At 43.7% G+C, this 66,216-nt stretch overlaps 1 protein-coding gene and 1 long non-coding RNA gene across 3 annotated transcripts; both read left to right on the top strand.

Moving 5' to 3' along the window:
- The first annotated feature begins 8,045 nt into the window (after window positions 1-8,045).
- EDEM1 (ER degradation enhancing alpha-mannosidase like protein 1) lies at window positions 8,046-35,962 on the top strand. 2 transcript variants are annotated; one of them, XM_036878277.2, is made up of 12 exons: window positions 8,046-8,704; window positions 14,054-14,126; window positions 16,991-17,094; window positions 18,285-18,456; window positions 19,473-19,656; window positions 21,204-21,378; window positions 22,964-23,084; window positions 23,570-23,740; window positions 25,520-25,593; window positions 26,526-26,622; window positions 28,614-28,817; window positions 31,996-35,962. In XM_036878277.2, exons 1-12 carry the CDS (start codon window positions 8,193-8,195, stop codon window positions 32,083-32,085), a joined length of 1,977 nt encoding a protein of 658 aa, XP_036734172.2. In that variant the 5' UTR covers window positions 8,046-8,192; the 3' UTR covers window positions 32,086-35,962. The 2 variants fall into 2 exon arrangements, with proteins under 2 accessions (XP_036734172.2, XP_057363069.1); XM_057507086.1 differs by lacking the exons at window positions 22,964-23,084; window positions 23,570-23,740; window positions 25,520-25,593.
- Window positions 35,963-37,558: 1,596 nt separating this feature from the next.
- On the top strand, window positions 37,559-38,362 carry LOC118908634 (uncharacterized). Its single transcript, XR_005023272.2, has 2 exons — window positions 37,559-37,677; window positions 37,934-38,362. It is a non-coding gene; the product is annotated as an uncharacterized LOC118908634 (long non-coding RNA).
- Window positions 38,363-66,216: the final 27,854 nt, after the last annotated feature.

The following is a 66,216-nucleotide window of genomic DNA, read 5'->3' as shown; positions in this document are numbered from 1 at the left end:
CAGCCAATATAATAAAATGTGTTCAGAACGTCAGATTTTGTTCAAACCCCTGTTTTTTCTATCTCCAGTCATTACGTCCGTGCTGCAGCATGACACTCTCTTGACTTTTTATATCCAGTCATAAAGGTGACTTTCAGCACAATAGATACTTATAAACAAATAAAAATTCTTATTTTTTCTCTTACTGATGTAAGTTTGGCACTCTTTTGCCTGGTGCCAGCTGACATCTCAATTATTGTGACAACTCTAGACCTGCCTGCTCTATCCAATGTAATCATGCGCAATGTCTGCAGGTTGTTTAATAATCACACAGAGAACCGAGGAATTGATGCTGTTCGTTGTTGGCTTCTGTGATACCGAGATGTATAAAAAGTTAAAGTGAACATGTTCTGTAGGTTAATTATCTCCATAGACATAAAGGGACATGCTGATACCGGTTCACTTGTAAGCTGTTGTGTGCATACCCACAGTAGTAGATGAAACTCTCTGGTATATACCTGCTTATGTGTGCCTCACACTGTGTGTGATCATTTCTTTTGTTAAGCAGCACTCCTGTAGACAGTGCATTTCCAAATGTGTTGAGCACTTCAAGTGCAATTGACAGTAAGTTCTAATGAATACCAATTTTAATTTATAGACTGCCATGGCCTTAACAATATTCTGTACAAAATACTGCACTGTGTTGCACAGACACTACTTGTTTTTCTCCATTCACATTTTTATGAGTACAGTCTCAGCTTTTAAAATTGTTGTTATTCTTTGAAGCATGTTGCATACTTCCCTGAGGGGGATGGATGGTTCTGTAAATGAAGGGATATTTAAACCTGGTACTGTAGTCCAACACCCGTAGTGGTCACTGTGAACCATTACAGAGAATGTGGAGTTTGTGCCTAAAAGGAGGAATTGGAACTAGAATGTGTGACTATGTGGGGACCGCATAGTTTCACTAATATGACCTATAGCTAAACCTTAATGTGTTTGCGTGTCTGTTCATTGCTTTCAGCATTTCAGGACAACCAAACACGACTACCAACATTTTCCTGTGCATTAACTTCTGCATGTGAAAACTTCACAGTTACTGAACTTTGTAAATACGTGAATTTTTTAATTTAGGTGGATGCAGTTTTTTTTTTGTCTGTTTACTCTTTCAGCTTTATTCAATAAACTTGCATTTTGAGGGTTGTATTGACAATTTTAACTTAACAGTGTGCATCATGATAGAAGGTGCTGCCTTTTTTGAAAGGGGATGGAAACTTACTATGAGCAAGGTTCGTAGACCATGTGCTAGAAGGAAATCATCTCAGCTTTCAAAGATCTGGGTCTGTGGGCTAATTTAAAATAGGAATAAACTTTAAAAACATCCACAGAATTGGTACTGCGATTTTTGGGGGTGGTGGGTGGAGGAGATGCTACTATTTATAAATGGTCACGATATGCCAAATTTAGAATTTCTAAAAGTGGCAAGAGCTAGCTAAGCATTTTATAATCCAGAATCATAACAATTCTGCTAATAAACAAATCAAGATATGCCTACTTAATGACTTCAGTTCCTGAATGAAAAGATTTTAAATATCCACCATGGTGGTTTTCCCACAAAGGCACATTTTAAAAATAAAGCCACTTGGCCTGTTTTGCTAGCATGGTATCTTTTGTAGTATAAAAATGAACATTTATCCCATCAAAGCTATTGGAGAGATGATTTTACATATTTTTACTAAGAGGAATTCAACTTGTTTTTCCTCTATATCAACACTGTCATTTTATATAGCCCAACTTTGATGGCCTGTTGGATGTGAGACTTAGCATTTCTAGGACAGAATTCCCTAGGATGTTAGGTTTAAGTTATTTTGTTGAATAGTTGAAGCCATTTAGTCAAGCAGTCCACTTGGTTCTCTTCTTACCACCCTCCTACCAAAACAATTTTTGAAGAAGGAGCATGTGTGTGAATGTGTGGGTGCACATGGGGCAGGGTAGAGACTTCCTAAAATTAGTCCCTTTGATCCTGTCAGGTAAATTGGATGTATTGGACCATGGCTAACTTTAGTGTTCATTGTTTTTGAGTGGGGAACTAATTGCCTTGTGCATTGTATCCATGTAGGATCCAGTAACACTGAAACTGTTGATTTGCTAATTCCAACCTTTCAGAGTCTGTTGGATTGGGAACTGGAGTGGAAATTTTAATTTACTGTATCTTGGCACCATTACTGTAACACCCCCAATTGGCCAAATGCTTTATTCTACAAATGTGCCATTGCAGGGAAACCACCATGTTTAGTATTTGAAAATATTTTCATTTTGTTATAAACTTGAAAGGTTGTGCCCTCAAGAGCATGTATGCAAGTGAAGGTACTTGAAAAGGAAGACAGTAAAACAAACACTAGCCTTGCCAACTTCCCTTAACTTTGCAGTTCTGCCAGTGGGTGAGCCCACTGCAGGTGTTTCCTGTTGATTAGTAAATAGCCTCCACACAACTGCTGTTTAAAATTCAGTTATTAATAAAAATGGGTTACTTTTGTAATTGTTGCCTCTTGCTTTTAAGGAAACTGAAGTAGGTAGTTGCCCTGCTAGATGGATTGCAAGAAATTCTTAATCTAAGCAACAGCAGTAAGTAGTCAGACAGTGTTCCATTTCCTTAGCAAGCCCACTCTTCAGTAAGGTGATTTTAAAATCCTAAGGCAGCAGCTGACTTAGGTAATGCAGATTTCCTAGCAGGAACCAAGAAGAGAGAAAGATACTTCAGCTTCAGTTTACTGGGCCTTGCAGGTCTCACATTTATAGGAGGAAAGGATATGGTAGGGAAAGGATTGTTAGCTTAAAATGTGAATGTAGCTTGGTCTGTCAAGAGTGCTGGATTGGCATTTTGAGAGTGGGTTCTTTTCTTTGCTATTAACTCATTGTGGGATGGGTGAGTTGCTGAACCCCCTCTGGCTCTAGCTTTCCCATCTGTAAAATGAAGAGAAGAAGATTTTGAATATAATTTCTCTCACCAACAGGCTATGACTCTAGCAGCCTAGAGGTGAAACAAAAATCAAAGAAGGGAGATGAAAACGCCCACTTGTCCTAGTGAATATGTTAATGTTGCATGTTCCTTCTCCTTGAAAATAATCCCAAATCAGAAATATTTTATCCCTTTAAATGTAACATAATTGGCTGGAGATCACATACATTTTACAGAATGATACAATCACGTTTATTTGAAGGAAATCCTTTAAATACAAGCTTATATTTTGAAAGCCATATAAAAATTTTAAAGTATTTTTCCCAGACTGCAGAAAAATGTATGCTCTGCTATACAGTATGGAAAAATACATACCTTTTACCTGTTTGGGGCAAGTGGTTCAGAGCTTATGTTTAACACTTTATAACTGCTGTGTTGTGGGGTCCTACTAGAATTCATCTGGAGCCTGAAGAAACCAGGAGCAATTAAAAAATACTTCCTTTCAAAGTAATGAGGGGGAAACCCAGCAAAACCAATGTGTTCCCTTTTGAACATGGGAAGTAGAACATTAACGGATTGCTAATTACAGTATCTCCTTCACGCAACTTCTATGTAATCTACAGCTTTGGCCTCTCCTCAGTTTTGTAAAGTCTGTCTCACAATGTGCTGTCTTGTTTCCACATTTTAAGAGAGTCTACATTCTATCTATTGTTACACATATAAGTTAGGTAACTCCTTTTACTATTTGTATCATTCTACAAGGAAGGTAATTGCTATTATTGATCATTAGTAGTATTACTACCTAATTTATGAAAGCACTAGCCCTGCCCCTTCAAAGAAGGGTTAAGAATTTATGTAATTCCTGCTTTCTTTGGAAACATTAGGAACCTAAGAGCTGGGGCATGGCACATGGATGATGAATACCAGTTCTTGATGGATAGCTGCTGTATTTGATTTAATGGTTTAGTAGTTAGAAGAGGTGGGAAAGGAAGCTCACCATGTTTTTCCTAAGTTCCTATCATTTTTTGAATAAGTTGATTTTTAGTAGGTGAGTCACATGATTCAAAAATTGAAAATACATAAAAAGACTTGAACGCTTAATCCCACCCATGACTGAGTAACCACCTCTCCACCACCATCCTGGCCTTACCTGTTAACAGGTTCTTACGGATCTTTCCAGTGTTTTCTTTATGCAAAATACAAAAAGCAAATAGAACTATATACCCTCTTTTTTTTTTTTAAATCCCTTACATAGAAGGTAGTGTACTGATTTTCCTGGTGATTTTTCCATGTCAATATGTAGAGTTCCTCGTTTTTCTCAGCAGCTTGGTTCCTGTTTCATTGTATATGTGGCTTCTACTATGTAGGGTTTCCATACTTTAACTGGTCCCCTGTTGATAGACATTTAGGTTTATAATCTCTTGCTTTTATAAACAATACTGCAGTGAATCATCATGTAGACATGCAGCCACTCCCAGATGCACATCTGGGTCGAAGGGTAAATGCTTTTGTATTTATACTAGAAATTGCTTAATTGCCCTTCACAGGGATGTGCCAGTCTTTAATTCTACCAGTCTCTGACCCATGTGTCTTGCCAACAGAGTGTGTTGATAAACTTCTGGATTGCTGCCCATCAAATAGGTGGGTATGGTAATTATATACCATTTAATTTTAAAACCAAATGTGAAATTTTACTTTTCTTACTGAGCTGAGGAAACTATTAACCTTAGTTCTGGAGTTGGATCTTCACCAAATTAATAATGGGATTATAGGTGACTCCCTCCCCACTACTTTTTTTTTCCTTAAATTTTTCCTCCACTTCTTTATAAAGCAAGTATGTATTACTTCAGAAAGAAGCAATAATCAGTTTTTAAAGTCATCATTATACCATTTGATTTTTTTACATTATTGCTTTTGATAATAATTTATAACTTCTTAAGAGCAGAAAAATCCCTCTTTTTAATAGACTGTTTTAACTGATGTTTAACATAGGAAGCTCTGAGACTACCCTTTGAGGTCATTATAGGGCCAGAACTTTCTTTTGCTTTTACTGGTTTAGGGACTTAATGCATTGATTCACTCAGACTGATAAGACTGATTCTGAAAACTAGAATGTCCACCTTATTTACCATGGAGGGTATCTTTCAAGGCACATTGGTTGGCCAGGTCACCACCTTCAATTATCAAAGGAAGAGGGAGATTGGATTTGGATCACGTTATGGGATATAACCCCAAATCATAGGGATTTAGGCCCATGATGTGTAGAAGCTGAACAGGTTGAGTTAAATAGAACTGGAATTAGACTCGAGGAGTCAAAGCTTTTTAAGCTGTTCTTGAACTATTGAGAGTTGTAGCCCTTGTCCTATTTTATACTAGTTTCCTTAGACAAATTTTTCTCCTAAAATAGTGCTTTGAAAATAGGCTTAGTTTATCCAACGGTTAAATTTATCCAAAAATGGTTAAAAAGTACCTGGTTTATATGTACCAGGTACTTTTACTAGATGCTGGTCTTTAAAAGTTCACATAGTTGATGAGTAGTAATGATAGGGGTTACTATATGTAGCACTACTGTAGGTATACTGTATACATTAAATAATTCTTAAAACTGCCATATATAAGTACTGTTCTTATCATCCTCATTGTATAGACAAGAAAGCAGGTCCAGAAAAGTTACATTAACTTCCCAAAGTCACTTGGAGGCTAGAGCTACAACTTGAACAGCTGGCAAATGGACTTGTAAGTCTGGGTTCTTACTGCCATCTCTTTGGTGCCCACCCAGAGTAAGGCCATTTTTACCATAGTGCATTTCAGTGTCCTTTTTTATCAGTCTCTAATGCTCCTGTGAGATCAGGTACAGAAATACCTGTCACAAAATAAAGTTTCTTGAAGAGTTTTAAGGCTGGGATTTTCTGATTAGATATGGTGGTTGTCTCAATCTTACCATCCACATTTACCTTGAGAGGAGTCCTAATTTAATCTACAGGGCTAGCACAAGATACTCCATTTTCTTTTGGTTCAATTTAATTTGAGAAAAACACTTTCTGAACCTGGCCATTAAATGTTAGACTGTGGCTTGCAGGGTCTAATGTTAACATTGTTGCCTGAGGTCTGGCTTGGGAAGAGTAGAAGAACCCTTCTTTAAAGAACCCTTTGAGGGCCAGCTAGTTTTAGTAAATTTCCCAGAACTAAAGTGTGGAAGACCTGGGCAATAGCTTTTTCTTCCTAGAGCCAACTAGCTCTGAGAAGCTGAGCCCCTAACTGGTTTTCTCCCTTATGTCTTGTGGAATAGACCTTAAACCTTAAAAAAAAGGTTTTCTGTGAAGCTTAAAAGGAACACATGAAAAGTTTTGAAAACCAGAAGACGTATATGACTGACAGCTATTGTCAGTTTTACCATGAAAAACATCTTTCAGAAATTGGATGGTTTTCTCTACTTATGAGAAAAGATTTGTTTTTATTAGAGCTTGTTTCTACTGTGAGGACAGGAGCTCTCATCAATGTGGTCTACAGTTGACCATGGCGTGAGATGAGATTTAAAAACTTTTAAGTTAAAATTTTGCAATAAAATAGCTTAGGAAGAAGGAAACATACAGCACAAACCTTAATATTCACATTCAGGTTGCAAATTCTGGGAAGACAAAGATGAATGTTCAGGACCAAGTACTGAGGTTGGACTTGCTGCAGGGTCCCCAGGTGCCTTCCGCAGAGGAGAGAAAAATCGGAGTAGGCAAAAGATGCCTAGCTCAAATTCTCTTTATACTCGTAATGTGTGGGTAGGCCTCTCTCAGGATTTGGTGGAGGAATAAGGCTCAGCTAACAAAAAGGGCCTTATTATGGGCCAGCCACCGTATGCCATAATCCACTGTTTTTTTTTGGTTCCTTCTCAGGTCCCTTACACGGCTTTTGCAAAAAGTCTCCTGACTCTGAGAATGTGATGAATGTGCCGCATGACAACTTCATCATCCTCTTAATCACTCCAATGGTCATTCTCTGATCGTATCTCTGATTCAGGCCATCCAGCAAGTCTTGCTTTCCCAGTTTTTCAGGTACCTCAGTGTAATAGGCACATGGTCTAAGTTTACGGAGGGCAAGCCTTAGCAGGCATTTCCAAATGCAGCAAAAAGAAAAGCTCTAAACTGTTGAATCACTACATAAACCCATCCTTTCAGAGCTGCTGTTTGCAAACTTCTTAATTATAGGAAGTAGATACAGAGGGGTAGTGATGTGACCAGGAATCCATCCCATACTTAAAGACTAGGTCACTCCTGCGGTGCCCAGGAGAGATGTTAGGAGAAGGGCAGGAAAGAATATGGTTATACAGGTAAAAATAATTTGACAGCCCCCCCCTTTTTTTAGTGGCAGCCTTGACAGCTCCATTCTCCACCCCCACTCTTTAAAGATCCTATTTCCAAGACAAAGTCAATATAACCTAATCATTATTTCCCTTGACAGATGCTAAATCTCTAGAGAGCACTGCTGTACCCGGAGAGTTCTCTAGGCCTAGTACAGGATCTGGAATGTGTATCACAATCACCGTAAGCATATTTTAGATTAGGGTGTCACACTAAAAGCAGAATTCAGGATACCGTTTTGTGCAGCCTCGAGCTAAAGGTAGTATCTCATCCCCACCATAACTTATAAAACCCTGCCCGTGCTGTGCAAAAGTAGCTCCTTTCACACACAGACGTCCCTTTCCCTCCTCTTGCGTCCTTTAACGGTCACCACCTCTCACCTAGAGCTGGAGTGGCTTTCTCTGGTCCCATCCCGCCGGAGACACGCTCTACCTACCCAAAGCCCCGCGGGCGGGAGGCCACGTCTGTCCGGCGTCCGGCAGGCGCTCCCGTGCCGCGCTCCCATTGGCTGGAAGTTCCCTCGCCCGGAGACGAGCGACCCTCGCTCGCCACGCCAGCCCTCTCGGACTCCGACAGCCCGGGGGGCGGGGCTGGACGTAGAGGCGGGGCCTCGTGGATCTGCGGAAGTCCGGGAGGCCTATGGCACAGTGGGGAGTTCCCGGCCGCGCCTCTTGAGGCTGGGCCGGGGCCGTACCTATCCCGGGTGACTGGGCGGGCGAACGCGAGGCCTGGCCGGTCGGGCCCTGAAGCCTGGGGGTGGGAGCAATGGGCCAGTTCCTGGTGCGTCACGGGGGAGTTCCTTAAAGGAGAAGTGAGCGGAGCTACCCGGCGGACGCGGGGTGCGGCGGTCGGCGGGGGAGACCCCCGCGCTTTAAAATAATGCCCGCGGCGCCCGCGCTACCATGCAATGGCGAGCGCTCGTCCTGGGGCTGGTTCTCCTCCGGCTGGGCCTCCACGCAGTGCTGTGGCTCGTCTTCGGGCTGGGGCCCAGCATGGGCTTCTACCAGCGCTTTACGCTCAGCTTCGGCTTCCAGCGCCTGAGGGTCCCCGACGGTCCCGCGTCTCCCGCCTCGGGGCCCGAGGGCCGGCCCGGGGGGCCGTCGGGGCTGTCGTGGCTGCAGGTGCCGGGCTCTGAGGCGGCGGCGGCGGGTCGGCGCCGGGCTCCGCGGCGGCCGGGGCCGGGCGTGTGCGGCCCGGCCCACTGGGGCTACGTGCTGGGCGGCCGGGGCCGCGGCCCGGACGAGTACGAGAAACGCTACAGCGGCGCCTTCCCGCAGCAGCTGCGCGCCCAGATGCGCGACCTGGCACGGGGCATGTTCGTCTTCGGCTACGACAACTACATGGCGCACGCCTTTCCCCAGGACGAGCTCAACCCCATTCACTGCCGCGGCCGAGGGCCGGACCTCGGGAACCCGTGAGTAGCCGGCGCCGACCCGACTCCCGGGGCCGCTCGCCCCTGGCCTCCCCGCTCTCCCTTCCGTCCACCCGGCCGGAGCGCTGCCCTCTGTCCTCCGGGCCACCCAGGGGATGCCAGGACGTTGAGGGTCCCGGGGCAGCGCCCGCCCGGTGCCTTGGCCGAGCCGCTTTGAGGTCCCACAGGGTGGGGCTGCGTGAATGGGCTGGTGGCTGTCGTCTTTCTTGATTCATCAGGCATCTCTGAACTACAGGACAGCTGCCCAGCGCAGTCTCGTTACAGATGGGGAAACTGAGGCTGGAGACTGAAAGGGACAGTGGCAGGGCCAAGGGGGGCTTGAGGGGCTTTGGACTCCCTTGCCTAGCTCCCTCTCCAGAGGAACACATCATCAAAATGAAATCCCTTGTAAATGCAGCTTCAGAAAGAAGGCTCTCCTCTCTCCGCCTTTCTATATAAAAATACAAATACGAATACTGAGGACTTGATCCTGGGACAGGATTTCTCTAAAGCCATTCAATGAGTTTGAGTAGTTGTCTCTCTTTCATCGGAGGCTGCTTCTTAGGCTGAGGATAGTTAGGTGGGAGGGGCAGAGGCTGCCTGGCCCAGATTTGAGGTGCTCATACTTGGCTGCTGAATTGACTGTCGACGTCGTTGCCCTGTACCGTCTGCCCCGTCAATTCCCTCACTCTAGTGGCAGGGCTGTCGGGAAGGTTGGCCTGTTCTCCCCTTGCACCTGCCTTATTTGCTGAGGCTGAGCTTCAGGGGTCACTGCTGTTGACATCAGGGTCCAAGAGGCCAGCACACGCAGCGAAGGACCTCTCAGCTGGAGGGAAGGGGTATGCTTTGTCACTGACCCTTGTAGGCCAGGTAGGTGACTAACTTCCTCTGGAACCCTCCCCGCAGGAGGGAGTAGAGAAGCTGGGTGGTTGGGTGCCTTGGCAGCACACCCTCCGGGGGCCTAGGATGTTTGGAGCATGTATTTTCCTTCACCTGATGAAAAGCGGTAGAGTCTAATTCTTAGGTTCTTAAAAGGAAGCCCATACACTAAAGGGGCTTGATTTTATTAAACTTTGAAAAGTAATTACTGGTCTTCCTGGAGTTGTACGAAGTTATTGAATTGTTTCTCTTAACTAAACGTTATACCTATGTGTTTTCTTTTGTTCTCAATTTTTTCTTTTTCTGGAGAAAATATATTAAAAAAAAAAAAGCCTAAAATCACACTAGGTATTTTTCTCTTTCCTATCAGCTCCTGCCCATATGCCTACACAGTTTTACATAGTTGACATCAAAATGTGTGTCCATATTTTGGATCTCAGTTGTCTTTTCTCAGTAATGCTTGTGGTATTACAAGAAAGCACTTTCAGTAAGTGCCCTTCCTTATTCTCTCTCACTGACTTTTTCCTTGTGGTGTGGACTGACCTAAGGAAAACACCTTAACAAGGACTTGTAATAACACTTTCGGTGGGTAATATGATGGTCTGGAGAGTGAGGTGATGACATTTCAATGCTTTTCTTAATGAATCTTAAGAACCCTCTGGAGAGTTGGAGCCCCTTTCCAGTAAGTTGAGGTGGCAGTTAATTAGTTCACTGGTCCCTGTGGTAGTACCAGGTGGCACAGGCCGGTTTTAGGATGACTCAGCTGATGAGTGTTCTGGTTTGATGGTACAGTGACAGCCTGGGTAAGTTGATGCCAGGTTGCTTTGAGACAGCTTTGTTGCTTTTGGAAAGCAAACACCTTTGAAAGCTCTTGGAGTTAGAAATATTCAGGGGTTAGCATTTGGGAAGGGTTGTACCCAGGGGTTAATAAACCCTTTGGTTGGTAAAGCCTGGTGTCTTTGAGAAGTTGAAAGAACCCTGGGGTTATGGTGGCCTTGAGTGGACCCTCACACTGATCACTTCCAAAAAGGTGGAAAGGTTAATTTTTTTACTCCTCTTCCTTTAACTTAACTGCTCTCAGACTTTAATATTTTCAAGGGAAGTTTAGAACCAGAGCTTTGTCATTTTGACTCTCAAACAACAATGCACATTTACATCCCCCAATTAGATAATCCATAATAAAAATTTTTGTTTTTTTTAATCAAAATGTATTCTAATGATTGTCTTCAAGTGTGTTCTCATGCCTTGTTTAAAAAATACAGTGATGTAGCCATTAGAATATTATGTAAAAAAATACAGAAACAAAATATAGGTGCTAAACATGTCTATCTTTTCAGTCACATTGACTTGAGGTTTATCTTGCCTGTCACGTTTGACTGGAGGTGGGGTGAGGAGTTAATATGAAGTAAATAAAACCCGAACAGTTTAAAAATAGCAACTCTTTCTGTTCAGCTACAGATCACCATGCAAAGTTACTAGTTTTCTCACATCCTCAGTTTGGATGGTAGGATCTAAATTCAAAAATTTCTGAAGTAAACTTGAATATTTTATTTTTGTGACCTTGTGGATAATATAACAGTAGTTCAGGCCTTGGGCACATGACTCTTTGCTTTCTACCCAACCATATTACTAGTCAAACAAATGCCATTCTCAAATTAACAAATCAAACAAATACTGGCCCCCACACCGATTCATTCCTAGGCACCCCTAGCTTACAACAGCTGCCTCTGCATTCCTCTTCCTTTCTAAAATCCTGTCTTCCTTCAGACACAGACTCATGTCTTTTTCTGGGCTGCCGTGGAACTGTTTGAGGATGATTTTCCGTGATTTGCTCAGTTCTCTGTTTGGTTGCCCTCCTTTGAGCTGCTGGCCCACATTCTAACATCGTTTGGGAATGGAGTACTGTTGTGTATCCACCTTCCTTTTCCTTTGTCTTGTCTCCCCAGATTATCAATCTCTTCAACACAGGGACTGTTTCTTACATTATCTCTGTGCCTAATCAGCACCAGGTAGATTTCTGAATAGCTGTTCCAGGTTAAGTGTATGTGGCAATTCTTTTTTTTTTTTACACCTTTGAATTTGTTAGCCTCATAATAAAAAATCTACCAGTTGTCTCCATCTTCTCTTGTTTTGGGATTAAGAACATTAAAGGTTCACAGTGGAGTGAGTGCCATTATAGTCACAGGTGGCAAATAAGTGGGGAGTTTAATTTTGGGTCATGACAGTTCAGCCTGCTGGTTATGGGGAAAGATGTGCATTTTTAAGCCTAGCCTTGTCCTGGAAGACTGAGTTCTTGGCTTGAGGCTCTTAGAAGTTTTCAAGGCAGGCTGGCCATGGATGATGACTATCTACAAAGAACAAATCCATAGTCTCCTTCATTTCCCCCTCCATCTTCCTTTTCTCTACTTCAGCACATTTTCAGAGTATATAGCAATTATTTGGTAGAAAAGAATCAAACGTGTTTCAGTGAACACCGTAGATCTTTGAGTGGATTTGTCTGAGTGGAGAGAATGAACCCCCACAATTTTTGCAAATACATTCTTTTTTACCTTGGCAACTCTTACAATCGTTCATTGCTAGTGACTGCTTGGACCTTATATTGAGAAGTAGTTTAAAGCCAGGTCAGGTTTCATTAGAGCCAAAAAGGAAATGCACAATAACACAGGGGGAGTGTGGTGATGAAAGGTAGGAATACCTTCCACAGGTCTGTGCAGGCGGAGAGGGTGGCAGAGGGCAGTAGGCGAACTCAGGAGAGGGTAGTTACCTGTGGTTTACTTACCATCCAGCTTGGATGCTACCTGATGAGGGAACCGTTTTCTGATGAGGTGGGTCATTGGGACCCAGTCTTTATTCCTGAGCAGCAGAGCAGTGCAGTTAAATGTTTAAGCCCAACAGGATATTCTTCAGTTGGTACAACTGAGCACAAGGATCTACTTTGACCTCCTTCAACTTTGGACATTTCCTATATTCTTCCTGGCTGGCACTGCCCTTGAAGTGTTTACGTAAACCGACAGCACTCATGTTTGGAGGACCTTTTGCAGTTACATAAATTTATTTAGAAAGAATCAACAAAAAGAAGTAGGTGCAGTTTTTCCACCATCTCGTGTGCTGGCCTCATGGCTTGTGAGAGACAAGATAGCTGTGGTTCCTAGATAGCCCTGCTGATACAGCTTGTTTTAAAAAATGTATCTACAAGTTTGCTGTAAATTCATTGTCCTGGATCAAGTGGCATACCACAGCATAAAGCAAAGTAAGCGGAAGGCTCAAGTAAGATCAGATGGGTCAGGTTGAAGCTGGTGTGCCTTCTTACAGAAGGCCCTTTTTACCCCAGCTAAGTGAGGCTCCCAGGAGGTTGTTAAGAGGGTGCAGAGGCCTTCAGGAACCCGGGAGTCGCTGCCCGTAGGGAAAGGAGGCAAGGACCTCTTAAGAGTGACCCAAGGAGAGGTCTGGGGCTGTGATGGAAAATGTCACAGCATCGGTGAGCTTGAGCTTGATGCTTAACACTAGGGCTTTCTCACTCTGGTCTTTCATAATCTTTAAACAGTCATATTTCTCTCCAAACTTTCTTCTTTTCAAGCTTCTGCAGGTACTTTCTGGGCTTGTGGGAATGGGACGGAGGACTAAGTGAACTCCCCAGAATTTGTCAAGCTGCGTTTCATTACTTCCACCATTTTTCTCCACCCCCGCCTTTCCCCAATGTGTTCGTCATGGTGGGGTTTAGTGTTACACGGAGCTGTCAGTGGCAGAGGATGTTCGCCGTCACTGAGGTCCTCAAGTTGGTGTCTTCCGAGGATTTCAGAATGGGAAGTTGGTGTTGATTTTGGGGGCAGACAGTGTGTAGCAGAAACATTTATGCAGCGCCAGTTAAGAGAAGTCCTGCCTTTGTTCATGTTAGAAGATACCTTTTCAGAATTGGTGGAGGTGATGGAGATTCTGGGAGTGAGGCGTTACTGAGAAAATGGTATAAAGAAAACTTATTCCCCCACTCAGAGGACAGATGAGTGGTATTGAGATTGTAACCGACGGTATTTGCTTCTGTTTGCGTGTAATCTGCCGGAGAGTCAGGCTTTGCATTGAAGTATTATGGGCAGGTCACATGACGGGGCCTCTCCTCTTTAATTTCTAATGATTTCACAATCAGAGCTTTTTTGAAACGGGACAGAGAGATCATTTCTGGTGATAAAACTGTACTGCAGGTCAGTTGGCTCTTGTTTACTATCCCCTGACTTCCTGTTGTGGTTCCTTTTCACCATAGCCTAAGTGTGCATCTGCTGTTCTGTGACCTGATGCTACTTATAGACACCCTGGAAACTGTTACTGGTGAGACAGAAAGACCTTTGTCATACTGACCCACCCCTCTGAGTCCCTGAGTAAAAAGGGTTGCCAGCAATTTCAGTTTCTGATGGGTGTTGTCTTCTTTTCTCTTATAAAATACAATATCTTTGTTCAGTTTTAATTTTCTTTCTTTTTCAGTTCCAATCTGAACATCAACGATGTCCTAGGGAATTACTCCTTGACGCTTGTTGATGCACTGGATACACTTGCAGTAAGTGTTCAGCCTGATTGTTATTCCTTATAATTAGAATATTTGGAGTTGATCACCCGTAGTTTCCCCTGGGAATGGGAATTCCAGGAAGCTCGGTATTCAAAATATAGTCATAGCTATGGTAGCTCTTGTTGATTTTAATGACCGCAGAGTGGAGAGCAAGCAAAGCATTAAAAGTTAAAGGAGGGGAAATGAGATTCACCTAAAAATACAGAGAACAAACTGTAGTTGTTTTGGGGGAACCTCTTTCCCCCCCAGTTTCCCACTGTTTTATTCCATAAAGGATTCAGTGGAGTGTCCTATTAAAGTTTACAGTTACTGTAATTAAGATGTCAGAAGGACAAGACGTTAGGGTCAGTAAGCCCCCTGGAATGTCATCCAGTTACTGGCCCCCCAGGAATGTGTCTGAGCTCTGGCCACAGCCCCTGTGCAGAGACCTCCTCTCTAGACACTCCTCTTCTATTTGCTGCTCCGGGTTTGTGGACAGTCCCTATCCACGTGTGGGCTGCCGGCTCAGGTGCTGCCTTTGTGTCATGGACTTTGGGGAGCTGCGGGCCTGTGAGCAGATACGCCGAAGGGCAGTGACAGCAGTAGGGGGTGAGTGTGGTGCCGCCCTTAACTGCAGGTGTGTGCTTGGTCTGCTGCATGAGCTTTTGCCAGAGAATGGGGTCCCGAGGGACCATATCCCAGCATAGCATTTAAAATCTCCCAAATAAGGGAGGTCTTCCAACTTCTTGGCTGCCCTTCATTAGAAAATCAGAAAACTTAGGAAATTCTTTACCATTAGAAAATTCTTACTGTAGTCCATCCCAAACACTGCATTTCATAATTTACACTCGTCTCTTTTAAACTCCTGTAGAAGAGTTAAAAGCCATCAGGAGTTAGAATTGGGTAATGCTAAGTTTGCATTACTTACAACTCTCCAGTCTTTTGCTAGTAACAGAATTAACAGAACTTGGAAAGAACTTGGGAAATCATTCTCCGTTCTTGGAGACCCATGGGCTCATCGGAAATCTGGATTCCATTCTGTCAGGCTGTGATTGCAAAGAAATTTAGTTTCCCAGTCACTCTTTCTGAAATTATTGCTGCCCACTTCAGTCACCATTATGACCAATCAACAATGTGCCCACACAAGTATGTTCCAACCTAATTAGAGTTATCTTGTCAAAGATACCAGAGGCCGACTCAGCTTACAAGTGAGCTGCTAAGTGAGCCTAGGAGAGCCCACCTCTTCTCTCTGAACGGTCTCTTTTTGCTCTTCTGTGTCTTTTTATCCCCTGGCCATGCTCATGAAATACAGAGACCTTATCTCTGTTACTTACCGTACTCCCTCCACATCTCAGTGTCTGATACATGTGTTCGCATGATGGATTTCTGCTAATCCAGCATTTCCCATCACAGATTCTAGGGATATACTCCCTAGAAGAAGAACTGTGTTCCCAGATGAACTTGAGAAAGTCTGTGTGTCTGTCCCACTCTTGGAGAGTGCTGACCAGCATTTTAAAGGCTCTGAAGAGTCCCGAAGTAAAGAAACCTGGTTAAGTCTTCTGCCCAATCCTGCTTTTTTTGTCTTGAGCCTGAGTGAATGATTCCGTAGCTTGGTTACCGTGTTCCGTCTCTGACTAAAATGGTAAATTACAACCTTGCCTCCACTTGATCGGAGAGCCTGTCAGCATCTGCTAACAGACACTGTTGCTTGTGAACATCTGTAAGGGAACGAACACATCTCTGTGGTTTTCCTTGTAGAGTATGCGGTTTTCAAGGTGTTAGCACTTCAGGCTTACTTTTCAGGTGTTACTTCGGTTGAGGTTTTCCTTTTCTTCTGCTAACATTTTAAACAGGCTCCAACAGATGTGCTGTGGAAACACTCAGAAGATAGCAATCCTCTGACCACTGGATGCAGCTTGCAGCGTTATTACATCATCTTTTAGAAAGAAAGACCTGGAAGCCAGGCAAGAAATGTCTGTACTCGCTGTGACCTGTTACAGCAATATAAACAAAGAGGAACAAGAAAAGAAGGATGCACTAGGCCAGTACTATTAGGAAGTAAGACATACTTGAGTGAAGTAGTGTCTGAAGGAAATTACTTGTTTTTCCTTGCTTTTTTGTGTGTCCTTATGAGGTCATTGTAGTCTCAGAATTGTCAAAAGACTTGGAACAGAATGACAGCACTTCAGTTCAGGTTAATCTGCAAAATTTTATGCCCAATTTGCACTTCATCTAGGAGAGAGCAGCTTGCTATGATATCATATCCATGGAACCCAAAATAGGAATCGTAATTCTAGATGACTTTTTAAAAAGGACACAGAGCTCACTGTTTATATGTTTTCTTTTGAATGTCACTGCTTTTATGCTGTGTCCCCAAAGATACTACTACTGTTTCTCAAAATGTCCAGACATCTGGATGATAAGCAACAAGTTAAGTTTTCCAGATGTTTTGGTTGCCTGCAAGCCAAGCACCCAAGCTGTCAGTTTATTTCAGGAGCAGAAGGGAAGTCATTGTATTCTTGCTTCAGTTTTTGTATTTATTTTTACTCATTTCAGGAATTTTAGGAACTCTACTGCTGTGGCTGTCAGTAAGATCAGTCTGAAGTTTGAAAGTGGAGTGGGAAGATGAGGGACGTTGATGGTTTTTATGAGGAATTATTTTTACAGTTTTGCCATTTGGAGATAGGATAGTTGAGTTGGAGGAAATGGGCGAGCCATCTGCTCCCGAGTGTGCTCTTCTGCCTTCAGTGTTGGCTCTCCCACGGGGGACCAGACAGCGCAGAGACATGGAGATGAAGTGGCCCAGCTCCTGCCACCATGTCGTCTCTCAGTTTCACTTCCAGGTATCATAATGGTTTGTGTTCCTCTTTTTAAAGATAATGGGAAATTCATCCGAGTTCCAGAAAGCAGTCAAGTTAGTGATCAACACAGTTTCATTTGACAAAGATTCCACCGTCCAAGTCTTTGAGGCCACAATAAGGTAAAAGAGTTCATGAAATAGATTGAAGGCTTCTTTTGCATGTGTGAGGAGAAAAGTTGCTGGGAGGGTCCACCAGCCATGAGGTGCAGGTGGGCTGTGTGTGTAGACTGTGTGGGCGCGTGCCCGTCCGTTTTTCACCTTCGTTTGGGGATTTAGCAAAACTGGAACTACTGACATTCTCAAATTATATTTTGGACCAAACAGAAAGACACACTGATGCTTTAATGAAGGTCTAAGATAGGTGTCCTTATAATGAAGATTTTCATTGGATTGCTTGATTTCCTTTGTTCACTGTGTCCTAGGAAACCCCCGCTCCCATGTATTTCTGAAGGAAATGAAATTTCCCATCTCACTTACCACCAACAGAAGACCACTGCTTACTTACCATTTGGGTGTGTTTCTTCTTATGTGTGTCTCTCTCTGATTTTTACCCTTCCCTCCCTCCTTTCCTCTCCCTCTTAATTGGGCTCATGGTCTTTACCCAGTTTTATATCTTGTGTTTTAGCTTGGTATATGGTGACTATTTTCCTATCTAATTTATACTTTTTGAAAATTTACTGCATAGCATTCCAGATATAACGTTTATTTAAAATCAAAGTGATGACAGCATTTGTTCTGAAAAATGTCACAATCCACTTCAGGTCATTGGAGGGGACATAAATTCATGTCTCTTCAGGGATGTAATCTAAGCTGGTGACCTCTTACCCATGAGGCGGTCATCCAGAAGTTGGAAAATTTCATGAGTCGTTTGGCAGCCAGAACCACAAAAGTCACTTGATATGTGTTGTCTTTCCCTACATCTTGTACAGCTAAGAGTTTTCCCAAGTGAGAGAGACCAAGCGTAAATTATTAATGCTAAAAGGTGATACTGTTCTGGGAATGACTGGTGCGCTCCCTGCCGATGTGATGGTTCCAGTTAGCAGACATTAGTTACCACTTTTAAGTGGGATTTTTCTCAGTGGCCCTAGAGGAACGGTTCTCTTTTTCCCTTTCAGTGATGTGGTTAACTGAGAATTGATCATTTATTATTAGGGCTAGATGGAGCTTCAACAAGCCATGAAGTCCATCTCTGATTCCAGGCAGCTCTGAGTCCATAGGGAATTCGAGGCTGCTTCTGTCACTCTGAACTGGACTGTATGCAAGTACAATCGTCATGATTTTATTATTTTTTTTGTTCTTCCTGTCATTAGAGTCCTGGGAAGCCTCCTTTCTGCTCACAGAATAATAACTGACTCCAAGCAGCCCTTTGGTGACATGACAATTAAGGATTATGATAATGAATTGTTGCACATGGCTCATGACCTGGCCGTGCGGCTCCTCCCTGCCTTTGAAAACACCAAGACAGGGATCCCCTATCCTCGGGTAGGTAGACTGGTTTGACAGTTCCCCATCCTCCTGAATCAAACTGTTGTTAATTTGTTCAGGGAAGGAGTGGCACTGAGATGGAAGAGGAAAGCCATGTCCTTGATAGAATTTGGCCCTAAAAATGATATAAATGTACTTTAATTTATTGAGCAGTTACTGAGCACCTACTGTGTGCCACACATACAATGACATATTTGACTTAATTCTTCCCCATAAGACATTCACGTTCCTGTGCTCAGTGTTCTTAAGTCATTTTGCATCTGGGATTTATATCCCCTGCTACACAACAGCAGGGGAAATTGGTCTTCATTTCTGACTTGGGTCCATTTCCCCACAGACCCTCCTGTGTTGAGTATAGAGCTCAGTGAATGTTCTTTGGAATGCTTCGTGTGGATCTTCCAAATAAAGCCTGCACAGATCAGCATGTTAGCTGCTGATTTCAGTGCAGGATCTGGAGTGAGATTATACCTTTGTGGTACCTGATTTGCTGAGCCCAGAACTCCTCTGAGAATTCTCAGCCTTTCAGGTGACCAGCCGCAAATTGCCAGACCACAGAGCCTCAGTGATGAAACAGGCTGTCACATTGTCACTGTATCTCTTCTCCCATTCTGAGATTTTTTTATGTTCACTGAGCAGGAGTGAGTTCATAGAAGCTCACCTATAATGTATAAATGATTCCACAGCTTGCCTTTGTCTCTAAGGTCAAAGCCTAGGTGCTGTGTAACCACAAAGAGAACCTGCTGGAAAGAGGTGGATTAGTGAATGGTGTTTTAATGATTCCCTTAAGACCTGTACTTATTAGTAAAACAAGCCTCTAGTATTCTTAGTGTGTTGTTTGTGTCTTTGTACTTAACTCCCATATTCATCTGGGATGAGTAAGTGGGAGGTGGTGAGCTGAGTCACACTGCAGTAAGCATGGTTCATTCGTTGAATGGAATAGCCGTGATGTGGCCGTCTAGCCCTGCGGGCTCCCTGAGTGTTGACACAGATCCTTTGTCTCGTCCTGTCCTCAGGTGAATCTGAAGACCGGCGTTCCCCCTGACAGCAATAATGAGACGTGCACGGCAGGAGCTGGTTCCCTCCTGGTGGAATTTGGGATTCTCAGCCGACTGCTGGGGGATTCTACATTTGAGTGGGTGGCCAGGCGAGCGGTGAAAGCCCTTTGGAACCTCCGGAGCAATGACACGGGATTATTAGGTGTGGTGGCACTTCTCAGGCCACTGGGCTGCATACCTTTGGCCCCTCCTTTCCTCGTCTCTGGGGCTCTTGTTCTTCTCCACTTCTACTTTCTTGTACTGTTGCATCTGTACATTGTCAGGGCAGGAGGAATGGTCCTCAGTGCCTGCGGTATCCAGTGTCTCTATGAGGCTTTTTTGCTGCGGGGGAAGCTGTAAGGATTGATGGGAAAGAATAATGCTTTGCTCTTTGAAGGTTCCCTTCTGATTTGAATCCCTTTGGCATATTCCACTTGAAAATAATTGTTATAATGAAATGCTGTAGAATGCTATAAAAAGAACTGCCTCTGAGACATTATATTGCTTCAGTCTAAGGCTCTAAACATAGGAAGTCAGAGTCACTGCTAGAGCAGGCTTCTCCGTTTAGAGAATCCGGCCTGTGGGGGTAGGTGGAAAGCCCAGATTAAACCTGTTAGGTGCGTTTTTTTCTCCTCTTGAGAATGTTTGATTGTATGTTATTAAAAGAATTACTGAAAAATTTTCGAACATACAGAGTAGGGATAAAGTATAATGGCTAATGAGCCCATCATTTATGTACTCATCATTTATCTTCAGTAATTACCAGTATTTTGGTAACTCAAGATGCTATTTTAAGGTAGGTTTTTACGTCATGTAACTGTCTTGCATTGAGAAATTTTTCTTTTTGTCCCTGGGAAGTAACTTGATAGGTTGTCCTGGAGCCATAGGGTATCATCGTAAAAGCACTGCTTTTTGAACATGGTTTTTGACTGTTCCTTAAGTTCTTAAATTTATTTATAAATTTGTTGTATTTAACAACAGTAGAAATAAAAAAGGTGCCCAAACTGTCACTCCATCACCAAATGGTTGACCAATGTTGCCCCAAATTATCACCTTCTAAATTTTCCAGAAGCCCATTCAGCCTGGCATGTGCAACTTTTATATGCTTTCAAATTATTATGTAAAGAAACATTTTTATTCTGCCTTATGCTTGGCAAGTCTTTCAGGTGTTACCTTGTTTTCAAAGCCGTCTTCAAAATCTACATGATTGTCCATTTAACACTTTTGATGTTGAATACTTGGATTATTGCTGTTTCATCTTTTTTCCCCCTCCCCATTTTACAGATAATTTAAATTATATAATTCATAATTCTCTGATGAATGACATAATAATACTTTCTCTTAAAAACTTGCTTTTTTTTTTTTAAGGATAAATTCTCAGGACTGGCAGTACCGAGTCAGAAGCTCTGAGCACTCTCGGCTTTTGGAATGCATTGTCAATCTGGAAAAGAGAAATAACAAGTCTGTTTTTTTTCTGCACTAAATGTTTTCCCCATCTTTTTGTCAGTGGTTAAAAACCGCGTGTTCAGAAAGTCCTCCTGGCTGTCCATGCAACTGATAGGATGAAAAGATGAGGGTCAAGCATTCATTCCTCTCCCCCCCCCACCAGTGTCAAAGGTGCTGAAGAGCTGTGGGGCCAAGTACGAGGCCGGTCTCACCCTCCTCTTCTGGCCCGAGCTAAGTGGGACCTGACATACTTTGTTTTCACAGGCAATGTTGTGAACATTCAGACTGGCCATTGGGTTGGAAAGCAGAGCGGCCTGGGTGCTGGACTGGACTCCTTCTATGAATACCTCTTGAAATCTTACATTCTCTTCGGAGAAAAAGAAGACCTAGAAATGTTTAATGCTGCATATCACAGTATTCAGAACTACTTAAGAAGAGGGTATGTCCCCTTAACATCGCTTGTATTGCCCTGTTAAGCAAATAGATGGCATTCTGAAGTGTTCATATTTTCCTCAGCATAAATCCACAGTGTCTGTTGTTTCTACCCTCACCCTACCACTTCTTGGGTGCTGGTCCATCATTTGAGGGTAAAGAGGTGTATTAGCTATCTACTGCTGCAGCTATCTACTGCTACGTAACGAATTACCCCAAAACTCAATGGTTTACAATAGCAAACATTGTCTCATGGTTTCTGAGGGTCGGGAAGCCAGGAGCAGTGGGGTTCATCCTGGGCCTCCTGAAGCTGTCATCAAACAATCGGTGGGGGTCAGAGCTGTCAGGGTCTGTCTGGGGCCGGGGGAGCCACTCGCAGGTCACTCCCATAGTGCTTGGCAGGCTTCACATTTCCTCACTGGCTGTTGCCTGGAGGTCTCGGATCCTTGCCACAGGGCCTCTTTGTAGGCAGCTGGCTTCCCCTGGGGTGAGTGATCCAGGAGAGAGAGAGAGAGAGAGAGAGAGAGAGAAACAGACACCAAAGTGGAAGCCACATGCTTTCATGACCTGATCTTGGAGTGACAGACCAGTGCTTCTACTGACTGTCAGTCACGTAGACCAACCCTGATAGGGTGTGACTGCAGGAGGCAGGGTCAGTGTGGGACATTCTGGGAGACTAGCTGCCAGGGGAGTGGTGTATCCCTGTTTAACTGGATTTCATTACGGGTAGAGCTGTGATGCAGGGCTGTTATTGAGTTACTTTGGTTCTTTTACTTTACAAGTAATTATTAAGATTGGTCTTTATACCTGATGAGAGAAAGGACAGTTACCACATTTTTTCCATGTTTCTTTAAAACAGCATTATTTGCTGCCTCTCAATTGTGCATTTGGGATGACAGGAGAGAAGTGCCATCTAAAGCTACAGTGGCTTCTACCCTGGTGTCACCTCTCTCTTCTCTAGGTCTTTCTTTGTGTACTTTTGTATATTACATGGCCATTTGCAAGCGAGGGCTACTGAGTTTCCTGCCTGTAGGGTTTTCTTGGACCTGTTTCCACCTTAGCTGTTCAGGAACCTCTTGTGTGAGTGCTGTGTTTTAGTAAAATGCTGCTGGGCCACAGTTGTTCTTTTTGCTTTTTAAAGCCCGAAACTAAATGGAGTGGTCATCCTCAGCGTCCTGCTATGATGCCTCCTTCTAGGCCCCCAGTGTAGGATCTTATCAGAGAAGAGATTCTTTGTGGAGAAAGAACCAAGCTTCCCACTCAGGTCACACCCATGTAGACCCCTTGCTAAGTGCCAGGTGATGCTGCTGCGTTCCTAAACCCGTCAAAGTGCTTTTTACAAAACAGTGAAATCCTGGTATGTTCCAATAGCTGAGTTTGGAACTTTTATTCCATGGTAGGTATTCTCTCTGCTAGAGTCTAGTATCAACAGGCAGAGGCGGTCTGTCTCCAAAGGTTTAAAGCACAAGTTAGAAGAGGCAGTGTCGATTCGGCTGAAGTCAGACTACCAGGGGCCGCTGCGGGGTAGAGCTGGGGCCCTGTGTGCCGGCGGTCTTCCTCTTCACCTTTGACTGCTCTGCTTGGGTCCTCAGTCGGGAAGCCTGTAACGAAGGAGAAGGAGACCCCCCCCTCTATGTCAATGTGAACATGTTCAGTGGGCAGCTGATGAACACGTGGATTGACTCTCTGCAGGCCTTCTTCCCTGGACTGCAGGTATTTTGGGATCACGTTGGCTAACAAAGGCAGTCACAGCAAAGGGCTTTTCTCTCACTTTTCTTTCTGTGATAGCAGAGCATTCTCTGGCGCCTTCAGATTTGGGAGGTTAATAGCACAATATGTCTCAATTATTCTGGTTGTGAAGAGTCTCCAGACTATTGAACAGGGCCATGCTAAATAAGGGCAAATCAGTCCATGCTTGGAAAGTAAGCATGTGTGATTTTCGGATGGTCCATCTCTCAGTTGTCTATTCTTTGTTCTTGAGTACAGTTAACCTATGGTCCTAGGCAGTTCACGTCAATTTGGCATTGATGGCCAGATGGCGAGGGTGTCTGTTTGTCCTGGTTGCTACTTCTGGGTTGGTTTTGTCTCTAACCATGTTTGTGGGCCGGGGTTAGAGGCAGAGCCCAGGGCCTCTGTGCCATGTCTCTTGCCACTTTGAGAAAAATGTTTTAGCTTGGTGACTTGTGTCTTTTCCGTAGGTTCTGAGAGGAGATGTGGAAGACGCCATCTGCCTCCATGCCTTTTACTATGCCATATGGAAACGGTATGGGGCCCTCCCTGAGAGGTACAATTGGCAGCTACAGGCCCCTGATGTGTTCTTCTACCCCCTGAGACCAGAGTTAGTTGAATCTACATATCTCCTCTACCAGGTACTGGAGTTTGTTCAACAGTAGTTTGTGTTTAAATTTTAAGAGGACCCGTAGCAGTTGATTCTTAGCAAACATTTGCTGAATGGTGTAGCACTGTGCTGTTTCACAGTGACTGATAGACTTCCCACCTACGCATAGTCTTTTTAGTGTTTAATGTCATTCCTGTTTCCATAGGACAGAGGAGGTGTCTGCAGTCACGTTTTTTAAACCTAACATTCTGCAAAGCTGAGTTGGGTCTTTCCTATAGGACTTATTACTTCCCACACCCTTAAACTGTCAAGAGGGAGATTTAATACAAATTTATTTGTTCAAAGAACTCTCTTTTTGGGGTGCAATTCTGTACTCATGTACCATGGTCTGTGTAATAATTATTCAGACAAAAAAGTTATTTTTCTTGGTTGTAAAGGAAATCATCTGGGATTCATCTGAATGCCTGTTTCTGAATGCTTAAAAAACGTGGTGTTCTTTTGTGAAATCATTTTAATGCCAGAGGCAATGTCACTTTAACTGAAAAGTCTCCACCCCCATAGTTGAAGGCAGATGTTTATTCTTCTGCGTGTGCCCTGCACCTACCACACTGCATGTCCATCCACTCCCAAAGGCATCAGGACATGGTGCTCCCCTTCCAGGAAGCTGGTCCTCAGTGCGCTTCAGCAGGCCTGTACCAAGCTCCTGCAGTGGCAAGTCCCCTGCAGGGATATCCTAACTTTTCATGAGCTCTGCTAGTAAGATTAATACTGTTGCTTAGATTTATTTAAAAAGGAAAATTCATTGCCATTTGTTTATAGGTGAAAAAGGGAGAAATCCTATGAAACACATAATAGTCCTGATGTGTAGAGAGACCTTGGGAGTTTTAGATGACCTCTCAGAAGAGAGAGGAGATATCCTCTGGTTTTGCTTCTCTGAACTCAGTGTAGCGTCAGGCCATACCCGCTCTGAGGTACATGCCTGGTGCTGAGGTACATCCCCCTGTATGCCTTGGTCTCTTGTCTTTGGGTTTGTATCTCTTCGTTTGTCACTGCTTCTTTCATCTTTTTAGCTGCTTCTTCACATTGACTGTTTTCTCAGAATCCAGAGAGTCTTCAGCTTCCAGCTTTGCCTTCTTCAGCCCCTTCCTGTGTTGTCTTATCCAGAGCCAGCTAATCTTGTAGTAGTTAGCATTTGCTGCAGCCAGTTGGTGCTCGATATGAACTAAAGATGATCCCCAACTTTTAAACTGTGGGGTTAAAGTCTCATCTTCCCAGAGAATTTTTTTTCCTAGTGAAACCATCTAAGAGCATGTGACAGCAGAGTGAGCCACCCACGGACCCCATTGTTTGGACATGTAGGAAGGGAGGTGTGGTGACCTTTTTAAGATACTTTTCCCATCGACCTTTCCTGCCAGTGCTGGATGGTGAATGGGAGCAAAATCCTGTTGCCCTGTGCCTGCATCTTAAGTTTCTGGAGAGTTCTCAGGCAAGATAGAAACTGGATTTGTCCTCAGATATACTGTCAGTGAGGCCTTGTTTCATTTGTGATCATGATGGGGATCAGGAGGGCCAAAGCAGGGCATTGTCGTGCCCAGAGCAGATAATCTCTATCTTGGTTAAGTTAGACAGATTGTAGGTGATGCGAACCAACAGGACATCTTAGTCATTTTATGTTTGTGACCTTTAAGGTAAATTGAACCAGGCCCCATGCCTTTGGCCAGCACCCCATTTCCTTGGGAAACTCACTGATGTTTGTTTGATGGCATGTGTGCAGGCCTTGCTGGGTTACATTCTCTCATGTTCTCTCTAGGCAACCAAGAATCCCTTCTACCTACATGTAGGAATGGATATCCTGCAGAGTCTGGAAAAGTACACAAAAGTCAAGTTAGTTTTCCAAGTTCCTTCCATTTTCTCTTGGCCACTTTTGATTTATTTTGAGTTCTGGGGAAATTCTATTTTGCATTTTAATTTATAGAATAGGATGTTAATGTTAATTTTTTGTATTTGCATAAGTTCTGGGGAAATTGTTCATGTTTTGTATAGTAGAACCTTTGTAGTGGGAATTGCCTTTTATTTTTTCATCTTTTCTTTCCATAAGGCTCCAGTAGACTATGTGTGTCCTTTTGAAATAACTTATGTCCCCTAGATTTATACCTAATATATGCACTATAAAGTTTAAGGAATATACAGAAAATAGAGAGGTAGAATATCCTTATCATTGTAATCTCTATGTGCAGAGAGAACCACAGTTAGCATTTAAATATATACACTTACAATCTTTTTATATATTTATATATATATCAAATGTGTGTATGTGTGTGTGTGTGTGTGTGTGTGTGTGTGTGTATACATATATATATATATATATATATGTATGTATGTATAAAACTATTATTTCAATTTTAAGACCCACTTTTTCCACCAGGCAGTATATCATAAGTATTGTCTTATAAAATACTGGTTCAGATTATCCAGATGATAAGTCAATTCTATAAATAGTGGGACAAAAATTTAAATCAATCCTTCTTAATTTGTTGCTAGTCATTTTCTTGGTGTCATGTTTTGGTCAGATAGTCTCCACTGCACCCATCCCGTTTTCCTGTATGACTAAACTGATGATGCAGCAGCCAGAGCACTGTTTAAATGAATTTGCAGGCAATCTAGGCTAAAAAAAGGATGCCCCTTAAGCCTAAGATAATTTGCTTCTTGTATGGTGTTTGATAATGTGGTTGAGTATTCTGTTAGTAGATGCCTGCTTCTTAAGTTAATCAGGTGGGCAGGAGCAGAGATGGGACTGACTGTGAGGTGTTTTGCAGGTGTGGGTATGCTACGCTACATCACGTCGTAGACAAATCCAAAGAGGACCGGATGGAGAGCTTCTTCCTCAGTGAGACCTGTAAATACTTGTATCTGGTAGGTGTGTTGTGAGGTTAACCCACGAAATGTCTAGCTCTGCTTGAAGCAGGCAGGCAGTCGGTCTTCCCTCTCTTTAGCGGCCATTCTCCGTGCTGGACATTGTCCTGGCCTAGAGGCACAGCATTACCCAAACAAAAGGGTGTTGCTGTCTTCCACCATGGTTTCTGACCTCCCGGAGGAAATGAGCTTAGGAATAAAAATCGTGTGAAGTGCCACTGACAGTTGAAAGCATACCCACATGAGTTGCGATGGTCAGGGATGCCTTCTCTGAGGAAGAGGGCAGTGTCTGTAGCTCTTACTTCTCTAGATGGTACGATCTTGGCTGAGACCCACCACCCAGCTGGCTCTCTGTGCTTATACACATTCTCATGTAGGTGCAGAAGTGTGGGACCTAAAAGGAACCTTAGGGATCATTAGTCAGTGTTCTTTTCTTCCCTTATGGGAACTGCAGTCTACATAGAGGGCTCAGGCGACGTGCCTCGGTTCTCAGGGCCACCGCGTGGCAGACTGAGGCCTGAATCCCAGTCCTGATTCCTTGTCTGGCATTTTTTCCCCCTTGTTTATTCTGCCACATGCACCAGAGACATAGCTGCTCTCCTACACTCTCTCCCACTGTACTCAGGGGGGCTGTGTACCTAAGGACACTTTCTCAAGGCACAGAGGGTCAGGATTTCCTGCGGGGGAAGCAGTAGAGACTGAGAACTTGGGCTGAGACGGAAAGCTAGGCAGCCGTAGAGATACAGGTCGTGTGACCTAGGTCAGGGGCCTAAGCCCCAGGGCCAGCTGGTGCTCAGTCCTCACTGGGGGCCCTGTTAAAATTAGGGTTCTGCTGAGTCAGCTCAGAAGTGGGCTCAGAAGTCTAATTTTGACAAGTGGCTTGTGATTCTACACACAGCGGTTTTGGAAGTACCAGCTATCCCTTTAAGACGACACTTGTGCTTCTGGCGTTAGTTTTCACAGAAGACTGCAGAGGCTCATGTCCTTGCAGGCCACACAGTCCAGCCGGTAGGTGGGCGGGCAGCCGTCCTGCTGCCAGGTGTCTGTGGAGCCGAAGGCACACTGGGAGTTGGCTGGCCCGCGCAGGCCCACCAGAGCCTGGGTGCGGTCCCGTTGGGCAGCCATTGGTGTCTGTGATATTCACGGGGTGAGTTCTGAAGTGAATGGAGGACACCTCCCCCCCCCCACCGGGATGTAGTTGGGGAAAGAAGTCAGGGTCTGGGAGAGAAGACCTGGGCCTTACCCTGTTCGTCTCCCATTAGGGTGTGAACACAGACAAGCTGGGCTGAGCCTCCTTTTCCCTTATCTGTAAAATACTTGAGGTGACTGTCAGGTTTCTTCTGTCTCTGAGATTTCTGTTTAGTATGTGTTCACTCATTTAACATTTGCTGAGCACCTGCTTCCCCCCAAACAGACCTGTCACCTGTTCAGTTAGCTGTTCTTTCCGGATGTTTCCACTGCTCCCATTTTCACCCCGTCATGCCCACTATTGAAGGAAAAGACTGCCTTGTGTGCCCTGTGTTCTGACACAGGAGTGAACTGGGTGTTGGCATCTCTGTCAGGCTCTGTGGTGAAGGATAAAACATGGGCCTCTTCCCAGCATTTTACCATTTAGGGCCTGGGTGTGTGTGTTTATGCGGGGTGGATAGTTCTAGAAATCTAGCACAGGAACTCCCAGGGGAGCTTATGGAGGTCATCTAGTGAACTTTTACACACTTCTCAAGTTTGGGGCTAAGCTCTGCGATTTCTGAACCTCTAGGTTTAGGCAGGGTGGAGTGCACTGAGGGAAGTTCAGGCATCTGAGTTTAAACAAAACTGGCGATTCTGCTGTGCAGCCAGAGTTGGGAACCACTTTTTTACTGATTTGTCGCTGAAAAGCCTGAGGAACAAGGTAATTCTGCTCCTGGAGTAGTCTGGGACACAGCCCTGTGCCCAGTTCCAACATGCTACAATTACCAGTTGTATCTTTTTTCTTTCTTTCTCCCCACTAGCTGTTTGATGAGGAGAATCCAGTACACAAATCTGGAACCAAATACATGTTTACAACCGAGGGACACATTGTATCTGTGGACAAACATCTCCGGGAATCGCCTTGGAAGGAATTCTTTTCTGAAGAGGAAGGGCAGGACCAAGAGGGAAAGTCTGTGCACAGGCCTAAATCTCACGAGTTAAAAGTCATCAATTCCAGCTCGAACGTAAGTTGCCTTTTCCAAGGAGTGGTTTGCATCTGGAAGAAGAGAAACTGCTACTAATGCCTTTGTCATCCAGAGTTCTGGCAGGAGAGGAATGGCACACAGAATGGGTTATGGGAGAAGAGCTGCATAAAAAACCACTTACGCAGGTGCTGTCAGGGTGTAGGGAAACCACGGGAGCAGCAGCACATTCTCACTCCCGGCTGAGCGAGGGTGGTGGGGAAAGTGGTCAAGGGAACCTGGATGGAGAGAGCCGTGTGTGTGTGTGTGTGTGTGTGTGTGCTGGGGGCTGGGAGGCTGACTTCTGGCAGGAGCCACTGTTCTGAGCTGGCATCAGAGGCCTTGCAGGAAGGGAGCCAGCAGAGGAAACACTTGACCCTCCTCCTTCCTTCTGGTTTGTGTGTTGGCTGTGCCCACCAGAAGCCAGAGAGCAAGGGAGTCTATTGATGCAATCTGTCAGGTTGGCCCCTAGGGCCAGAGCAGGGTGGAAAAGGGTGGAAGGGCAAATGGAGGTGCAATTCCCACTCATCCAACACCAAATGCAATGGTGTATTTTTTCCCCACATATATGTATAACAGTAACAATATTATACAGCAGTAATAGTAGTGTAACTTCATTCAGGTACCAGGACCCAATTGCAATGTGTGTAAGATGTGGGAGGGGTCTTCCCACACATACTTACACCAAGCAATTCTTGAACACCAGCAGGTTGTTGGAGAACAACTCAATTCTGATGCTGTTTACCCAGAGACAGCAACAGATTCTCAGGTTAAGGGGTCCGTCCTACGAGACTGCCCTCCACCCCCCACTCCAGATGCCAGTAGCAAGCCCCAGCCAGTTACCTATGGTGACCTGCTGGCTGTGGATTGGAGGTTTCCATGATCTCCTGCTTAGGTTTGATTAATTTGCCAGAGCGGCTCACAAAACTCAGGAAAACACTTAATGTTTACTAGTTTGATAAAGGATACTGTAAAGGATACTCATTAACAGCCAGATGAAGAGATGCATTGGGCAAGGTCCCAAACAAAGAGCTTCTGTCCTCGTGGAGCTTGGGGCCCAGCTCCGTGGCCCGTGGGCATGTTTTGGTTCCCAAGCATAGAAGCTCTCCCCGACCAAGAAGCAGGATCCAGGAGAGCCGTGCACAGAGAGCGAGCAAGCTCTTCGTGGGTTTTGTGAGGGCTTCGTGGCACAGTCATGATTGACTGAATTATTGGCCATTGGCTGATTCAACCTCCAGCCCGTGCCATTGGGTGGGGGTATAGATGTCTCATTAACATGACAAAACACCAGTTTCACCTTTAAGACTCCGCAGTGTTTTCAGGAACTGTGGATGAAGACCAAACATAATCTGGGAAATACATACTTGGTCATATGAGTGACTGAATATGTACTTCTTATAACTCCCTACATCACAGGAGATCGTCAGAATCATCCAGCAGCTGGAGAGGGACAAAAACTATCATCAGTCATGATTTATAATGATGCTGCTCTTCAGGGTACCTAATCCCCCGTTTCATTTAAAGCAGGGCTTCACTAAGCAGGGATAGATTATCCCCATAAGCAGTGGGAAAGATACGGAAACAAGTCTGTGAGTGTCTAGGAGAGGTCCCAGGTAGTTGTATTGATTTGAATCAAAAGTAGTGGTTTGGAGTTGAGGATGGGTAAATGAACCCTCATTAGTTGAAATATCAAACATCATCCCATGCTTTGAATGTCATCTCTCCTGTCAGAAAAAGCCTGTTGTCAAGATCCCTACCACCTATCCCCAAACCGCCCCAGTTGGGGGTGCTCCGTCATCCCCGCTGTGCTTTAGTACTTCTTGCTAGTGTCCCATTGATCTTTACATCAGTCCAGGAACTCAGCAGACAGGCCAAAGCAGAGATAAGCCTCCCAAATTTCCATTAGGCTATGGAGTGTAGGTTAAGTGAATGAGTCACAATTGAGAAGGAAAGGGAAGGAGAGTTAGAGGGAGAAATAATAATAATAGCCAACATTTACATATGCCAGACCCTGTTCTAAATGCTATGTGTGATCACTCCTCACAACAGCCTGGTGAGGGGTAAGTGCTTTTGATACCCCCATTTTACAGACAAAGAAAGGGAGCCAGAGAGAGGTTGTGGTCATGAAGTGAAGCCAGGATTTGGACTGGAGGGAGACACTCATCTAACAGGCCTGATGCTGTGTGCCAGGCCCTGGGGATGCAGGCCCACCAGAGGGGCCCCGATTCTGGAGAGGTTCATGGCCTCCAGGGAAGACCGGTTCCTCCCTAGGATTTGTCAGTAGGGGCCTGAATGAGGGACTATTGAAATACTCTATAGAGGAGGGAGGAGCTACTCTGCCAGGGAAAATCAGGAGGGCTGTACTGAGGTTACTTTTTACAGGTCCTTGAAGGATGGGGAGCAGCTTCCCAGGAAGGGATGTTAAGGCAGAAGGACAGCACCTACAAATGCACGATGGGGGAGTGGCTGGGACCAAAACGGACCCATCAGTCTTGATCTTGCCACGGTGAGGAGCAGGTGTAGGGAGTTCAAGTGCAGAGCAGTGGGAAAACATTTCTTTGGCAAGGAGTGTGTGATGAATGTATGTGGAAACTACTTCCAGATAACGTGTTTGGTTTTCAAACCAGCATCTTCTTTGAGGGGGAAAAACACCCTTTCATTAAAACAAACAAGCAAACAACCACAATAAAAAAAAAGATGATACTCTTAAGCGTCTAGGTTTTAGCTGTGGTTGAGAAGAACCATAAACTCAGAAAAACCAGTATTTTCAAACAGCTGAAATGTTTTCTGAAATACAGGGTGGATTAAGGACACAGTGCATGCAGCTTTTAGTCCTGGCCACTCGGCACTTGGGTGAATGACTCAGCCTCCCTGGGTCTCCTTTCTTCAGTTGTGAAGTGAGGACACCCAGGGTCCTCAACTCAGGGCACTTTTGCTGCTTCAGGGACATTGGGTGCCATCTGGCGACAATGTTGGTTGTCCCAGCTGGGAGGTGGCTGGGGACATCTAGTGGGAGAGGCCAGGGTGCTTCTAACCATCCCACAATGCTCAGGACAAGCCCCAAAATGTCAGCAGTGCCCAGGCTGAGAAACCCAATTAGGTCATTGAACCATATTTCCTGAGGAATTACCACATGGGTTTATAATTCGAAGTTCACATTTCCCCACGTATTTTCCTGTAGTGCAATCGTGTCCCTGAAGAGAGGAGATTCTCTCTGCCCTTAAAGAGCATCTACATGCGACAGATAGACCAGATGGTTGGCTTGGTGTGATCTGCTCTTTGCCCGGTGGCCTCATCTGAAACCAGACCTAAACAGCTGAACCCAGGTCATGCCGAGATCCAGTCTAAAGTGGAAGAGGAGGGAAGTCCGGCTGTCTGCCATGGTGTGGGAATTTCTGTCCAGCTTCTCACCCACATCTAGTAGATTCTTGCATACTTTCGTGTTCCTCTTCTGTTGAGTAAAATACCCTGTTTTCCTTAAGGGGATAGTTTGAAGTGAGAAGGTACCTAGAAGGTGGCTTTGTGTGACACAGTGGATGGGCATCTTTGGCTGAATCTTCGTACGTTATACTTCGGAATCCAAGTCTCTTCCCTTCGCTGGCCCTCGTCATCACCGCAGTATTGCTACCTCTCTGATGGAGGATTGTGAATGAAATTTCTGTGCAAAGGGGCCTGAGGTTCACTGAACATCCCTATTTATTGCATTTTTTCACCCTCTCTCCCTTGTATTACATAAGTGGGCTCTCCCCAAGGTAACCACTCATAATTTTGTATCGCATGGTGAAAAAATCATCCAGATATTCATTTGCACCCCAAGTAATCTTCACAGTGTTACAAATTATTTGCTTGCTAATGACAGTTATCTGAATTCTAGGAAGCTGTCTCTCAGATTGTCATATGACAGTTTAATAGCTTCACAGCTAGATCTTTCAGATAATATTTGACATTTATTTTGAATTTACCTGAAGAACTCCCATAGTTCCAGAACCAGGTGCCTTTTAGGAAGAGAGAAATACCTAAGACTGTCTGAGCTTCCAACTGTCCCATATATTACTAGCCAAGGATTCTCAGTTCTAACTGAGTTAGGGTTGGAATTTTCTTTTTGTTTTTGTTTTTGTGTCTAGTGCCAATCAGCTGAGTCAGGGAGAAAGAAATGATCAGATGACTTTTTGGCATCCTTGATCCATTTCTCTGTGATACAGACTTTAGATTAGTGCCTTATACGATTTTGGTTTGGGCCACTGGATGTCACAAGCTGCTGCTGTGATTTTTAGCAGGCATGTTTTATATTGCCACATGGGAGGCCACAGTGCAAGGAGAATGGGATGGGCGTTACTTAGGAAGATTCTGCAAATTTCCTGGCCAGTCTTTGCCTTTCAACCTGATACTTCAAGCAAGCATATATAAGGGAGTTGTACTAAAATACCTTCTTTCTTCTCTGTTATTTCTGTCACCAGAATGGAAGTATCCGTCTTGGAACTGACACTGAATGCTTGTACAAAGCAGAGGTGGATTTGACCTCCTTGCCTGGCTTGCATATGACATCTGAGGTTGAAATGAATCCCAATAGAAAGGGTAGGAAAGTCTCATAGAAACCTCCAACCTCATCTGTCATGTTGCCTGCTTGTCCCTGCTTGCAAACTTGAAATGCTTTCGTTTTAGCCTTTTTAAAACCAGGAGTAAGCACTGTCTAAGCCATTACGTTGTCAATCAAAAAAGAGACATTTTATTCCTTCTTGAAAATTTAAGTGTTACTGTTTTTTAAAAATAGATCTATAACTCAACGTCTTTGAGATTTTTAAAAAAGAATTTCCATAATGTGTCACCTCTATCTTTTAAACATTTGCTATGCAAATTGCTTTAAAGTAAAAAATCAAATGCTTTTTCTATTTACGGTTTTTCCATAAAATGGTCCTCTATTTTACCATTTTTTTCTTTATTTCAGAAGCATTCTGTTTATGAACAATGTCTCAGCTACTGAGTAGAAAAATTTTCTTTGCGAATACTATATATTTTAAGTGTTTTCATTGACTCAGTAACACCAAAACATCCCACTTGAAATACACACACACACACATGCACACACAGGTGTGAATGTCCCTGTATCATCTTCCAGGCAGATGGAGATGGGACTGTAAATGGCCTGTTTGGGAGAATAGGAAGAAAGCAGGTCCTTTGTGCATCTGTTCTTTCTCTCCTGTCACCCTCCCGGGTTCCCTCTCCAGCTTCTGTGACAACATTGACATGTAGCACTCTAGCAATCCTCCTCGTCTGGGTCCCTAACCTGCCACCAACTCAGGCATCCTTCCTCTTTGAGCTCTAGCATGGGGATCTGTGCCCGAGTGCCGCAGAGGCACTCCAGGGGCTACGGACTGACACGGACATGTGTTGTATGCAGTCTCAACCCCTCCTGACTTCTGGGCCCTGGACTTGTGCCATTTGGCGAGTCTGCAACTGAGCGAATTACTGCAGACTAGAACTGATCGTTGATCTTCCAGACTAGCCAGTCTAACGTTTAGTGCCTCCTCGTCAGTGATTTGTGAGACTAGATGGCAGTATGCTGCTCAGTGCCAGTCATCAAAAGAAGATTCTTTGAGCCAAGTTCAAACTTGGCTTGTTTTCTTGGTGAAAATCCGAATGTCAGCAACTGTGAAATACCCTGCAGGACTTCTGCTGTCCTTCTATTCGGCGTTGTGAGATACCGGGTAGGGGAGGGCTGTGGAAGGGAGCGTCAGAAGTGCTTTGTCCCCAGGACACCCTGTTTCTGAATGGGTGTCATCCCTTGGAACAGCTGTGAGCCTGCACCGTCCGTCCTCACATCCCTGTGTGTAGCTAGTGTCTAGAGTCTGCTTTGGTTGACCTGAGGAAAATGATTTTGCAAAACCATTGTAGAAAGCTGCCTTACAGTTAGGCTTGGTGGAGTCTAAGTCCTTACAGGGCAGTTACAGTTAGGCTTGGTGGAGTTCTAAATCCTTACAGGGCAGGCTTTGCTATTTTATTTCAGATGTTTCCTGAAGAGGAGATGACAAAGGAAGTATTTGCTAGCTCTCTGATTGTGCTGACCTCTGTGAAAAACCAGCTTCCCTTGTCATATCTTCCTTCAAGTTCGTTCCAGTTCTCCTGCCAGAACGTGCTATGTGCAATAGAATCTCCAGGTTCTGAGGCTGCCCTGGATCGTGGGGTGTGCACATGTCACTTAAATAACTTTCTGTGTATTTATGCACCAGGATGGTGTCTGCAGATGAATGTTAGAGGAGGCTAGATATATGTACTTGTGCAATCTGAGGACCTGAACTTGACTCCCCTTCCCCTTCCCCTTCCTCTTCTCTCCCCGACCAAAGAAAAATGCCCTTCATAGCTGTTTTCTTAGCTCAGTTTACTAAATGATTGAAAGCTGTAATCCTTCATTTTGGATTTTGTAGGCTCAACATGAGGTGTTCCTTTCTCCTTTCTGGAGAAAGGGTCTTCTTCAACGTTTCTAATTTAGTGCTGGTGAAAAGATAGGGCTGAATGATGGCTCTAACCAGAGTGGCTGAGCAGAGACTTAAGAAAAAAAATCTTGATCTTTTCCATTCCCAGACATCCAGCCCCTTCTCTAGTGCCTCTTCCCTGCAGGGCAGGGACCCTTGTGAAAGAGAAGGTGGGGCAGGCTGGGTGGTCTGTCCCCAGGTTTGGCAGGGCTCAGGGTTTTGTTCAAGCTTGAATATGGATGTGAATCTGGTGAAAATATTAAGTACCTGTGGACCCTTGATTCATTACCCACCTTCCCTCTTTCTCAGAGGCAGAGAAATAATATTTTTTAAAGGTATTTTGTTTTAGTTTTAAACAGCAAAACACAAGCTACATTTTTATTTATTATGCACAAAAAAGATAAATATGTTTTTACAAAAAAACCTAGAGTTGGAATCTCTGGGAAAACTTATTGAAATATACAGATGCTTCTCTCTGTAATGTGCAATATGCTTTGCAACTATAGATGATATTTTATGTTTAATCTGTAAATAAGAAATGTATTTAAATTAAAAGGGAGCTTTTTGTAAAAGGGCCAAATGTTCTTTTATAAATGTACTAGAAATATCTTGCTCTTTGAAATTTATTAGGATTTTTATGAGTGATTTTTATTAAAAGATTCTTTTTTTGAGTTGTCATTCTGTTTCTCCTTTACATACTCACACACACATTACATGTGGGACAAATGGCAGAAAATCTCTAAAGGAAACTATAAATCTAGATGAATAAACACTATTTGTTTTTTTTCACAGTTAAGCCCTGAGTAATATCATTCCATTTTTGTCTGTCACCCCTTGCATTTAACTGTTCATCACATATGGGTGGAGCCGTTTTCAGCGGTCTTTGTCCTGTCCCTACCGTCCTCTTACATTAGCCTTCTTTCTCCCAGGCACCAACTCATTCTCAGTTCTTGTTGGCATTTATCTGAGACTAGGTGCTGGAACCGCTTCTCTGTGTTATTGTAAGCAAGGCAATTCACTTCTCCTAACCTCTTACAGGTTAAGATGGGGATAATTGTACCATGTGGTTAATGTGATACTGGTCCGGGGGAAGTGCCAACCAGGAGGTTTCAGAGGGATGGCCTCTGTCCCTACTGCTTCCTGGGTCATTATGGGCACTTGAAGGAAACTGCTGTTTCTGCCCTTGTGACATACTGGGTCTCCCCAACTTTGTGTTATGGGTAATTAGGATAGACTTTTAAAAAAATTATGAATTGCAACAGGGTGAAGGAGAGAGTCCTGAGATGGGAAGCACTTGCTGATACTAAAGCTCACTACTTTTGTGAGATGTGGTGGTGGTTGTGTCTATGAAGTCCGGTCATTTGTAAGCCTCTTGACAAGGGCAAGCAGGCCCAGTAAGCCAAGGGGGCAGCTGAAGAGATGCACACACCGCCTGTGTCCTCCTTGCCTTCTCTATGGCGCTGAACTTGACTAGGGGGATACCCTGTGCTCTCAGTCAGCTGCAGCAGGCTGGGAACATCCTGTCCAGACCCCGCAGTAGAACGTGGGGTTGAGAGTGAGACTCTGGACCTACACTGTGGACACTTGGGGGGACTCTACTGCTGATGAGCCTTGTGCCAGGTTACACAAGTTGCACAATCTTGTCAGGCCTTGGTTTCCCCATCTATTATATGTGATAGTAACAGTTCATATGCATAGGGTGGATTGAACGGATGAGTATGTATAAATTGCTTAAAACGGCATCTGGCAACACAGTAGACTCTGTGTATGTGTAAATATGGTCAAGTTGGATTCGATACCGAGGATGGGCTATGGGGTCTTTAAATAGGGACCCTGAGGAGGGATAAGAACTTAGACTGAAACAGAGGCCTGGGCGGGAGGCCTAGCTTGTCCTCGATGTGCGGCTTGGACTTGTAAAGCCAGACATGCTAGCACCTTAACTCCCAGGTTAATGTGGGGACAGGGTGAGCTACATTTTATCAGAGCGTGCTAGGTGTCAGCTGCTAACATCTTTACATACTTGAACTTTCCCTTTAATCAGGGAAAACTGTTCTCTCCCGCTCAGGAGCCCAGAATGTGAGGTGCAGAGTGGTTAGGGGAGATACTTGTTCCCCAACACCCCCACGGGCGCTGTGGGCCAGCGCCCCGCACTGTCTTCACTCCCCGCTCACGTGGAAGGTGCGGTCCCCAACGTGCGCGTGCGCCCGAACGTGCGTGCATGCGTGCGTGCGCACCCGCCGCCTAGAATCTGCCACATTCCGGCCCAGCGAAGCCCTGACAGGTGCGTTCTGATAGTTCCATTTCTATCGCTGAGGACTCTGGGCGGTAAGCGGCCCCGAGATCGCAGATGAGCCCGTTTGAAGCAGTGGCCTCAAGCTCTCTTAAATACCGCAGTGAGTGGCTGCTCTCCAGTCCCTGTTTGGTGAGAAGGGGTCTTGCTGAAGGGATCTTCGGGGCCGTTTCCGAGGGAGGTCGCTGCAGTCTTGGGCTGAGACCCCCGTGGCCCTGTCCACAGGGATGGAGGGAAGAGGTAGGGATTGCGCTGCAAACCTGCTTCTGGCTTCCCGGGAGCTCGGCGCGAGGCACTGTGACCCTCCCAGCTTCTGGAAATCAGGCAACTCTGTGAGCACTCCTTTCCCCACCATTCAGGATTCCCTGCGTCTGTGCGGGGAGTGTGAAGGGCACAGTAAGGCTGCACTGCCTCCAAACAGCAGAAAGCCCCTCTTTGAAGAGCTTGGTCCTCCTCACATCATCTTTCCAAGGCAGGGACTTCTCTCCTCAGAGGATATTCTGAAGAAGCTCTGCCCTGAGGCGATTAGGGCTGGGGGCAGCCTAATCGCATTCTTGGAGGAAACTGCATGGTTATTTGAAAAGCTTGACACCTGCTTAAGCAAAAAGACTGGAAAAAGAACAAGAGGCAGCTTCCGTAGTTAGAAAGCCCATCTGGGTCACCCTAAGCCAAGTTTTTGGGTAAATATGGACATTTAAAAATAAAGTGATGTTACTCTGATGTCTGTTGAAATCTAAAAACCATGGCAATTTGTTATCCACCACCTATTAAAAAATATATTTAAACAAGTTCTTCATGCTCCTCTCACCACAAAATTTATACTGATTTAATATGTTTCAATCATTTGAAGTTATTATCTAACCAGACTGTGCCAAAAATATATATGTGTGTGTATATATATATATATATATATGTATAGTTTGACAAATACATGGTTTAACGAATTTTTTATGATCAGTAGCTTTAAGTATTAAAAAGTTCTGAATTGAGCCAACAATACAATTAGTGTATAAACTGTATACATATGTTGATAATTATTTAAAAAGTAAAATTTTGTTTAATTTTTTTCTAATTGAATTGTAGATCTGTGGGTGAATACTACTTATTGTCAGAATGATATGGGGTTCAGTATCAATTACAGTCCTATTTTTCATTTGTATTGATGTAACTTCATTCACATAAATAAGTGGATAGGGATAGGAGTTTCTGTTACAGATATTATATGTAGATATCTATATAGATATCTTGTTTCTTTGAACTTCTGAGCAATATGTCAAAAATCACACAAGAATTTATCATCAGAACTTTAAGAATCCATTTGCTGCTAAATTAATTATTAGGCTCCTTCAATTTTGTTGCAAGCAAAGAATTGCAAAAAAGATTTGTTACTCAGTTGTAAGAGCCATTCACCTTTGCAATTTCTGGAATGTATTTTACATTCCAAGACTTATTAAATAATTATTCATTGTAGCTGTTATTTTTGAACTTAGAGGCACCTTATATAACCTGAAATACTCAAAGTGCTGAGAAATTTAAAAAACTAACTTCAGTATCTCTCTGATAATACATTTAAAAAAATAAGTGCCTTTATCTGGTAACTGCCTTTAAACATATGTATTAAAACCTTGGAGCAAGAAACTGCCCCATTCAATTTAGAAAAATATATCTACCACGTCATCTAATTGGCTAAGCTGATCCTTGTTTTCAAGTTAATTGGCCCTGTCGGGCTTATTTGCTGATGCAAAAAGTCTGACTTCATTTTTCAGTCATAATAAATGTGTTTATATATGTTCCCTGATTGCCATCTCCCTTCTGAATTTTAGGATGGAAAGATGGAGCAGGAAGCATGGTTTGAATCGCCAAGGCATTTGCCTCAGTGATGTGTAAGCATGGTTTTGGGGGACAGGGAAAGAGGGAGATATGGAGGCATGAGCTTCTACTACTTGAGGGCCCTAGGAAATGTCTTATTTTCAATTGATAGAAAAGTGGTATTGCTTTCAGAAGTGTATGAACTCAAGACTCAGCTACTTATCAACAATATGCAAAGCAGAACTATTTTGCACTCATGGGTTTGGCATAAATTAATGATCCCAAGTACTGGTAAGGATAAGAGTAATGGGGACACTTTTTCACTGTTGGTGGGAGTGTAAACTCATGAGGGGTCACTTTGGGGAGTTAGGCATTACTCAGTGAAGGTGAATGGGCACATGCCCTGTGACCCAGCAGCCAGGATTGCAGCTTCTGGCTGCACCAGGCTGTGTACCCCACCACTTGGGGCTGCCATGGAGTTGTGCAATGGGGTGGCCCTGGCAATTCCCCTCCTAAGCAATTAATCTTTATAGGAGTCAGCTAACTTTTGTGGTCCAAACCCTGCCTGCCAACCTGTTCTGTTTGGTTTTGTTTTGTTACAAAAAATTTTACTGGAGCACAGTCACGCTCATTTGTTTACATATCATCGTGGTTGCTTTCCAATATGATGGCAGAATTGAAAAATTGGTAGAGAGACCATCTGGTCCATAAAGCCCAAGATATTTATTATCTGGCTATTTGCAGAAAACATTTAGAGGATCCCTTGCATATGGGAACCAGGTGACACATATGAGACTGTTCATAGCAGCCTTTATTGCCAAAGCAAAAAATTGACACAATACCCAAGTCTCATCAAAAGTAGTTGATTAGTACAATGGAATATTATAGAGCAGTCACAACTGTCCATTTACATAATGTTCAGAAGTAACCAAAACTAAATTTATTCCTTGTAGGTACAAACACAAGTGGAAAACTATAAAGGCAAACAAGGAAACAATCACAAAAGTTAGCCTAGGGGTCATCCCTGGAGTGGGCGTGGATGCACTGAGGGACACAGGGGTCCTGGCAATCAATGTTTATTTCAGCCCAGGTTCATTCTTAGCCGCATGGATGCTCACTTTATTTTTATTCTTTATATGGTTCACATAATTTAGATACACTTCTGTGTGCATGTCAAATTTCATAATAAGTGAACTTTAACATTCATTGTATATAAAGGCCGTTTCCCAAATTGTGAAATATAAGTCATAATTCAGTTTGTTCTGATATAGTGTGAAAAATGGCAAAATGTTTGTCCAAACAGAAAAAAAATAAAACTCTGTTCTTCATCTAGTGGAGAACTCTACCAAGCATTTTGGGCCCCCTTAGCCCTTGGAGTTCTGTTACACCCATGCCAGCCTTAGTTATACCTCTTTGCCATGTTACAAGGACACAAACCAAAGCAACGGTTTGTCAGGGGCTTGACAGCTACTTCTGAGTGGGCATCCAGGAAGGAAGGTGTCTAAGGAGTGCGACCCCACTCTGAAAATGATATTTGAAGGCAATCACACAATGCCAGTCAAACTCACTGGAACACTGAGTCTCAGAGAGCATCTCCTGAGCACCCGCTTCTGAACACCGTGGGTGACTGAGGAGTGCAGGGTAGGAAGGCTGGCGGCCAACAGGAGGAAGGGCACTTTTTATGGCCCTGAGGAATGGCTTCTAAGTGTGGCCTCAGGTTTCGGGTACTCACTGGCAAACACCATCTCCTCTGAAAATGGGGCCATTTTCTATCAGTGGGCTTCAAAGGAGCCTGTGCAATTTAGGGCCTATAAATCACCGTACATACCCTTGACTTCCACTAGAGACCACTATTGCTTCACTTCTAGTTTTAACAACCAGTGGTACGGGGAAAAAAAAGAGGTGTTGGCGTGTTTTAAACATAGGGTGCAAAATGTAATTTCCTGATCTTTTGGAATCTCGAATTGAACTTTTGGTGAGTGCTGCTAATTGAAGCATGAGTAATAGTGATGATGACAATGATGAGATCGGGCGTCCCTATAGGGTCTTCCTCCTAACGTCCAGCTCTTTAATTTATATTATTCAGTTAAGACTCAGAATGCTGTGTGTCTTGGGGCTCTCACCTGCCAAACAGTGAAACTAGGGAAACCCACAAGTTGCATTCTTAGATGGTGATATTTCCGAACAAGGGCTAAGTAAGAAAAGGGGAAATGTAGACCCATTCTTTTGGAAGTGCACTGGGTCTTCTTCAGTGTTCAGGTGGGTGGTTTAATTTTCATCTTGTGCGTGATTGTTTCAGCTTCATATGCAGCTGGGTTGGTACATGGTTCAGGATAAAGCTTGAGAGAGTGTGTCTCAGTACCCGTGGGGCATTGCATAAAGGGGAGTTTCTCAGATGTTTCTTGGGCTGTTCTTCCTCAAAGCCTCTCACCTTGAACTTGAAGTCTGGATGCTGTAAGCGCCCGGGTTCCTACAGAGCCTGACTGACCTTCTGCTGGTGACTGTCCTGTCTTCAGTTTCCATGTTCTCATCTGGCAGACAGAAGGTAATGTCTTGAGTCAGCATTATGGGTTTGAATCTGGATTCCACTCCTTATTAGCTGTGTGAGTTACTAAACCTCTCTGAGCCTCGGCTTCCTCATCTGTAAAATGGGGCTAATTATACCCACCTCACAGCATAGAGTGTTGTGGGGATTCAGACAATTGTGTCTAAAGGGCCTGGTGCGCAGTGGATGGGTCTGCTCAGCAAATCCTCTTTGCCTTTTGTCCTCCATCAGCCTCAGATCAGCTGCCTCTGTGGTTGTGAGCCCTGGTTCTGAGAGAATGCCCTGAACCGATCACATTCTGTTATGATCCTTGTGGTTCTCACGCTTAAATAAGAAAGAATCTTGCATTCAGTGCCTCGCTGGCTGGCTAGGCTGGGTCTCTGGGAGGATCTCCCTCATGAAAGCGAGGCTGACCACTGACCCTCCCTGCCATCTCCACCCTTGCAACCTGGCTGAGCAAACAGAATCGCCCTCCTGAGTACAGGTGGGCATAATCCAGTTTTTCGAAGGCCTGAATGGACCAAAAAGGCAGAGGCAGGGCAAATTTGCTCTCTCCTGAGCAGAGACATCCATCTTCTCCTGCCTTTGGATATTCGTGTTCCTGGTTCTCAGGCCTTTGGACTTGGACAGAGACTTGCATAGTTGGTTCGTTGGTTTTAAGGCCTTTGGGCTTGGACGGTAGCTGCACCATCAGCTCTCCTTGGCTCCAACTTGCATTTGGAAGATCATGTCAGCCTCCATATTCAACTGAAGCCAGTCCTCCGTAATCTTTTTCTATATATCTAAAAACCAACCAACAAAAAAAACTTGGTATGATTTCCAAACAATTCCTGGATGGCCCTCAGTCAGAATCTGCCTTTTAACAGTTTCTCCGGGGGATTGTGAGACCACTGGCCAGAGGATGGCAGTTTGAGAACCACAGCCTTGGGAGTTTGCTGGGGCGACCCACACCACATTTTGCATACCGTCAAGGCTTGCCTTCGGGGAATGATTTAATTCACTTCACACATCTGGTTTGTCTAGGCAAGCTCCCTGCAGTACCTTCCAGGGGACCCCCTGCCACTCACTAGCTGCCCACCAACTTTGGAATACTAGTAGGAAATGTCTTTGACTGTAGGAAAGCTTGGTTCTCAAAATGTGGTTCCTAAGGCATCAGGAACAGCACCTAGAACTTGCTTGATATGCTGGTTCATGGGCCCTACCCATGAATCCCCTATCTCACGATTCTGCAGCTAAGGGGCAGGAGCCCTCCTGTGACAGGCAGTGGAACAGACCAACCAGATGGAACAGACCCTGGAATCTATCCATTGGCCCGCTTTGGACTGGAAGGGGCCGAGGTGGGGGTAGCTTTCCACTCGCCCAAGTGTGCAAGGTGCTGAGACTTTATGAAGCTCCCACTAGGAACGCTGATTGTTTATTCTCCCCTCTAACATGCCCCCTCACCTACACCCAGTTATTTCTAGCTGAGAGGCAGGTTTGGTGTTTCTGACTCAATTCATTCTTATACTGAACAAATACTCAACAGCTATCATGTGCCATCACTCTTCTGGATACTGGGATATACTGCTAGGACTGTGCCTTCATGGAAATAAATAAATTTATGCTATAATGTCAAAGCATGATAAAAGCCATGAGAGCAAACTGGGTGAGAGGATAGAGGGTTGGATAAGGGGTGAGGGGCTAAAGGCTATTCGCCCTCTAAGAGGACTATATTTTGCCTTCTAATCCTTGTTCTGGGAAGATTACCTTGATCTCCATTCCACCTAACTCAGTTCAAAAGGTTCCCCTCTCCTTACCCACAGTTTTGGGGGTAAACACATGACCCAGGCTCAGCCAATCAGAGCATTCATCTCCCTATCCCTGTCCACCCCACCCCTGCAGCAAAGGCTTCAACAAAGGATTCTGAACTGCCTGAAGGAGACTCAGTCCTGGGGCTTCTCCTAGCATCCACTAGAGAGAGAGAGAAGTGAAAAACATCTTTTAGAAACTGCTGAAGTTTTGGAGCTGTGAGGGCTTGGTTGGGGGTTTTCAGGGGCTGCCATGGGAGAAAAGCTTTGCTGAGGAACAAAGCCCACCCAGAGGAAGTGGAGCCAAGAGGAGAGATATACTGAACCACCAGGTACAGCCATGCCTGAAGCATTTGTTCCTGGGCTTTTTAGTGTGGTGAACCATACTTCACATTTTTGGCTGGAATCTGTTTCAGTCTCTTGAAACTTAAAGGGTTATGATATTAAACTCAGAGAACACGGGTTCAGCTTCTGGCTCTGTCAGGCTGAGGGGTTACTTCTGTCAAAAGGGCTGGTTGAGAAGATTCAGCAAGAGGAGAGAATATGTGAGGCAGCCGCCATTGCCCTTGGCCTTAGTAGGTGTTCAGTAAAGAGGGGCTGGATTGCAGAGAGAAATGAGCTGTCAAGCTGATTCCTTTCTAACTTAGCTTAATTGTGTTCATATTTTGTGCATCAAAAGCATGTAACTGAATTCCCGGTGATGGGGGGAGTTGAGTGGCTGTTCTGTTTTTCATCTCTATTCGGACAGCCCAGATGGTGCAGTGCTTTTCCGCCTCCTTGCTTCCCTCCCTCTCTAGCTGAAGAAGCACCACAAAGTATGTGAGGAGAGACCTTTTTCCTTCTCTCAAGGAATACAGTTACTGAGGAATACAGAGCTCCTCAGTAATTGATGATATCCACTGTCTCAAATTACACTGTTTCCTGGTGCTGAATTGAGAGCCGTATAATAAGGGACTGATAAGGATTTTCTCTTTCTAACCCAAATTGTATGCAGACAGATGACATCTTTGGGCAACTTCTTCTTTCTCAGAATTATGGAAAAATCAGTCATTCTGAGGCAAATTTACATTGCATGTGTTTTTAACACATGCATCAATTCTGAGATAGGTTTCACAGAAGCAAAAAGTAAAATTCTCTCAGCCCAGACATCCAAATGATTTGGCTTTAATAATATGCAAAATAGGGGTGGAGGAGAGGGAGAAGTACGGCCAGGCTTGGCTGTGCATAAATGTGCTGCAAGCTGGAGGTGGCAGGAAGCATTTCCTCCAGCTGAGAATAGTCCCAACAGATAATAGCCCTTATAGCCTAGGCAGGGGGTGGGCAAAGTGGTCAAGACTGAGTCCTTAGACTAGGAATCTGCCCAAGTAACAGAGCCCATTTCTGTATTTCAGCCGTTTGGAGCTTTTTGGCTTCTGTCCTCACTATGCCCTTAGTTCTCATCCATGGACGGCAGTGTTTCTCAATCTTTTGGGCATTACTGTCCCTCTAAGGAGCCTTTTAGACTTTTTTCCTGATTCTTCCCTGGCTCCCACCATGAAATGTTAATGCCATAGGTATACTATCTACCTGTGTGTGTTCTGTATCTATGTATGTGCTTTGTACATAAAAATAATATAATTTGTTTTTGTGTCTCTTAGGACTGTTTCCCCCCTCTTGGAGATAGCACCTTATTAAGGATCTAGTGCTTACTCTGTATACACCAGGCTGAGTGCTTACATATATATATATATATATATATATATATAATTTTTTAATTTCAGTTTTTTTTAAAATTGAAGTATTGGATATACAATCTTATATTGGTTTCAAGTATACAACACAGTGGTTCAATAGTTGCCCATATTACTAAACCCTTACCCTTACTAGCTCAGTTACTGTCTGTCAACATAGGAAGATGTTACAGAATCATTGACTGTATTCCCCATGCTTATTACCATCCCTATAACCAACTTAAATTATGATTAATAATTTTGTGCTCTTCTATCCCCCTCTCCCTCCCAACCCACCCACCTCAACCCCTCCCCCATGGTAACCAGCAGTTACTTTTCATTATCTGTGAGTTTACTGCTATTTTGTTCATTTTGTTATCTTTTATTTTTATATTCCACAAATAAGTAAAATCATACAGTATTTATCTTTCTCCACTTGGCTTATTTCACTGAGCATAATACTCTCTAGGTCCATCCATGGCAGAATTTCATTTTTTATGGCTGAATAATATTCCATTGTGTATATATACCGCCTCTTCTTTATCCATTCATCTATTAATGGACACTTTGGTTGCTTCCATATCTTGGCTATTGTAAATAATGTGGCAATAAACATAGGAGTACATATATCTTTTTGAATCAGGGATTTTGTTTTTTTAGGGTAAATTCCTAGAAGTGGAATTACTGGGTCATATAGTATTTCTATTTTTAGTTTTTTTGAGGAACCTCCATACTGCTTTCCACAGAGGCTGCATCAATTGATATTCCCACCAACAGTGTAGGATGGTTCCCTTTACTCCACATCCTCACCAACACTTGTTATTTCTTGTCTTTTGGATAGTGGCCATTCTGACTGATGTGAGGTGATATTTCATTATGGTTTTGATTTGCATTTCCCTTATGATGAATGATGTGGAGCACCTTTTCATGTGCCTGTTAGCCATCTGTATTTCTTCCTTGGAAAAATGTCTGTTCAGGTCTTCTGTGCATTTTTTTAATTGGGTTGTTTGTTTTTTTCTTTTTTTGGTGTTGACGTATATGAGTTATTTACATATATTGGATGTTAACCCCTTGTCTGATAAATCATTTATGAATATATTCTCCCACACTGTAGGTTGCCTTTTTGTTCTATTGGTGGTGTCCTTTGCTATTCAGGAGCTTTTTTGTTTGATGTAGTCCCATTTGCTCATTTTTTATTTTCTTTGCCTTGCCTGGGGAGATGTGTCCAGGAAAATAATGCTCGTGCTTATGTTTGAGAGATTATTGGCTATGTTTTCTTCTAAGAGTTTTACGGTTTCATGTCTTACATTTATGTCTTTGATCCATTTCAAGTTTACTTTTGTGTATGTAGTTAGACAGTAATCCAGTTTCATTCTCTTGTATGTAGCTGTCCAGTTTTCCCAAGAACAGTTAGTGAGGAGAGTGTCTTTTCCCCATTGTGTATTCATGTTTCCTGTATTGTACATCAGTTGACCATATATGTGTAGGTTTATATCTGGGCTCTCTATTCTGTTCCATTGATATATGGTTCTGTCCTTATGCCCTTACCATACTGTTTTGGTTACTGTAGCTTTGTAGTAGAGCTTAAAGTCAGGGAGCATAATCCTCCCAGCTTTTTTTTACTTTTTCAGGATTGCTTTGGCTATTTGTGGTCTTTTGTGGTTCCATATGAACTTCAGGATTATTTGCTGTAGTTCATTGAAAAATGCCAGTGGTATTTTGATAGGGATTGCATTGAATCTGTATAGTGTTTTGGGCAAGATGGCCATTTTGACAATGTTAATTCTTCCTATCCATGAGCACAGGCTAGATTTCCATTTATTGGTGTCTTCTTTAATTTCGCTATGATTGTCTTGTAGTTTTCATAGTATAGGTCTTTCACCTCCTTGGTTAGGCTTGTTCCTGGGTATTTAACTCTTTATGTTGCAATTGTAAATGGAATTGTTTTCCTGATTTCTCTTCCTGCTGGTTCACATTCAGTAATGTGACAGATTTCTGTGTATTAATTTTGTATCCTGCAACTTTGCTGAGTACAGTTATTGGTTCTAATAGCTTTTTGGTAGAGTCCTTAGGGTTTTCTATATGTAATATCATTTCATCTGGAAATAGTGACAGTTTAACTTCTTCCTTACCAATTTGGATGCCTTTTATCTCTTTATCCTGTCTGATTGCCATGGCTAGGACCTCCAGTACTCTGTTGAATAAAACTGGTGAGAGTGGACATCCTTTTCTTCTTCCTGATCTTAGAGGAAAAGCTTTCAGCTTTTCACCATTGAGTATGATGTTAGCTTAGGGTTTGTTTGTTGTATATTGCCTTTGTTATGTTGAAGTACATACTCTCTATACCCATTTTTTGAATTTTTGTCATGACTGGATGTTGAATTTTGTTAAATGCTTTTTCAGCATTGCTGAGATAATCATGTGGTTTTTATCCTTCTTTTTGTTAACATGGTGTCTGTTTATTGATTTATGAATACTGTACCAACCTTGCATCTTTGGAATAAATCCCACTTGGTCATGGGATGATCCTTCTAATGTATGTTTGAATTTGGTTTGCTAATATCTTGTTGAGGATTTTTACATCTATGTTCACCAGGGGTATTGGACTAAAATTTTCTTTTTTGTAGTGTCTTTGTCTGGTTTTGGTATTAGAGTGATGCTGGCCTCATAGAATGAGTTTGGAAGTATTCCCTTCTCTTCTGCTTTTTTTGGAATACTTTAAGAAGGATGGGTATTAGCTGTCATCTCCTTGCCAGGCAGTTTGCCGCCCTTGGGTGGGGTGTGCATGCAATTTCTTTTTTCTAGAAGCAAAGTTATTAGGGTACAAGTATGTGTATGATTCTTGGTGTATATTCCTTAATTGCACTCCAGAAGGCTTGCATCATTTCATAATTTCACCAGTGAAAATGCATCTATAAAACTCATTGTAGACTGAAAATCTTTGGTTCTATAGGACTAAGATGGCTTTGTGTCTATGGGTATGCAGAATCCAGCTCAGTGCCTGAAATAGGGCCCCTTTAGTGATTAATGATGATAGGAAAGCCTTTATAAGTGGGATATTCTTTGTTTCAAGATTCTTTGCATTACTTTCCAGGAGTGTCAGCTTATTGGAAAAATACTACTCTTTGGTTTGTCACTTCTGACCAAGTGAATAGAAAAGTGAAGTGGGTCTCAAACTTTAGCACGTATCAGAATCATGGAGGGCTTGCCTTCCTAAAACACAGATTTTTGGTCCCCACTCCTAGAGATTCTGAATCAGCACTTGGGGAGGTGTTGGGAGTCTACATTTCTAATGTGCTCCTAAGTGCTGCCTGGCCCATGGACCACACGTGCAGTAGCACTAGCGTGGTGGGCACCGGCTACTCTTTGATCTGCTCTCCACACTGTCTTTGAGTACTGCCCCCTCCACACACTCACGTGTGTGGGCTGATTCAGGTGGGGCTGCTAATGAAGGACACTCACATACATCTCTGCTCCAGGGGCAACCTGGATCTCTGGTTGGTCAGGGCACCAGGGAGTGGTCCATGGGTCAACACGTGGCCTGGGCTGGACCATTCAGAGTGTTTTTGGAGAGACTGAGGTAGATATGAGATGAGAAAGGAAATTTCTTGTGGGGTTGCAAATACAACCCTGGGAAGGAAGACCAAGGACAAAAACAGGCAGCTACTGAAGATGGAAGACAGAACAACTCTGCACCTTGAGCTTTGAGCTTGCCTGAGTGTGAAATCAACAAAGGGAACGCACAGCCAAGGGCATGAAGAGAGACATTTTCATCAGGAGGAGGTTTGAGCCCCATGGCTAGTCACGGCGTGGACTTCCTGGAAATGGGAACCACTACATTCCTTTGCTTAGGCTTGTTTGAGTTGGATTTCTGTCTTTTACAATTGGAAGAGCCATGATGTAGGATTCCTGTAACCTGGAATATGGGAGGATTCTAATGTGGACATTAGCATCAATGCCCCGCTCACAGGAGTCTCTTTGTAAACTCACATGCAAAAGAGAGCCTTTGCCCTGGAAGCTTGTTAAAAGTGGCAAGGCAGATTTTATTTGATTGGCCGTAATAGGGGAGGAGAGACTTCAGTATAGAAGTGAACATAACACTAAATATAGCAAAGACAGGGATTTATAGCCAATGAAAAAGTGAGAGGTTAGTGGCTTAGAAAATTACTCAGAGAATTAATAGCAAGGGTGGGGAGATTCTTGTTACATTAACTTAGGATTCTTTGCTGAAACTGGGGCTAGCAGGCCAAGGATTTGGAAGCCAAGGTCAAGTTGTAGGCAGCAGAGGGCTCAGAGGTGCCTAATGAAGTTCAGTCAGGAGGGGGTCCTGCTGCACAGGGAACCTAAGTACCAGCTGCCGGCATGGCTTGTGAAGCCAGTGGGTTAATCCTCTAGCACAGGAGGGGGACTGTGCTGTTGCCTGCAAGGACTTCCACAGGGTGGGTCCCTGTCAGGAGAGAGCTCTACAGACGGTCAGAAATGCTGACAGCCCAGTCTTCTGCCTCAGGCTTACTTAGGAAATGACTGTGCACAGAGTAGGCTCAGGGAAGGTTCATGAGATGACCCTCTGCTCACCTGAGGCTGAGGAGAGAGGCAGCCTGAATTCTCTTTATGATTCAAAAGCCTTTGATTCCATAAAAGAAACAAAGCTGATGATGAAGCTTCTGGAAGAAAGGCTGTATGACTTTAATTTGCAGGGATGGATGGCATGTGATTGATCTGTTTTGATAGAGAAGGGTGAGGTGGGAAGTGGGTATTATGGGGGCCTAGATATTTGGGAAGGAAGACCAAGGACAAAAACAGGCAGCTACTGAAGATGGAAGACAGAACAACTCTGCATCTTGAGAATGTCTCTGTAGCTACAAACGTATTTGTTAATCATGTAGCATGATTTCCATTCTGTGCCTCTGTCCTTCCCTCTAAATAACCACTTCCTCCTCCTCCTAGCATTTTTCTCTTAACTTCCTTACCCTATGTATAAAAAAATCACACTAATCCACTCCTTTCTTATGTTTATTTATTTACTGCCAGACATTGTGTGAGATTAAGTGTTAGGATTCAGTGGTGATTCAAGAAGAAGATAAAGTCCCTGCGCTCATGGGGTGTGCAGCCTAAAGGGAGAGAGAGACATTAATCAAATTATCACCCAACTGCATACTTACAAATTCCCATAGGAGCTGAGAAGCAGAGCCATCTGCAAGCACTCACCTCAGGGTCTATATTAACAAAACTTTACTATCGATTATCTGCATTACAGGACTTACATTCCAGAAAGCTATAGTTACAAATAGCTGTATTGTTTGTTTGGGAAAATATTTATCCAATCTTTATTACTGGATAAAAAATATCCAAATTGAGACTCCCCAGCTAGCCCTCTTTAGGGTAAATACCCTTTCTCAGAGCAAGAGGTTGCTTAGTTACACTTATCAATGACTTTTGATGACTGCTTCCAAACCCTCGCTTTGCTGTGTCCACCAATCTTAAATGATGGTTATGAACTTAGTCTGTGCCCAGTCAGACTTTGCATTGAATGAGCAACCTTAAACTAGTATCCCCCCACCCCAATTTCCTAAATATTCTGAGTATGCAGCTTCCCCTCTGAGATGCTACTACATTTCTGACCAGGGTGTGCTCTCCCTTACCAGAGGAGCAGTGAACTTGAAGTTGGCAGATGATGGTGCTCTGAAGGCATGGGCTACAATCCTAAGAAACCTTATAGCTGAGGATTGGGACCTCAACTAGAAGCTCCCCTGGAGAAGTAATGCTTAAGCTGAGTTCTAAAGGATGTACAAAAGTGAATGTGGCAGAAGGAGGGAGGGGGGTGAGGGAGGGCAAGGAGGGAAAGGAACTTGCAAAGGCCCTGGGGCAGGAAGGAGCATAGAGCTTCAAGGGGCAGGAAAAGGCCAGAGCATCTGAAGCCCAGAGTTTGAGGGTATCTCAGTGAGGGTTTAGGCTAGGGAGGTGGTCTCGGGAGAGCAGACCACACAGGGCCTAATAAGCTGGCCACATTAGTGATTGTGTCTGGAGAGCACTGGGAAGCTGTTGGCAGATTTTTTTTAGTCCAATTTTTATTTTTGTAAGTGCTCACCATCTGCAGTTAGCAAGGAGAATTAATGAGGAGGTTAGGGTGGCTATTCTGTGTGGAAATGGCCAGAATAGCTTGCATAGGAAATTGGCGTGCTAGCAGAGAGATGGAAAGAAGTGGATGGAGACTTGGGAGTCTGTAGGAAGAAAAACAGGCCTGGAGAAGTTAAATAACTTGACCAAAGTCACAGAGTGGCTGTTAAAGTTTGCATGAATTAAAAGGACATAATATTAACCATTCCACCTTCTCAGTGGCATCAGCCTCGTGTGAGTGCTCAGTAGACACATACCTTACTGGACAGGCAGGTTAGAGACCATTCCTATTATTGCAAAAAGAACTGTTGGACTTGTTCATCTTGACTCCAGGTCTTCTGAGGCTCCTTGCCTAATGCACGGCTACCTAATTCCCTGCTGGGCTTGTAGTCTCTGAATGTTTGGGACTGAAGTCAGCAACACTACACTGCTTGACTTGGAGGTACTCCCCAGCCAGCCCTTAAAACAGAGTGGCATCCAGAGCGGTTCAATTGTTGCCTCTTTGCTGCAAGTAGTGACTGAAAAGTAGGAGGCAAATGTTAGTAACGTGCTCATGTGAATTTGATGACAGGGCCACCAGGGCTACACGGAGAGTCAGGATGCCAAGCACAGACCCTTCTTCATGTACAACCTATGCCCAGGGGTTTGCCCAGCTTCTGGAAGTATTAGCATGCAGCACACACTTCATGCTGGAATTGCCCATTTCTGAATTAGATAAAAGATGTCAGAAGAATAATGAAGTTACTTTTGTGCGAGTACATATTATATGTAATGAAATAAAATGGAGATTGCAGCAGCTACAACTCAGTCTTCCATCTCAGAGGTTTATTAACTCTAATCCCACTAGAATCAGTTTCAGGATCTGGGAGTGTAATAAAATAGACTCATTTTTCACAATTTTTTCCTTCAAGCACTGGTGGTGTAAAAAGAACAACATTAAAAAAATGAGCATATGTGTACATTTCCCCTGCTAATTTATGACTGATTTTTGTGGTGATTTTTGTAACAGTGCTGTATCTTCAGGATAGTGGCTTCCACCTCACCTCAGTTCAGAGCCTGGGGAGCAAATCCTTGGTGCATGTCTTCACTTTCTAATCCCTTGCTTATGCCATTCATCAGTCTCAGGACTCTTTCCCCATGACTCCAGACATGGCTTTAGAATCTTTCTCCCTCAGCAGTCCAAGCAGGGGAGAGAGTAAGTCAGAAACCTAGTTGCTCTCCTTGGATTAGGGACAGATATTTTGTCTGGAGTAGAGCAAGATAAATATTCAATTCTCAGAAAAGCAATAGAAAATTGTTTCAGAGCCATCATCTTCTGGGAAAGAAGGGAACACTCTTGCTATTTTGGGGGTCATTAAGGAGGAGTGGTTTACCACAGTGAACCTAGCAGTGGCTGAATGTGTGTGGTGGCATCATAGAGAATGATGGGAACCCTCAGCATGGTGATGAAAATATTTCTCAGCAGTCCACTTACTGGAGAGTTGGCTCTTTTTGTTCTGGAGAATGCATTTATTAATATTTTTATTGTCAGAGTCCTATTGAGGAGACCTGGGCTCAAGTTCAGTAGAAAGCATGTTATGTCTCCCATCTGGTTCTGACCCCCTTGGCTTCCTCATCAACCATTTGGAAGATGTTTCACTCAAACAAGCAAACTGGTTAAGGTGGGATGAGCAACTTCTGGAACTTGGGAAGACTAAGAAAACATACGTTAACGAATGAGTGAATGAACAAATGAACATAGCCCAGTATCCCCCAAAATGGGTTCCTTGGAACCATTCTCCAAGTGTTAATAGGAGCTTTAGGTTAAAAGGGTTTCAGGGTCAACTATGTTTTGAAAATGCTGGATTAAAGTGAAAGAAACTTCTTTAATGCAGGACTTCTCAGGACTTGTCTATGTTAATCTGAAAGAGTGATTCTGTACACTGTATGTTCCAAACTTACTGCATGTTCCAAACTTACTTGATCATAGGATCATTTCCTTTTTCTTTTTTAATCTATGAAATATCTTATAAAATGAGTATTGTAAGAAACGCATTTTGGGAAGCACCACACTGGTTCAAACTCCTCATTTACAAGTTAGGAGAAATGAGTTCCCAAGAGGGTGTTGGATGGCGCTTTGGCTGGGATTCAAACGTGTGTGAGACCAGTGCTTGGGCCATTACATCACGTCACTTCCTGGACAGTTGGAAGTACCTTGTGCATCATTCTTTTATAAGAGATGCCAGATGAATGCATCCCTTCCAGGCAGTCTATTAGTATATGATACGGGGGGCTGGCTGAAGCAGAGACTCAGGAACATGCTACAAGATCATGTGGTTAACGGTTTGTCTCCAGCAGAGGCTCCAAGTGGGAGGTCTTGTCCTTTTTGATGTCACTGTGAAAAACAAGCGCCATTATGGTTGTTTCTAAATAGCAGTGCACATCCTCTTCAATAGCTCAGAAACTCTCATGAGTCCTGGCTGTATTACTTCTTGGCAACAACGAGTGTCTTAACTTGTGAGTTCCCTGAAGATACAGAGATGATTTGGGGTACCTCTTGGACCTTATTAAATCATCACAGGTACTTATTGAAACTGTATACAAATGTCATGGGAGCCCTTAAAAAAATCCCTTATCTAGGCCTTGTGACCCGGGCAACACTATGTAATGACTTTTTAAAAGTATGGGCGATCAGTGGAATTAATGAATTGTAGATAGTTTCTGACAGTCTTTTTGTACATCTGCTAAGCTTTATGTGTCTTTTCACAGAGGTGGGCTGCATGTCTGTCTGAACCAAGTTTGCAAACCCTCTTCTGAACACACCTTCATTTAAAAATCACCCTTCCTTGTTAAATTTATTCTTAGGCATGTTCTTAAACCTGTTAGGGAGAGATTCATACTTAATATCCCATAAAAGGCCCAAGAGAGTTGTTATTGGATAACACTATGGCCTCACAATTCTTTCCAGGGAAAATCATTGCAAAGTAACCCAACTGTACCTGCAAGATTTTCCGTTCTGCCCCATTGCTGAGTGTATTCTGCAAGCCTTGGGTTCCAGGGATGTTCAGACTGATGAAGAAACCAAACTGCCCTAGAGGAAAGGAGCAGTGTGGGAAAATCTGGACATAGTTTCGGATGGCTTCTGGCAGGCAGTAATGAGAGAATAAAACCATTTTTGCTGGTTGGTGATTCTTTACATTGTGCAGTTTCTGTCTTGGTGTGATCAATGGACTCATAAAGTACTTTTTAGACAATAGTAGGAAGCAGCCCAAGTCTGGTCAGTTTCAGAGCAACACTGTTGGCCTTGCTTGCACCAATCTGCTCTCCAGGTTTGGGTAGAATTTGTTGGCTCTCGTCAGGCTCATAGATTAGATGGCATTCTGTTCTCTTGTTCCAGGTACTGTGACTATGTACTGAACTACTGCAACACACAGTGATGTGTGCCCATGGATTCTGTGGGTCAGGCACTCACACAGGGCATAGTGGGGAAGGCATGTCAGTGTGCCAGCATGGTGGGGGCTCAGTTGGGAAGGCTTGAAAGTTGGTGGTGACACCATTGCAGGGGATGGGCATCCCCTGAAGGCTCATTCCTGCTCATACCTGCTGCCTGAGCTAGGATGACTTTGAGGCTATCCTCGGCCTCTCCATGCAGCGTGGTTTCCCCACAGCATGGGGGCCTCCAGGCAGTTGGAATCGAGGCAGAAGCTGCCTTACCTGCTATGACCCAGACTCCAAAGCCCTGTGCATCAGCTGTGCTGTACTGTATTGGCTGGAGCACCTGCGCTCCTACGTGGTTTCAGGTTGGAGAGTCATGTTGTAGAAGAGCATATAGCAGCCATCTTTGGCAAAAACAGTCTTCTAGGACTTCTTTCAGGAGCCCAGTGTAGGGAGACCATGCTAAAGAAGGGGTGACAGCTTCCAGGGTATGTACTAGACAAGGCCTTGGTACCTGCTTGTGCCCCAAATCTCCTGGAGTGCATTCCTTCTCTAGTAGGGAGATCTCTCCAGGGGATTGGGCATCCTAAGTCATCATGCTAACTAGCATGTAGCAGTTTCCCCTAAATGCTAACTCATGGAGGCAGTTGTTAGCCTCTGGGGGGCCTTTATATAAATTAGGAAAAGGTGCTCTCTGGACGTGGGGGAGGAGCAAGCAGAGTAAGTCCTTCTTGCCATGAATGCGCCTCTTGTGCAGTGCATGCACTGTACAACCAAATGTAGCAGTCCCGGTGAGTATTATTATTGTAATTGGTTTTACCATAAAAAAAAATCAAAGCATTTAGCAGTCTCCATGCCTATGTCTCTCTTTGTTGCCTTCTCCACTCTCCATTCCTAGCTGCCTTTTCACTGGACCTATGTTACTATCCTCTGTAAAGCTCCCACGTTTCCCTAGAAACATGATACTCTCACAGTATCAGACTTGGTGCGTTCACAGACTTGGTGAGGAGGAGGGACACTTTCCCAAGGAATGGTGGCGGCTTAATGGAACTTAATATGCACTTCAAATATTTCTGACCAATTTTTAAATTTCTATTTTCAAATATAATACATGTGTGTTAATATAAAAAATTTAAGCAAACAATATAGAAAGGTAAGAAAGGTGGTGAGTCAGCTCTACTTGAGGGGATTTTCAGTGATGTAGTAGACTTATGCAAAAGTAGCATAGAGGTGTCTGTGCATGCATGTGTGTGTGTGTCTGCGTGTGAGAGAGAGAGGGCGGGGGAGAGAGGGAGGGATGGAGAGGACCTACATGGAAGGAGGTATGAAGAATTGCCAAGCGAAATAGAGGACCCTCAGTTAAATTAGAATTTCATGTAAATAATGAATTTCTTTTGCTATAAGTATGTCCCAAATATGTTTATCTGAAATTCCAATTTAACCGGAATCCTCCATTTTATTTGCTACATCTGGCAACCCTATCTGTGTGATGCGCACATGGGGAGAGCAGGGGGCAGTGTGTGGTGTGTGTGTACCTGGTGTGTTTGTCCATGTTGGGGTATGTATTTGGGTAGGGGGATGGGAGCGTTGGTCAGATGAAAGAGGAGATACAAAAAATCCAAAGGTGGTTTTAGAAAGTTTCCCCCAAATTGGCCTTGTAACACAGGAATTTTTGTAACTTTAATTTTTAATATTTTACTGTGATTTATTGGTTTACATGTCCAGATCCTCACTGGACAGAGACAGGAGCTCAGTTTTGTTTATCCTGTAGCCCCGCATGAGGCGCAGAGTAGGCATAGAGTAACACACACACACACAGGGATTTGGGTGCTCTCCAACTGCAGAACAGTTAGTCTCCTCATCTGTCCCAGCTGCTGTAACAAAATATCAGAGACTGGGGGATGTGTAAACAACAGAAACTTATTTCTTACAGCTCTGAAGGCTGAAAGTCCAAGATAAAGATGCCAGCATGGTCGGGTTCTGATGAGAGCCCTTGTCCTGGCTCGTAGCTGGTGCCTCCTTGCCATGTCCTCCCGTGGTGGACTGAGGGAGCTCTGCGGGGCCTCTCCTGTAAGGACGCCAATCCCAATATTGAGGCCCCGCCGTCATGGCGTGATCAGCACCCTAAGGCTCCACCTCCTCATACCGTCTCCTTGGGGGTTAGGATTTCAACATAAGAACTTTGGCAGGATGCAGACATTCAGACCATAGCAGTTAGGAATTTAATTCTGGTGCATAGGTCTCCCTGAATACCAGCCACTGCTTGCATTGAATATGCAGTCTTCGGTATGTGACAGAACAGCCTTGGTTCCGGAACATTTGTTTAAAATACAGGTTCCTGGGCCCCACTCCTCCAAGGGGTTTGGGAAGTCTGAATTGAATGGACGGTAAGTGTTCACGTCTAATTATCTCCTCTTACAAAAGGAAAAAAACCTGAATCAGACCCATGAGCCATGTTGTAATGACTGTGTGTGCAGTCACACACACGCACACACGCACACACACACACACACACACACACACACACACGCTTAGGCAGTGCAAAGTGTGAAGAGTGAACACACACACACACATGCTTAGGCAGTGCAAAGTGTGAAGAGTGAACCTTGGTTCATTGATACTCCATAAGATTTTTCCTCTGTGAGTTTATATTGGTGCTACTTGCCTTGAGCAAATGTGAAGTCGTTAAGATCAATCTGCAATGAGCTGTGCCCAGAAATGTCTGTAAGGAAAAGCCAGAGAAACAGATTTTATTTTCCAGCAGCAAAGTCCTAGGGATGCTCTCCAGAGCAAAGGTACAGCTTTAGCCGAATGAGACCACTTCTGGGCTGACACTCGGCACAGAGAACTTCAACCGGCAGAGTGCATTCTTCCATACGTAAAAATAAAAATTTGCAAAGAAAGAAGCCATAGGGTGGAAGAAAAGTAGTAGTTGATTCTTCGAGTTCAAATTCATGAAGTTAAAAGTTCTTTTAGATTTTTCCCTATGGCTTGCCCTCCAAAAAGACCAATTAAAACAACAGAACTGTGGATACCCAAAAGAAAATAAACTCTGTGAATGCAGTAAAAATCATTGACTTGTGTACTTTAAATGGGTGAAGTGTATGGTACGTGAATTATATTGAGATAAAGCTGTTATACATAAATTTAAATAATCAAGAGGACCAAATTCTGTAAGCTGTATGCTTTCTGTGAGATTCAGGTCATTTTCCCCGGATATTAACAGTCTGATGATAAATCCTGGGGCAATTTATCTTAAAGTATGACCTTGCTGCAGATTCTGCCAGGAAGATTTTATAATTGAAGTACATAATAAAAATTTTAAAAGTGCAACAAGATGAATGGTACAGTTTAAAATACTAAAAAAGTAGATTTTTAGGAATCATTAGTGGTGAAGAGATGTCAAGGTATTCATTAACATTTTTCTTTTGTTATCTGCTTTTAATTCATTACCACTGCCCATCTGTGCTAGTAGGGGGGAGTTGAGGGGTGACTAGGGATGAGAAATATTGGCCAGTTGGCTGCTGTTAATTTTTCATAAGTCTCATATACTGAAATCTGTAACTTGAACATGGCTGTACTTTGAAATGCTTTCATCTCGGAGTTCAATCAATTTCTTAATCATGTAACAGCAGCCATTGAAAAAGACATGAGCTTCAGAAAACCACACATGCTCCCTTTAACAGGGTACAAAATATGGAATTTGATGCCTCCTTAAAAAAACCTCATCTAATAACACTGCACATCTGAGTGGTTTGGGGGAGGGAAATAAAATGTATTTTTAAATGAGAATAAAGAAAGTTAGAAATGATCGTTGTTAGATGAACAACAACAAAAAATCAAGATCTCAGCAGCACCTGATGAAAGGCAAATTATAGTATTCACATTGATCACTATTTCTCCCTTTTTCCAAGTGATTTATTATCCTTTGATATTACAATCAGTTAGCTAGCTTGCTGCAGCATAACTATTTGATCTTGGTAGAACACTGCGTTTTGCTACAGCCAGACATCCTTGCTTTTTGCCTCCTCTCTTTCCTTGATTAAAGAGAGGAGGCAAATACTAGGTGTGCAAGAGAATAGAAATTACTGACCTGTAAACTGTCTAAGGCAGGGAAAGGCTCAGGGAGTAAATTAAAATGTCAGTCGGCAGAAACTCTAAAACTGCTTTTCTTGAGGGCTACATTTGGTGTGTCCTCTTTGGGTTTGTTTGGGACTGCTTGCTGGGGAGAATTAGGATACTCCAAATTTGTCCAAATTCACAGTCTTTTTCACTTGAGTTATTATTAAATTGAATTGTGCAAGGAGTCGGGCTGAATTTTCAGACAGTCATCATAAGTGTCAAAATTCCGGTCGAATAGTGGTTGAGAAAAAGATGGGTCTGGCAAGGGGGACTGACAGCCTCTTGCCCCTGTCCCTGCACACCCATCCCCCCTCTCCCCTCCTTCCACACACTGACTTCAGTTTTGTTTTCTGAGGTCAACAGATTTAGGCCAGCTGCCCTGATAGATAACTTTCCAAATACTTGGAGACAGTGCCTTATCCCCAGCTCTTTGTTACACCTTTTTTTCCAGGTTAACTCATGGGACATGGTTTAATGTCTCCCAGTTTCCTTGATCATTCACCTTGGCAGTCAATATTGCGGATTGAAGTCTTGGCTTCTGCCAGGATCTGTGTGTGACCTGGTGGTGGTGAAGTGAAGGGAGGGGTGAGGGAGGGAGTGTTACATCCCTACATTCATCCACAGAGCAGGGAGTTTACCTTATGGAGGGTTGGGAGGAGGATTCAAGTGATGCTTGTAAAGGACTCAGCACAGTGCCTGGCACAGACCGTGACTCAGAATGTGTGGCTATTATAATTCTCTTTAAGACAGTCATTTAACATCAACTGTGGGTCTGCTGGCCTTCTGCCTGGCCCGGAAGCCTTGTCTTCTTCATTCTTATTGGTTCTGGTCCACTGTCTCACTCTGCCTTGGGTTTCCAAAACAAGGCTGTGCCCCACAGCTAGATGCTTTTGTGACTCAGTATTAGCACTATCACTTGCCTTGGGAGATTTGCCTGAGCTCTCTGAACCTCATTTGCTCATCTCTTGGAGCCTTCGCTGCCGAGCTGTTGGGGGTCAAAGGAGATGAGCCATGAAGGGGCATAAAGCAGCTCAATACATGGTAAGTACTTCCTGTTGCTTCCCCTTCAGGTTCTCCTCTGCCTTACTCCGGTTCTTGCTTGCTTTGTTTATTCTCATTCGCCTCAAATCTCAGTTCAGATGTCACCGTCTCAAGGCCTTCTGTTTTTGATCACCCTGCCTGAAATGGGTTTTTTCCTGTTACTCATACCACCATTTTGACTAATGACTTATTTACATTAGATTCTTCCCTACCAGACTGTTAAGATGCCTGAAGGCAGGGGCTTTGCTGGGCCTCCTGCAGTATACCTGGTGGCCAGTGCATAGTACGCACTTGACATGTAGCTATTGAATGAAGATTTCATAGTTGTCTACATGATGCTGGAGGAAGTTAACGCAAGGCGGAAGTGAGTTTTCTATCACTAGAATTTTCAAACACAGCACAGTCAGCCTTACATGGTTTTCAGAAGACTCCCATGTGCCACATTCTGTGTTACGTGACTGTAGGGCCGAGTTATGCTCCTGAAGTGGGGCTTTACTGCACAGTGCCTTTTGCTTATAAATAGGATTCTGAAATTCTTTTCCCACACCCTGTCTTCTTGCCTACCAGCATACTCTCTCAGAGTTTCACCCTTATCCTTTTCCACTCATCTGCCACCAGCTTTCCTGCTAAAGAAAGCGAACATTCGTTCAGCACTTACATGTGACCACCCTGCACAGCACGTTATATGTGCTGTCTTCCGAATCATCACCATCACCCTTCGTGATTGAACCAGGTGTATTCCCCATTTGTGGAATTCCTAGTTGCAGTTTATTCCTGACAGCATTAAGCTGTGCCCAGGGATCTTGAAGAGAGCAGGAAGCCAGGAGAAAGCAAATATGGGCAAGAATGGGAATGGAGAGCAAGAGTCCCCATACACTGGCAGTCAGGATATAACTTATCGGAAACCGGGCAAGAAAGCATAAACCATCAATCCTAAATCCAGGAAGTGCAGCTTGACTCAGGAGCCCACCATTCCCAAGGACCAGGGTGAAAGACAAGCAGAGAGCTGCCAGTCAAGATGGGGGCCCCGCCAAGGCCTCCTCTCCAAGAATCATGTGATACAGAGGTTTTAGTCATTTCCTGCAGGGCACCCTCCTATAGCTGGGGCCCCACAGCCTGTCCCACTCAAGGACGCAGTGAAAGTGGGGGTGAGGGACACCTGTTACAGAGGAGGCAGGTAGAGGATATGAACAGATTCTTCCTGGAGGGAGTGGGGTGGGGATTCAGTGGTAAAGGGACTGCAGATATGAACACATATTTAAAGGCATCTCCACCAGGGCTGTACTTTGAAAAGGGAACAGAAACCTCCCAAATGTGAAGATAACGATTTTGCCAAGGCAACAGAAAGCTGAGGACTGCAAGTAAAGATTCATATTACAAACAGGTGCTCAATTCTGGTGTAGGGTTTAATTATACCTGAGGTATTTCTGACTTGGTGGTGTGTGTGGGAGGCTCTGTCTTTCTCCCTTTTGATGTTATTATCTCATGGATCTACAGTTTCATTTTTCCCTCCATGGGGCTCCTTCATCATCTTTCCAATCCCCCAAGTCCCTCTGGGAGGCCATTGCTGGCAAAGCACTCAACCACCAATAACCATTACCTCCCGAGTCTATTAGTACTCAAATTCCTAACCATGGTTAATCATCAGGTTTAATTACATATTACTCATTTGCCAGATGGTGTGGGGGCAAGCTTCAGATATTCCTGAGGCTGAATTTGTGCAGCACAGATATGTTTGTTAGGAAATATGTCTCCTGAAGGCATTTTTCTTATTGTATGTGGGAGCTGAAGAAAGTGGGAAGCATGGTTGCATTTCAGGCTGCCTAGTGTGATCTCTCTTGATTGGTTTGCTCTTCTAAGCTGCTGGCATATTTTCAATACTGTATTTGGTATGGTCCATCTCTCAACCTTCCTGGCTGTTCTCCATTTGTTTTGCTTGCTTCTTATGAATATTTTATACTCAAGTATTTACCAGTGCTTCTGGAGGTCAATGGCAACTCCATCAGTGGAGTTGCTTTCTCTGCATATCAGTTCATCAAGCAGTACTGAGCTCTCTGGACCAAGTCAAGGCCATGTTTCCTCCACTCAGACCCTCCCAGGACATCTCTTCTCACTCAGCAGAAATCCAGTCACCTGACCAAGACAAAGAAGACCTTGCATTTTCTGGCCTCTGTTTCCATCTTCTCAACAATCCCCTTTGCTTATTCCATTCCTGACATATTGGCCTCCTTGCTATTTCCATTAATTTTGTGTTGCTGTATAATAAATTACTACATGTCTAGCATCTCAGCCCTCTCCCCACCCCTGGCATTTATGTCACAGTTTTGTAGGTCAGAAATAGGGGCAGGCTCAGCTATATTTTCTGCTTAGGTCTAAATCAGTTTGTCTGCTGGCTTGGGCTCTTATCTGAGACCTCTGGGGAGAAGTTTATTCCCAGATTTATTAGGTTATTGGCAGAATTCAGTTCCCTGTGGTTGTAGGACTGAGGTCCCTTTTCTTTGGTAGTAGTTGTTAGCTGAGGGTCACTCTCAGCTCCTGGGGGCCACCCATATTCCTTATAAAGCAATCCTTTCTGTCTCTAAGCCAGCAAGGGTACATTGGGTCCTTCTCATTATTTGAATCTAACTTCCCCTTCTTCAGCCAGCCAGAAAAAACTCTCTCCTTTTAAAGTTATCATGTGATTAGGTTAGGCCCACCCAGATAATCTTCTTAATGAAAGGTTAACTGATTAGTAATCTTAATTACAGCTGCAAAATTCCTTTAACATGCATAATCGTGAGGGTAACACAGAGAAGCAGGGAGATTGTGGGGCCCTCTTAGAATTCTGCCTCCTATACCTATTCCTCAAACATGCTGCAATTTATCTCACCGCAGGCCCTTTGCACTTGCTGTTTCCTACATCTAGAACTCCTTCCCAGAGGAAGTCCTCCACAGATGGCTTACATAATTGACATATCATATAATTACATGTTTATTTGTTTATTATTTCTCTTCCCCCACTGGAATAGAGGCTCCCTGAAGACTGGGGCCTTGCCTGCTTTATTCAGGGCTCACCATCAGTTCCTAAAATAACTTTGGCACTTAGTAGGTGCTCTATGTCTACAAATAAATGAATGCCTAAATGAATATTTAGCTTTTCAACTCATCTTTTCCTCTTCCTTCTCTCTCCCACTAAGACGTCTCTGAATTTTAGGATTTCCATAAAATGATCATTATAAACTGTTTTTCCCTCTGTCCATATAAGCGTGAGTGATGGAAGGAATCAGGAACTGCTTTTCCACCCCAGCTAAATAAGCACAGAATTTAAAGAGGAAGGCTCTTTTCCTCTTTTGATCTATCTTTCCTATATTTTACACATTTGTCTCTTCATTGCCTGGCAGGTAATGTATGCATTCCCATCTTTATGCCCAAATCCAGGAGTGGAAAAGCTTTGAAGTTGTTTGACTGTAGCTTCCCATTCAATGAAAGACTCTAGTAAACTGGAATATTCTCTCTCTCCTGGCCAAAAATATTCCCTTGCCAAGAAAAGTCCAGCTCAGGCTCACAGTGTCTGTGTCATTTTTTGGTACAATTCACAGACAGATCTTTCTTTTTTGAACTAATTTAATATCTGCACCAGAGGTCCTGGAGGCGCAAGGGCTGCATTAGGTGCACTGGTCTATTTTCTGGCTTATAGAGTCATTTTGAAACGTTTGAGCCTTCATTTAAAGGAGACTGCAGTAAAAAACCTACATTTCTGTTTCACAATATATATAAATCAAACCATCAAGCTATATGCCTTAAACTTCTACAGTGATAAAAATCAATTATGTCTCAGTAAAACTGGGGAAAAAAACCCCATGGAATTCTCATTTCTCTTAGAAGTAGAAACTGGTAACTATGTGCTCTCATATCCACATGGAAGTAATTAGGACTTTAGGGGAAGCCTCCCCTTTAGCTGGGGTGTGTGTCTCCCATTTGCCACGGTCTCCACATTTCCCTATTGTATCTCTCCACATGAAGTCAGAGTGTTGATTGCTAATTACCATCACGCTTGTGCTGATGTATTTTAAAGTAAAGGAATATTTCTCTGTATCCCTTGTTTTTCAAAAAGTGGGAAAGTGATGATAGATCCACCCACCCTAACTTATACTTTCCCATTACCTTCTTGGCCCCTGAAGGGCTTTTGATTTTTGCAGTTTCTGCCCAGTGTGTCAGCTCTGTGAGGCTAGAAGCAAGCCTGCCTTGTTTGTGGCAGTGGTGTCAGAGCCTGGAGCATAAGAGATGATCAGTGTTTACAGAGTGACCGAATGCCTGATGTCTAACGTCTGTGCACCTCAGACAGCACCTAATAACACCTGACTTTACTGTTGTCTTTTCATGTGTGACTGTCCTACAAAATCTGCATGTTGTCTCTCCAACTAATTTCTTTAAAGCCAGAGACCGTACCTATATTCACTTTCTACTGCTGCTGTAACACCTTACCACAGACTTGGACACTTCAAACAGCAGAGACTTATTCTCACAGTTCTATAGGACAGAAGTCCGAAGTTAAGGTGTTGGCAGTGCCACGTGCTCACTGGCAGTTCCAGCAGAGAGGAGCCTTCCTTGCCCCTTCCAGCCTTTCACAGCTCCAGGCCTTCTTCAGCTTGTCGCGCCATCCCTCCAGTCTCTGCCTCTGTCTTCATACGAGTCTTCACAGGTCTTCCCCTGTGCTGGCAGGGGCTCTTCTCTTCTCTTCTGTCTCTTATAAGAATATGTGTCCTTGGATTAGAGCCCCCCTGGGATCCAGGAGGATCTCACCTCTAGACCCTCAATCACATCTGCAAAGATGCTCTTTCCAAACGAGCACATCTGTGGGTTCTGGGTGGACATATTTTTGGGGGCACCACTATTCAGTCCACCACAATGTCACATGACAACTACTGTATTTGAAAAATATTGAGAACATGCTGTTTATAAGGCTCTTTGGTGGGCCCTGTATGGAGAGAGATACTAATTAAGCAAACAGGATCCTCCCTCTAGGAGGGAGAACAAGGATTATGTACAGGTTACTATTACATAATAACATTCATGAAGAGTACTCCCAGAGCCTGCAAGGCACTCTGGGGTCTCAGAGGAGAAAGATACCAGGGCATCAGGGACAGGTTGCAGGAGGTGGAATTTAACTGTGCCCTAAAGAGGCGTAGAATCCTGAAAGGTTGATGAGAACATTTCTGGCATGGTGAGATGTATGAGAAGCCCAGAGGTGAAAAACCGCATGGAACAATTACTTATTTTGATGCAACATCCGATTATGCACCCCTAAGAGTGCCCTTTTGTGTATAGTAGGTGCTCAGCAAACATTTCACTGGCTAGAAGCACCCACTAAACCCCCATGCCCTTGGTGCCATGCTAGGTACTATACCAAATTGATAAATAATAATTTTCTGAAAAATGGCAGCTCCTGATAGGGAGTTAGGATATGCAAATAACTGGTAGATTAATGACATTGACATTATGCATGTGGGGGTAATATTTGCTCTCAAAGCCCTCAGGATGGCCTGCAGATTGGCCCTTTAATCTCATAAGTATGCAGTTCAGCCACAAGACTCTCCGGTTTTCACATTCTGAAATCTGATACTGTGAGCTGCTAATTATATGCCGATCCACTCAGAGCCCACTGATTCTTTGTTGTTTCCAAATTTGATTAATGTTCCTGCCTTCATGCACCCTCCTGGTGGCCAGCATAGTGTCACAAATTACACTCACCAGTGGTTTTCAGGCAGCAAAGGAAATTTCTTTCCTAACAATGAGAAGTTCAAAGGAAATTCCCGAGAAAGCTACCTGATCATATCACAATGGCCATGCCACCCTGGAGTTGAGCAGGAATGAAGAGATGACTGCTCCTAGGGCAGGAGGAAGATAATGAAGTGCACTGGGCAAGCCAGTTTCAACAGAAACCATGGAGTAGCCCACTTGAGAGAAATGTTTGCAGTAAGTGCTAGCTGCCTGTGTTGAAAGTAATGATTCTGACCTATAGTGTATTTGTTAACACAAATTTAACTTCATTCCAATCTTGGGTTAATGTAGCTTTATTTTATTCCAGCTTGTATGGACTTCCAGAATGTAGCCATTTT

This window comes from Manis pentadactyla, chromosome 1, assembly GCF_030020395.1.
Source record: "Manis pentadactyla isolate mManPen7 chromosome 1, mManPen7.hap1, whole genome shotgun sequence".
Lineage (NCBI taxonomy): Eukaryota > Metazoa > Chordata > Mammalia > Pholidota > Manidae > Manis > Manis pentadactyla.
The sequence above is the reverse complement of the archived record's forward strand: the minus strand, read 5'-3'. Positions and strand labels throughout refer to the sequence as shown.

Bases quoted from the DNA above. Each gene is read 5' to 3' on its own strand.
- EDEM1 (XM_036878277.2), top strand. From the start codon at position 8,193: ATGCAATGGCGAGCGCTCGTCCTGGGGCTGGTTCTCCTCCGGCTGGGC. The intron at 8,705-14,053 runs GTGAGTAGCCGG...TTTCTTTTTCAG, and splicing joins GGGCCGGACCTCGGGAACCC to TTCCAATCTGAACATCAACG. The intron at 17,095-18,284 runs GTAAAAGAGTTC...TCCTGTCATTAG, and splicing joins GTCTTTGAGGCCACAATAAG to AGTCCTGGGAAGCCTCCTTT.